This window comes from Hordeum vulgare, chromosome 7H (genome assembly GCF_904849725.1).
Source record: "Hordeum vulgare subsp. vulgare chromosome 7H, MorexV3_pseudomolecules_assembly, whole genome shotgun sequence".
Classification (NCBI taxonomy): Eukaryota; Viridiplantae; Streptophyta; class Magnoliopsida; order Poales; family Poaceae; genus Hordeum; species Hordeum vulgare.
Window position 1 is genome coordinate 18,304,840 of NC_058524.1, and position 72,089 is coordinate 18,376,928.

A 72,089-nucleotide genomic window follows, 5' to 3' on the forward strand; every position below is an offset into this window, starting at 1 on the left:
GGATGATGGATGGATGTGTGGTTGGTTCGTCCGGGTTCCCTTCCAGGTTCCAGCTAGCGTGCGTCGTGCCGTCGGTGAAACGGGAGGTCTCCACGGCCTCGCTGGACTCATCTCTGCCATGCTAATTTTGACATTATTTCCCCTGTGTGAAGGCAAATGAGTAACACAGACAGGCAGTACAAAGTCATTCGATGCTACATATTTCCATTTTAAGCAACGGGAGCGGAAGTGATATGATATATAGATGCACGTACGATTCGAGAATGAAAACCGTGTCTTCCAGTAGGGAGTGCCATACGTACATCGATCGATATGCACGGAGGCATGCCGACTACAGTACGTAGAGCCGATCGTCCACCCACACGTCCCATCCCATCCGCGTCGAAAATTGGTGTCGTTCCGCGTCGCCCCGATCGATAGACGAGCAGAAATATGCACCCGTCCGGCCGGTGCACTTTTCTGGTAAAAGACGAGGGAAGTCTCGATCCCCTCACTCAAATCAATCCATCATTGCCGGTAAAACTCATCATCACCTGCATACGCAACGCCCATCATGTAATGCAGTAGTTCGTTCATGGGGCCGGTCGATCGAACGTGTTGGGGTCGGATTAATTACTTCAGATTACATCCAGCTGCAGGTCGTCCGTCGAATCAATATATCCATCCGTCTGTCTGCCGTCGTTGACCACTACTCCCTTCCAGGATTAATTTTAGCTCATCTTCCGTCTGGTGACTCGGCGACTCCTGCAGCAGCAACAGTAGTGATGCATGCACGGAGACACGGACACGGACGCCGGTGGGTAGTAGGCCATTTTTCATCAAAGGAAAAGAAAGGAAAGAGCTAGGGGTGCAGCAGCTAGCAGGGCCGTCTCGAGGCCAGCGGCGGCAACTGCAGTGGCCATTAACGGCTCGACACACAGGTCAAGAGTGATTACCATCGGCCGTACCGTATCCCCATCAGTCCGTGACAGCCTGATTAATTAGTTTGGTGCATGCATCATCATGCGGATTACCTGAGGCCAGCAGTAGCTAAGAGCGACGCTCTATACAAGCAGCGCGATGTAAAAAGATCTGGTTTGAGCGCGCGGACTCGATTTGAATGCTGTAGCAGTCGCGTAAAAATCATGCGTAATACTTTTTTTTTAACTCGGTATAGAACACTAGAGAGCGGTCAAGAATATCCTTAAGTACCTGAAAAGGATTAAGAAAATGTTTCTCGTTTATGGAGGTGACGAAGAGCTCGTCGTAAAGGGTTACGCCGACGCTAGCTTCGACACAGATCTGGATGACTCTAAGTCACAGACCGGATATGTATCTGTTTTGAATGGTGGGGCAGTGAGCTGGTGCAGCAGCAAGCAAGAAGTCGTGGCAGCATTTACATGTGAAGCGGAGTCTGCTTCAAAAGCGGCTCACGAAGGAATTTAGATGAATGAGCTCATCACCGACCTTGGAGTGGTTCCAAACGCGTCGGGTCCAATGACACTCTTCTGTGATAACACTGGGGCCATTGCCATAGCCAAGGAGCCCAGGTTTCACCGAAAGACGAAGCACATCAAACGCCGCTACAACTCCATCCAGGACCATGTCGAGAGTGGAGTAATAGATATTTGTAAAGTACACACGGATCTGAATATTGCAGACCCGTTGACTAAACCTCTTCCACGAGCAAAACATGATCAACACCATAATGCTATGGGTGTTCGATACATCACAATGTAACTAGATTACTAACTCTAGTGCAAGTGGGAGACTGTTGGAAATATGCCCTAGAGGCAATAATAAAATGGTTATTATCATATTTCCTTGTTCATGATAATCGTCTATTGTTCATGCTATAATTGTATTAACAGGAAACAGTAATACATGTGTGAATAAAGAGATCACAATGTGTCCCTAGCAAGCCTCTAGTTGGCCAACTCATTAGTCAATAGATGATCATGGTTTCCTGATCATGGGCATTAGATGTCATTGATAACGGGATCACATCATTGGGAGAATGATGTGATGGACAAGACCCAATCCTAAGCATAGCACTAGATCGTATTGTTCGTATGCTAAAGCTTTTCTAATGTCAAGTGTCTTTTCCTTCGACCGTGAGATTGTGCAACTCCCGGATACTGTAGGAGTGCTTTGGGTGTATCAAACGTCACAACGTAACTGGGTGACTATAAAGGTGCGCTACGGGTATCTTTGAAAGTGTCTCTTGGGTTGGTACGAATCGAGATCGGGATTTGTCACTCCGTGTGACGGAGAGGTATCTCTGGGCCCACTCGGTAGAACATCATCATGAGCTCAATGTGACTAAGGAGTTAGTCACACGATGACGTGCTACGGAACGAGTAAAGAGACTTACCGGTAACGAGATTGAACAAGGTATAGGTATACCGACGATCGAATCTCGGGCAAGTTCTATACCGACAGACAAAGGGAATCGTATACGGGATTGATTGAATCCTTGACATCGTGGTTCATCCGATGAGATCATCGTGGAGCAAGTGGGAGCCACCATGGGTATCCAGACCTCGCTAATGGTTATTGGCCGGAGAGGTGTCTCGGTCATGTCTGCCTGTCTCCCGAACCCGTAGGGTCTACACACTTAAGGTTCGATGACGCTAGGGTTATAGGGAATTCTTATACGAGGTTACCAAAAGTTGTTTGGAGTCCCGGATGAGATCCTGGACGTCACGAGGAGCTCCGGAATGGTCCGGAGGTAAAGATTGATATATAGGACGGATGATTTTGGACACCGTAAGTGTTTCGGACGTCACCGGTAACGTACCGGGACCACCGGAGGTGGCCCCGGGGGTCCACCGAAGGGGGCAACGACCCCAAAAGGCTAGATGGGCCTAGTGCGGGAGGGAACCAGCCCCTAGGTGGGCTGGTGCGCCTCCCACACCCAGCCCAATGCGCAAGTGGTGGGGAGAGGGGGCAACCCAAGGCGCAGGTGGGCCTTAGGCCCACCAGGTGGTGCGCCAACCCCTCCCACCCTAGCCGCCGCCCCCTTTCCCATCTGGTGGCTGCCGCACCCCCTCCCCCTCCTTCTATAAATAGAGAGGGGTTTTGGCCTTTGGGAGACACGCTTCTCCCTCTCCCTCGGTGCAGCCCTACCCCTCTTCCTCCTCCTCTCTGCCGATGCTTGGCGAAGCCTTGCCGGGAGACCTCGTCTCTCCATCGACACCACGCCGTCGTGCTGCTGGAGTTCTTCCCCAACCTCTCCCTCCTCCTTGATGGATCAAGGTGCGGGAGACGTCACCGGGCTGCACGTGTGTTGAACGCGGAGGTGACGTAGTTCGGCACTAGATCGGAATCGCTGCGAGTACGACTCCATCAACCGCGTTCTAGCAACGCTTCTGCTTAGCGATCTTCAAAGGTATGAAGATGCTCTTACCCCTCTCTCGTTGCTGGTCTCTTCATAGGAAGATCTGAATATGCGTAGGAAAATTTTGAATTTATGCTACGTTACCCAACAGTGGCATCCGAGCCAGGTTTTCTATGCGTAGATTCTATGCACGAGTAGAACACAAAAGTAGTGGGCGATGATTTGTCAATTTGCTTGCCGCTACTAGTCTTATTCTTTTCCGGCGGTATTGTGGGACGAAGCGGCACGGACCGACTTTACACGTACGCTTACATGAGACTGCTTCCACCGACAGACATGCACACCGTGCATAAAGGTGGCTAGCGGGTGTATGTCTCTCCTACTCTAGTCGGATTGGATTTGATGAAAAGGGTTCTTATGAAGGGTAAATAGCTTTGGCATATCATCGTTGTGGCTGTCACGTAGGTAAGAAGGCGTTCTTGCTAGAAACCCAAATCAGCCACGGAAAACTTGCAACAACAATTAGAGGACGTCTAACTTGTTTTTGCAGGTTTTGACATGTGATGTGATATGGCCAAAGTTGTGATGTTGCATGTATGATGTATGAGATGATCATGTTATTGTAATAGGTTTCACGACTTGCATGTCGATGAGTATGACAACCGGCAGGAGCCATAGGAGTTGTCTTAATTTATTGTATGAGATGCAACGCCATGTACTTACTGCTTTTACTTCATTGCTAACGGTTAGCTATAGTAGTAGTGATAGTAGTAGTTGGCGTGACGACTTCACGGAGACACGATGATGGAGATCATGGTGTCACGCCGGTGACGATGATGATCATGTGATGCCTGAAAATGGTGATCGAAAGGGCAAAGATGATAATGGCCATATCATGTCACCATATGATTGCATTGTGATGTTTATCATGTTTTTCATCTTATTGCTTAGAACGACGGTAGCATAATAAGATGATCCCTCTTAAAATTTCGAGAACGTATTTCACTAAGTGTGCACCGTTGTGAAGGTTCGTTGTCTCGAAGCACCATGTGATGATCGGGTGTGATAGATTCTAACGTTCGCATACAACGGGTGTAAGCCAGATTTACACACGCGAAACACCTAGGTTGACTCGACGAGCTTAGCATGTACAGACATGACCTCGAATACAAGAGACCGAAAGGTCGAACATGAGTCGTATGGTTGAATACGATCAGCATGAAGTTGCTCACCATGGTGACTAGTCCGTCTCACATGATGATCGGACACGGGTTAGTCAACATGGATCATGTATCACTTAGATGACTAGAGGGATGTCGATTTAAGTGGGAGTTCATACTTAATATGATTAAATGAACTTAATAGTCATGAACTTAGTCTAAAAGGTTTGCCTTTATAAATATTGTAGATGGCCAACGTCAACCTCAATTTCAACGCATTCCTAGAGAAAACAAGCTGAAAGATGATGGTAGCAACTATGCGGACTGGGTTCGCAACTTGAAGCTCATCCTTGAAGCAGCTAAAAAGGCTTATGCCCTTGATGCGCCGCTAGGTGACCCTCCCGCTCCCGCAGCAGCCCAGGACATTCTGAACGTCTGGCAAACGCGGAGTGATGACTACTCTCTGGTTATGACGGGGATATAGCCCTAGGGTAGGGTCATAGGTGTGACCAATACGTCCTACCCAAGGGCACCTCATTATTAGTTTAAGGACTACAAGGGAAATTCCTACTGGATCGTGACAACATCTAATCCACTCGGTACAGATCCACTCAGACAAGTACATTCCATCCACTCGGATGACAGTCAACCACTCGGTCATGCAAATACCAACAGTCGGCAAGACATCTGTAGTGGGCTGACATTATGGCATCAATGCCCCATCTTGTTGTTGGGGAACGTCGCATGGGAAACAAAAATTTTCCTACGCGCACGAAGACCTATCATGGTGATGTCCATCTACGAGAGGGGATGAGTGATCTACGTACCCTTGTAGATCGTACAGCAGAAGCGATTAGAGATCGCGGTTGATGTAGTGGAACGTCCTCACGTCCCTCGATCCGCCCCGCGAACAATCCCGCGATCAGTCCCACGATCTAGTACCGAACGGACGGCACCTCCACGTTCAGCACACGTACAGCTCGACGATGATCTCGGCCTTCTTGATCCAGCAAGAGAGACGGAGAGGTAGAAGAGTTCTCCGGCAGCGTGACGGCGCTTCGGAGGTTGGTGATGATCTTGTCTCAGCAGGGCTCCGCCCGAGCTCCGCAGAAACACGATCTAGAGGAAAAACTATGGAGGTATGTGGTCGGGCAGCCGTGAGAAAGTCGTCTCAAATCTGCCCTAAAAGCCCCATATATATAGGAGGAGGGAGGGGGACCTTGCCTTGGGGTCCAAGGGAACCCCAAGGGGTCGGCCGAGCCAGGGGGGAGGACTCTCCCCCCCCCCCCAAACCGAGTCCTACTTGGTTTGGTGGGAGGGAGTCCTTCCCCCTTCCCACCTTTCCCTTTTTTTTTTCTTTCCTTTGATATTTTCTTTCTTGGCGCATAGGGGATTGGTGGGCTGTCCCACCAGCCCACTAAGGGCTGGTGTGACCCCCCAAATACCTATGGGCTTCCCCGGAGTGGGTTGCCCCCCTCCGGTGAACTCCCGGAACCCATTCGTCATTCCCGGTACATTCCCGGTAACTCCGAAAACCTTCCGGTAATCAAATGAGGTCATCCTATATATCAATCTTCATTTCCGGACCATTCCGGAAACCCTCGTCCGTGATCTTATCCGGGACACCGAACAACATTCGGTAACCAACCATATAACTCAAATATGAATAAAACAACGTCGAACCTTAAGTGTGCAGACCCTGCGGGTTTGAGAACTATGTAGACATGACCCGAGAGACTCCTCGGTCAATATACAATAGCGGGACCTGGATGCCCATATTGGATCCTACATATTCTACGAAGATCTTATCGTTTGAACCTCAGTGCCAAGGATTCGTATAATCCCGTATGTCATTCCCTTTGTCCTTCGGTATGTTACTTGCCCGAGATTCGATCGTCAGTATCCGCATACCTATTTCAACCTCGTTTACCGGCAAGTCTCTTTACTCGTTCCGTAATACAAGATCCCGCAACTTACACTAAGTTACATTGCTTGCAAGGCTTGTGTGTGATGTTGTATTACCGAGTGGGCCCCGAGATACCTCTCCGTCACACGGAGTGACAAATCCCAGTCTTGATCCATACTAACTCAACTAACACCTTCGGAGATACCTGTAGAGCATCTTTATAGTCATCCAGTTACGTTGCGACGTTTGATACACACAAAGCATTCCTCCGGTGTAAGTGAGTTATATGATCTCATGGTCATAGGAATAAATACTTGACACGCAGAAAACAGTAGCAACAAAATGACACGATCAACATGCTACGTCTATTAGTTTGGGTCTAGTCCATCACGTGATTCTCCTAATGACGTGATCCAGTTATCAAGCAACAACACCTTGTTCATAATCAGAAGACACTGACTATCATCGATCAACTGGCTAGCCAACTAGAGGCATGCTAGGGACGGTGTTTTGTCTATGTATCCACACATGTAAATGAGTCTTCATTCAATACAATTATAGCATGGATAATAAACTATTATCTTGATACAGGAATTATAATAACAACTATACATTTATTATTGCCTCTAGGGCATAATTCCAACAGTCTCCCACTTGCACTAGAGTCAATAATCTAGCCCTCACATCACCATGTGAATTACATTGTAATAAATCTAACACCCATACAGTTCTGGTGTCGATCATGTTTTGGCCGTGGAAGAGGTTTAGTCAGCGGGTCTGCTACATTTAGATCCGTGTGCACCTTGCATATATTTACGTCCTCCTCCTCGACGTAGTCGCGGATGAGGTTGAAGCGTCGTTTGATGTGTCTGGTCTTCTTGTGAAACCTTGGTTCCTTTGCTAAGGCAATGGCACCAGTGTTGTCACAGAACAAGGTTATTGGATCCAGTGCACTTGGCACCACTCCAAGATCCGTCATGAACTGCTTCATCCAGACACCCTCCTTAGCCGCCTCCGAGGCAGCCATGTACTCCGCTTCACATGTAGAATCTGCTACAACGCTTTGCTTGGAACTGCACCAGCTTACTGCACCCCCATTAAGAATAAATACGTATCCGGTTTGCGACTTAGAGTCGTCCGGATCTGTGTCAAAGCTTGCATCGACGTAACCTTTTACCGCGAGCTCTTCGTCACCTCCATACACGAGAAACATCTCCTTAGTCCTTTTCAGGTACTTCAGGATATTCTTGACCGCCGTCCAGTGATCCACTCCTGGATTACTCTGGAACCTACCTGCCATACTTATGGCCAGGCTAACATCCGGTCTAGTGCACATCATCGCATACATGATAGAACCTATGGCTGAAGCATAGGGGACGGAGCGCATATGCTCTCTATCTTCATCAGTTGCTGGGCACTGAGTCTTACTCAATCTCGTACCTTGTAACACTGGCAAGAACCCTTTCTTGGACTGTTCCATTTTGAACCTCTTCAAAACTTTATCAAGGTACGTGCTTTGTGAAAGTCCTATCAGGCGTTTTGATCTATCCCTATAGATCTTAATGCCTAGAATGTAAGCAGCTTCTCCTAGGTCCTTCATAGAGAAACTTTTATTCAAGTAACCTTTTATGCTCTCCAAAAGCTCTATGTTGTTTCCAATCAGTAATATGTCATCCACATATAATATTAGAAACGCCACAGAGCTCCCACTCACTTTCTTGTAAATACAAGATTCTCCAACCACTTGTATAAACCCTAATGCTTTGATCACCTCATCAAAGCGCTTGTTCCAACTCCGAGATGCTTGCACCAGTCCATAAATGGATCGCTGGAGCTTGCACACTTTGTCAGCATTTTTAGGATCGACAAAACCTTCGGGTTGCATCATATACAACTCTTCCTTAAGGAAACCGTTAAGGAACGCCGTTTTGACATCCATCTGCCAAATTTCATAATCGAAAAATGCAGCTATTGCTAACATGATTCTGACGGACTTAAGCATCGCTACGGGAGAGAAAGTCTCATCGTAGTCAATTCCTGGAACTTGTGAAAAACCCTTTGCCACAAGTCGAGCTTTATAAACGGTCACATTACCGTCAGCGTCCGTCTTCTTCTTAAAGATCCATTTGTTCTGAATAGCCTTGCGGCCCTCAGGCAGTATCTCCAAAGTCCACACTTTGTTCTCATACATGGATCCTATCTCGGATTTCATGGCTTCTAGCCATTTGTTGGAATCTGGGCCCACCATTGCTTCTTCATAATTTGCAGGTTCATTGTTGTCTAACAACATGATTGATAAGACGGGATTACCGTACCACTCTGGAGCAGCGCGTGATCTCGTTGACCTGCGTGGTTCAACAGAAACTTGAACTGAAGTTTCATGATCATCATCATTAACTTCCTCCTCAACCGGCGTCGCAATGACAGAGGTTTCCCCTTGCCCTGCGCCACCATCCAGAGGGATGAGAGGTTCGACAACCTCGTCAAGTTCTATCTTCCTCCCACTCAATTCTCTCGAGAGAAACTCCTTCTCGAGAAAAGTTCTGTTCTTAGCAACAAACACTTTGCCCTCGGATTTGAGATAGAAGGTGTACCCAACTGTCTCTTTTGGGTAACCTATGAAGACGCATTTTTCCGCTTTGGGTTCCAGCTTTTCAGGCTGAAGCCTTTTGACATAAGCATCACATCCCCAAACTTTAAGAAACGACAACTTTGGCCTTTTGCCACACCACAGTTCGTATGGTGTCGTCTCAACAGATTTCGATGGTGCCCTATTTAAAGTGAATGCTGCTGTTTCTAATGCATAACCCCAAAACGATAACGGCAAATCAGTAAGAGACATCATAGATCGCACCATTTATAATAAGGTACGATTACGACGTTCGGACACACCATTACGCTGTGGCGTTCCAGGCGGTGTTAACTGCGAAACAATTCCACATTGTTTTAAGTGAGTACCAAACTCGAAACTCAGATACTCACCCCCACGATCAGACCGTAGGAACTTGATCTTCTTGTTACGATGATTTTCCACTTCACTCTGAAATTGCTTGAACTTTTCAAATGTTTCAGACTTGTGCTTCATCAAGTAGACATAACCATATCTACTTAGATCGTCAGTGAAGGTGAGAAAATAACGATATCCGCCGCGTGCCTCCACGCTCATTGGACCACACACATCGGTATGTATGATTTCCAACAAGTCACTTGCACGCTCCATTGTTCCAGAGAATGGAGTTTTAGTCATCTTGCCCATGAGGCATGGTTCGCACGTGTCAAGTGAATCAAAGTCAAGTGACTCCAAAAGTCCATCAGCATGGAGTTTCTTCATGCGCTTTACACCAATATGACCCAAGCGGCAGTGCCACAAAAATATGGTGCTATCATTGTTTACTCTAACTCTTTTGGTCTCAATGTTATGTATATGCGTATCTCTATCAAGATTCAATATGAACAATCCTCTCACATTCAGTGCATGACCATAAAAGATGTTACTCATAGAAATAGAACAACCATTATTCTCAGACTTAAAAGAGTAACCGTCTCGCAATAAACAAGATCCAGATATAATGTTCATGCTCAACGCAGGCACTAAATAACAATGATTTAAGTTCATCACTAATCCCGATGGTAGTTGAAGTGATACGGTGCCGACGGCGATTGCATCAACCTTGGAACCGTTTCTTACGCGCATCGTCACTTCGTCTTTCGCCAGCCTCCGTCTATTCCGCAGTTCCTGTTTCGAGTTGCAAATGTGAGCAACAGAACCGGTATCGAATACCCAGGCACTACTACGAGAGCCGGTTAAGTACACATCAATAACATGTATATCAAATATACCTGATTTTTCTTTGCCCGCCTTCTTATCTGCCAGATACTTGGGGCAATTGCGCTTCCAGTGACCCATACCCTTGCAATAGAAGCACTCTGTTTCAGGCTTAGGTCCAGCCTTGGGTTTCTTCGGCGGATTGGCAACAGGCTTGCCGCTCTTCTTCGAATTGCCCTTCTTGCCTTTGCCGTTTCTCTTGAAACTAGTGGTCTTCCTCACCATCAACACTTGATGCTCTTTACGGAGTTCAGACTCTGCGACTTTCAGCATCGCAAACAACTCGCCGGGAGACTTGTTCATCCCTTGCATGTTGTAGTTCAACACAAAGCCTTTATAGCTTGCCGGCAGTGATTGGAGGATTCTGTCAGTGATAGCTTCTTGCGGGAGTTCAATCCCTAGTTCAGCTAGACGGTTTGAGTACCCAGACATCTTGAGCACATGTTCACTGACAGACGAGCTTTCCTCCATCTTGCAAGCATAGAATTTATCGGAGGTCTCATACCTCTCGATCCGGGCGTTCTTCTGAAAGATAAACTTCAACTCCTGGAACATCTCAAATGCTCCATGACGCTCAAAGCGACGTTGCAGTCCCGGCTCTAAGCCATACAAGACTGCACATTGAACTATTGAGTAGTCCTCCTTACGTGCTAGCCAAGCGTTCTTAACATCCTGATCAGCCGTAGCGGGTGGTTCATCTCCTAGCGCAGCATTAAGGACATAATCCTTCTTTCCAGCTTGTAAGATTAGCTTAAGATTACGAGCCCAGTCTACAAAGTTGCTTCCATCATCTTTCAACTTAGCTTTCTCTAGGAACGTATTAAAATTGAGGATGACACTTGCGTGAGCCATGATCTACAACACAAATATATTTAAAGTGGACTTAGACTATGTTCAAGATAATTAGAGTTCAACTTAATCAAATTATATGCTAAACTCCCACTCAAAAAGTACATCTCTCTAGTCATTTGAGTGGTTCATGATCCACTTACGCTATCCCAAGTCCGATCATCACGTGAGTCGAGAGCAGTTTCAGTGGTAAGCATCCCTATGCTAATCATATCGACTATATGATTCATGATCGACCTTTCGGTCTCATGTGTTCCGAGGCCATGTCTGCACATGCTAGGCTCGTCAAGCTTAACCCGAGTGTTCCGCGTGCGCAACTGTTTTGCACCCGTTGTATGTGAACGTTGAGTCTATCACACCCGATCATCACGTGGTGTCTCGAAACGACGAACTGTAGCAACGGTGCACAGTCGGGGAGAACACAATTTCGTCTTGAAATTTTAGTGAGAGATCACCTCATAATGCTACCGTCGTTCTAAGCAAAATAAGGTGCATAAAAGGATTAACATCACATGCAATTCATAAGTGACATGATATGGCCATTATCACGTGCTTCTTGATCTCCATCACCAAAGCACCGGCACGATCTTCTTGTCACCGGCGCCACACCATGATCTCCATCATCATGATCTCCATAAACGTGTCGCCATCGGGGTTGTCGTGCTACTTATGCTATCACTACTAAAGCTACATCCTAGCAAAATAGTAAACGCATCTGCAAGCACATATGTTAGTATAAAGACAACCCTATGGCTCCTGCCGGTTGCCGTACCATCGACGTGCAAGTCGATATTTCTATTACAACATGATCATCTCATACATCCAATATATCACATCACATCATTGGCCATATCACATCACAATCATACCCTGCAAAAACAAGTTAGACGTCCTCTAATTTTGTTGTTGCATGTTTTACGTGGTGACCAAGGGTATTTAGTAGGATCGCATCTTACTTACGCAAACACCACAACGGAGATATATGAGTTGCTATTTAACCTCATCCAAGGACCTCCTCGGTCAAATCCGATTCAACTAAAGTTGGAGAAACCGTCACTTGCCAGTCATCTTTGAGCAAAGGGGGTTACTCGTAACGATGAAACCAGTCTCTCGTAAGCGTACGAGTAATGTCGGTCCAAGCCGCTTCAATCCAACAATACCGCGGAATCAAGAAAAGACTAAGGAGGGCAGCAAAACGCACATCACCGCCCACAAAACCTTTTGTGTTCTACTCGAGAAGACATCTACGCATGAACCTAGCTCATGATGCCACTGTTGGGGAACGTCGCATGGGAAACAAAAATTTTCCTACGCGCACGAAGACCTATCATGGTGATGTCCATCTACGAGAGGGGATGAGTGATCTACGTACCCTTGTAGATCGTACAGCAGAACCGATTAGAGATCGCGGTTGATGTAGTGGAACGTCCTCACGTCCCTCGATCCGCCCCGCGAACAATCCCGCGATCAGTCCCACGATCTAGTACCGAACGGACGGCACCTCCGCGTTCAGCACACGTACAGCTCGACGATGATCTCGGCCTTCTTGATCCAGCAAGAGAGACGGAGAGGTAGAAGAGTTCTCCGGCAGCGTGACGGCGCTCCAGAGGTTGGTGATGATCTTGTCTCAGCAGGGCTCCGCCCGAGCTCCGCAGAAACACGATCTAGAGGAAAAACTATGGAGGTATGTGGTCGGGCAGCCGTGAGAAAGTCGTCTCAAATCTGCCCTAAAAGCCCCATATATATATAGGAGGAGGGAGGGGGACCTTGCCTTGGGGTCCAAGGGAACCCCAAGGGGTCGGCCGAGCCAGGGGGGAGGACTCTCCCCCCCCCCCAAACCGAGTCCTACTTGGTTTGGTGGGAGGGAGTCCTTCCCCCTTCCCACCTTTCCCTTTTTTTTTTCTTTCCTTTGATATTTTCTTTCTTGGCGCATAGGGGATTGGTGGGCTGTCCCACCAGCCCACTAAGGGCTGGTGTGACCCCCCAAATACCTATGGGCTTCCCCGGAGTGGGTTGCCCCCCTCCGGTGAACTCCCGGAACCCATTCGTCATTCCCGGTACATTCCCGGTAACTCCGAAAACCTTCCGGTAATCAAATGAGGTCATCCTATATATCAATCTTCGTTTCCGGACCATTCCGGAAACCCTCGTGACGTCCGTGATCTTATCCGGGACTCCGAACAACATTCGGTAACCAACCATATAACTCAAATATGAATAAAACAACGTCGAACCTTAAGTGTGCAGACCCTGCGGGTTCGAGAACTATGTAGACATGACCCGAGAGACTCCTCGGTCAATATCCAATAGCGGGACCTGGATGCCCATATTGGATCCTACATATTCTACGAAGATCTTATCGTTTGAACCTCAGTGCCAAGGATTCGTATAATCCCGTATGTCATTCCCTTTGTCCTTCGGTATGTTACTTGCCCGAGATTCGATCGTCAGTATCCGCATACCTATTTCAACCTCGTTTACCGGCAAGTCTCTTTACTCGTTCCGTAATACAAGATCCCGCAACTTACACTAAGTTACATTGCTTGCAAGGCTTGTGTGTGATGTTGTATTACCGAGTGGGCCCCGAGATACCTCTCCGTCACACGGAGTGACAAATCCCAGTCTTGATCCATACTAACTCAACTAACACCTTCGGAGATACCTGTAGAGCATCTTTATAGTCACCCAGTTACGTTGTGACGTTTGATACACACAAAGCATTCCTCCGGTGTCAGTGAGTTATATGATCTCATGGTCATAGGAATAAATACTTGACACGCAGAAAACAGTAGCAACAAAATGACACGATCAACATGCTACGTCTATTAGTTTGGGTCTAGTCCATCACGTGATTCTCCTAATGACGTGATCCAGTTATCAAGCAACAACACCTTGTTCATAATCAGAAGACACTGACTATCATCGATCAACTGGCTAGCCAACTAGAGGCATGCTAGGGACGGTGTTTTGTCTATGTATCCACACATGTAAATGAGTCTTCATTCAATACAATTATAGCATGGATAATAAACTATTATCTTGATACAGGAATTATAATAACAACTATACATTTATTATTGCCTCTAGGGCATAATTCCAACACTTGTAACATAAGAGGTGAGGAGGTGGCACACTCTATATAAGCCACCCCCCTCGACATAGCTAAGGGACATCTTCTTCTTCTCCCCCAGCAGGCTCATTCCTTCCCTGGAGCTCTGGCTCTCTCTCTATACCTTGTAACTCATGTCCATGACAGATAAAACAAAGCCTCTCCGGAGCACGAGACGTAGGGTTGTTATCTCCACTGTGAGAGGCCTGAACTCGCTAAAACCACCGTGTCACCCATGTGCATCTTGATAGATCATGCTCCGTTATCCTACCCTCTTTCTATTGTCGGAATCGTTACCACGACAGGTTAGGTGTGGCACGTTATACAATTTAAAAACGGGGCTCCAAAGGCGTTTTGAGCAACACGGAGCATATGAGATGTTCCAAGAGCTGAAGCTAGTTTTTCAAGCTCATGCCCGTGTCGAGAGATATGAAGTCTCCGACAAGTTCTTTAGCTGTAAGATGGAGGAGAACAGTTCTATCAGTGAGCACATACTCAAAATGTCTGGGTTACACGGTCGTCTGACTTCACTTGGAGTCGAACTTCCGGATGATGCTATAATCGACAGAATCCTCCAGTCTCTCCCACCAAGCTACAAAGGCTTTGTGCTTAACTACAACATGCAAGGGATGGAGAAGACCATTCCCGAGTTGTACTCGATGCTCAAGTCTGTAGAAGTAGAAATCAAGAAAGAGCATCAAGTGTTGATGGTCAATAAGACCACTAGTTTCAAGAAGGGCAAGAGTAAGAAGAACTTCAAGAAAGACGGCAAAGCTGTTGCCGCGCCCGGTAAGCCAGATGCCGGGAAGAAGAAAAAGAATGGACTCAAGCCTGAGACTGAGTGCTTCTATTGCAAGGGAAAGGGTCACTGGAAGCGGAACTGCACCAAATACTTAGCGGACAAGAAGGCCGGCAACGTTAAAGGTATATGTGATATACATGTTATTGATGTGTACCTTACGAGCGCTCGTAGTAGCTCCTCGGTATTTGATACTGGTGCTATTGCTCATATTTGCAACTCAAAGCAGGAAGTGCGGAATAAGCGGAGACTGGCCAAGGACGAGGTGACGATGCGCGTGGGGAATGGTTCAAAGGTCGATGTGATCGCCGTCGGCACGCTACCTCTACATCTACCATCGGGATTAGTCTTAAACCTTAATAATTGTTATTTTGTACCAGCTTTAAGCATGAACATTGTATCAGGGTCTTGCTTAATGCGAGACGGCTACTCATTTAAGTCAGAGAATAATGGTTGTTCTATTTATATGAGTGATATGTTTTATGGTCATGCTCCGCTGGTGAATGGTTTATTCTTGATGAATCTCGATCGTGATGTTACACATATTCATAGTGTCACTATAAAAAGATGTAAAGTTGATAATGATAGTCCCACATACTTGTGGCACTGCCGCCTTGGTCATATCGGCGTTAAGCGCATGAAGAAACTCCATACTGATGGACTATTAGAGTCTCTTGACTTTGAATCATTTGACACATGCGAACCGTGCCTCATGGGCAAGATGACTAAGTCTCCATTCTCAGGAATAATGGAGAAAGCAACCGACTTACTGGAAATAATACATACTGATGTGTGTGGTCCAATGAACGTTGAAGCTCGCGGTGGCTATCGTTATGTTCTCACTCTCACCGATGATTTGAGTAGGTATGGGTATATCTACTTGATGAAGCACAAATCTGAGACATTTGAAAAGTTCAAGGAATTTCAGAGTGAGGTCGAGAATCAACGTGACAGAAAAATTAAGTGTCTACGATCTGATCGTGGAGGAGAATATTTGAGTCACGAGTTTGGCACACACCTAAGAAAGTGTGGAATCGTTTCACAAATGACGCCGCCTGGCACACACCGCAACGCAACGGAGTGTCTGAACGTCGTAATCACACTTTATTAGATATGGTACGATCTATGATGTCTCTTACCGACTTACCGCTATCATTTTGGGGATACGCATTAGAAGCTGCAACATTCACTTTAAATAGGGCACCGTCTAAATCCGTTGAGACGACACCGTATGAACTATGGTTTGGCAAGAAACCTAAGTTGTCGTTTCTTAAAGTTTGGGGCTGCGATGCTTATGTGAAGAAACTTCAACCAGAAAAGCTCGAACCCAAAGCGGAGAAATGCGTATTCATAGGATACCCTAAGGAAACTATTGCGTATACCTTCTATCTTAGATCCGAAGGTAAAACCTTTGTTGCCAAGAATGGATCCTTTCTAGAGAAAGAGTTTCTCTCGAAAGAAGTAAGTGGGAGGAAGGTAGAACTTGATGAGGTAATTACACCCCCTCTCGAACAGGATAGTAGCGCAGCGCGGGAAGTTGTTCCTGTGGCGCCTACACCAACTGAAGAGGAAGTTAATGATGATAATCATGAAGCTTCGGATCAAGTTATTGCTGAACCGCGAAGGTCCACAAGGGCACGCTCCGCACCATAGTGGTACGGCACCCCTGTGATGGAAATCATGTTGTTAGACAACGGTGAACCTTCAAACTATGAAGAAGCGATGGCGGGCCCGGATTCCAACAAATGGCTTGAAGCTATGAAATCCGAGATAGGATCCATGTATGAGAACAAAGTATGGACTTTGGTGGACTTGCCCGATGACCGGCGAGCCATAGAAAATAAATGGATCTTCAAGAAGAAGACTCATGCAAATGGTAATGTAACTGTTTATAAAGCTCGACATGTCCCAAAGGGTTCTCGACAAATTCAAGGAGTTGACTACGAAGAGACTTTCTCTCCCGTAGTAAAGCTGAAATCAGTCCGAATCATGTTAGCGATTGCCGCCTTTTATGATTATGAAATTTGGCAAATGGACGTCAAAATAGCGTTCCTTAACGGGAAACTTAAGGAAGAGTTGTTGTTGGAATTATGCCCTAGAGGCAATAATAAATGTATAGTTATTATTATAATTCCTGTATCAAGATAATAGTTTATTATCCATGCTATAATTGTATTGAATGAAGACTCATTTACATGTGTGGATACATAGACAAAACACCGTCCCTAGCATGCCTCTAGTTGGCTAGTCAGTTGATCGATGATAGTCAGTGTCTTCTGATTATGAACAAGGTGTTGTTGCTTGATAACTGGATCACGTCATTGGGAGAATCACGTGATGGACTAGACCCAAACTAATAGACGTAGCATGTTGATCGTGTCATTTTGTTGCTACTGTTTTCTGCGTGTCAAGTATTTATTCCTATGACCATGAGATCATATAACTCACTGACACCGGAGGAATGCTTTGTGTGTATCAAACGTCGCAACGTAACTGGGTGACTATAAAGATGCTCTACAGGTATCTCCGAAGGTGTTAGTTGAGTTAGTATGGATCAAGACTGGGATTTGTCACTCCGTGTGACGGAGAGGTATCTCGGGGCCCACTCGGTAATACAACATCACACACAAGCCTTGCATGCAATGTAACTTAGTGTAAGTTGCGGGATCTTGTGTTACGGAACGAGTAAAGAGACTTGCCGGTAAACGAGATTGAAATAGGTATGCGGATACTGACGATCGAATCTCGGGCAAGTAACATACCGAAGGACAAAGGGAATGACATACGGGATTATACGAATCCTTGGCACTGAGGTTCAAACGATAAGATCTTCGTAGAATATGTAGGATCCAATATGGGCATCCAGGTCCCGCTATTGGATATTGACCGAGGAGTCTCTCGGGCCATGTCTACATAGTTCTCGAACCCGCAGGGTCTGCACACTTAAGGTTTGACGTTGTTTTATGCGTATTTGAGTTATATGGTTGGTTACCGAATGTTGTTCGGAGTCCCGGATGAGATCACGGACGTCACGAGGGTTTCCGGAATGGTCCGGAAACGAAGATTGATATATAGGATGACCTCATTTGATTACCGGAAGGTTTTCGGAGTTACCGGGAATGTACCGGGAATGACGAATGGGTTCCGGGAGTTCACCGGGGGGGGGGGGGGGGGCAACCCACCCCGGGGAAGCCCATAGGCTTTGGGGAGACACACCAGCCCTTAGTGGGCTGGTGGGACAGCCCCAAGGAGGCCTATGCGCCAAGAAAAGAAAATCAAAGGAAAAGAAAAAAAAAGAGGGAAGAAGTGGGAAGGGAAGGGGACTCCTCCCACCAAACCAAGTCCAACTCGGTTTGGGGGGGGAGTCCTCCCCCCTTGGCTCGGCCGACCCCTTGGGAGTCCCTTGGACCCCAAGGCAAGGTCCCCCTCCCTCCTCCTATATATATGGGGCTTTTAGGGCAGATTTGAGACGACTTTCTCACGGCTGCCCGACCACATACCTTCATAGTTTTTCCTCTAGATCGTGTTTCTGCGGAGCTCGGGCGGAGCCCTGCTGAGACAAGATCATCACCAACCTCCGGAGCGCCGTCACGCTGTCGGAGAACTCTTCTACCTCTCCGTCTCTCTTGCTGGATCAAGAAGGCCGAGATCATCGTCGAGCTGTACGTGTGCTGAACGCGGAGGTGCCGTCTGTTCGGTACTAGATCGTGGGACTGATCGCGGGATTGTTCGCGGGGCGGATCGAGGGACGTGAGGACGTTCCACTACATCAACCGCGTTCTCTAACGCTTCTGATGTACGATCTACAAGGGTACGTAGATCACTCATCCCCTCTCGTAGATGGACATCACCATGATAGGTCTTCGTGCGCGTAGGAAATTTTTTGTTTCCCATGCGACGTTCCCCAACAGTGGTATCAGAGCTAGGTTCATGCGTAGATGTCTTCTCGAGTAGAACACAAAAGGTTTTGTGGGCGGTGATGTGCGTTTTGCTGCCCTCCTTAGTCTTTTCTTGATTCCGTGGTATTGTTGGATTGAAGCGGCTTGGACCGACATTACTCATACGCTTACGAGAGACTGGTTTCATCGTTACGAGTAACCCCCTTTGCTCAAAGATGACTGGCAAGTGACGGTTTCTCCAACTTTAGTTGAATCGGATTTGACCGAGGAGGTCCTTGGATGAGGTTAAATAGCAACTCATAGATCTCCGTTGTGGTGTTTGCTAAGTAAGATGCGATCCTACGAGATACCCTTGGTCACCACGTAAAACATGCAACAACAAAATTAGAGAACGTCTAACTTGTTTTTGCAGGGTATGATTGTGATGTGATATGGCCAATAATGTGATGTGATATATTGGATGTATGAGATGATCATGTTGTAATAGAAATATCGACTTGCACGTCGATGGTACGGCAACCGGCAGGAGCCATAGGGTTGTCTTTATACTAACATATTTGTGCTTGCAGATGCGTTTACTATTTTGCTAGATGTAGCTTTAGTAGTAATAGCATAAGTAGCACGACAACCCCGATGGCAACACGTTGATAGATGATCATGATGTGGCGCCGGTGACAAGAAGATCGTGCCGGTGCTTTGGTGATGGAGATCAAGAAGCACGTGATGATGGCCATATCATGTCACTGATGAATTGCATGTGATGTTGATCCTTTTATGCACCTTATTTTGCTTAGAACGACGGTAGCATTATGAGGTGATCTCTCACTAAAATTTCAAGACGAAATTGTGTTCTCCCCGACTGTGCACCGTTGCTACAGTTCGTCGTTTCGAGACACCACGTGATGATCGGGTGTGATAGACTCAACGTTCACATACAACGGGTGCAAAACAGTTGCGCACGCGGAACACTCGGGTTAAGCTTGACGAGCCTAGCATGTGCGGACATGGCCTCGGAACACATGAGACCGAAAGGTCGATCATGAATCATATAGTTGATATGATTAGCATAGGGATGCTTACCACTGAAACTATACTCAACTCACGTGATGATCGGACTTGGGATAGTGTAAGTGGATCATGAACCACTCAAATGACTAGAGAGATGTACTTTTTGAGTGGGAGTTTAGCATATAATTTGATTAAGTTGAACTCTAATTATCTTGAACGTAGTCTAAGTCCACTTTGAATATATTTGTGTTGTAGATCATGGCTCACGCAAGTGTCATCCTGAATTTTAATACGTTCCTAGAGAAAGCTAAGTTGAAAGATGATGGAAGCAACTTTGTAGACTGGGGTCGTAATCTTAAGCTAATCTTACAAGCTGGAAAGAAGGATTATGTCCTTAATGCTGCGCTAGGAGATGAACCACCCGCTACGGCTGATCAGGATGTTAAGAACGCTTGGTTAGCGCGTAAGGAGGACTACTCAATAGTTCAATGTGCAGTCTTGTATGGCTTGGAACCGGGACTTCAACGTCGCTTTGAGCGTCATGGAGCATTTGAGATGTTCTAGGAGTTGAAGTTTATCTTTCAGAAGGACGCCCGGATCGAGAGGTATGAGACCTCCGATAAATTCTATGCTTGCAAGATGGAGGAAAACTCGTCTGTCAGTGAACATGTGCTCAAAATGTGTGGGTACTCAAACCGTCTAGCTGAACTGGGGATTGAACTCCCGCAAGAAGCTATCACTGACAGAATCCTTCAATCACTGCCGCCAAGCTATAAAGGCTTTGTGTTGAACTACAACATGCAAGGGATGAACAAGTCTCCCGGCGAGTTGTTTGCGATGCTGAAAGTCGCAGAGTCTGAACTCCGTAAAGAGCATCAAGTGTTGATGGTGAGCAAGACCACTGGTTTCAAGAGAAACGGCAAAGGCAAGAAGGGCAATTCGAAGAAGAGCGGCAAGCCTGTTGCCAATCCGCCGAAGAAACCCAAGGCTGGACCTAAGCCTGAAACAGGGTGCTTCTATTGCAAGGGTATGGGTCACTGGAAGCGCAATTGCCCCAAGTATCTGGCAGATAAGAAGGCGGGCAAAGAAAAATCAGGTATATTTGATATACATGTTATTGATGTGTACTTAACCGGTTCTCATAGTAGTGCCTGGGTATTCGATACCGGTTCTGTTGCTCACATTTGCAACTCGAAGCAGGAACTGCGGAATAGACGAAGGCTGGCGAAAGACAAAGTGACGATGGCGTAGGAAACGGTTCCAAGGTTGATGCAATTGCCGTCGGCACCGTGTCACTTCAACTACCATAGGGATTAGTGATGAACTTAAATCATTGTTATTTAGTGCCTGCGTTGAGCATGAACATTATATCTGGATCTTGTTTATTGCGAGACGGTTACTCTTTTAAGTCTGAGAATAATGGTTGTTCTATTTCTATGAGTAACATCTTTTATGGTCATGCACCGAATGTGAGAGGATTGTTCATATTGAATCTCGATAGCGATACGCATATACATAACATTGAGACCAAAAGAGTTAGAGTAAACAATGATAGCGACATATTTTTGTGGCACTGCCGCTTGGGTCATATTGGTGTAAAGCGCATGAAGAAACTCCATGCTGATGGACTTTTGGAGCCACTTGACTTTGATTCACTTGACACGTGCGAACCATGCCTCATGGGCAAGATGACTAAGACTCCGTTCTCCGGAACAATGGAGCGTGCAAGTGACTTGTTGGAAATCATACATACCGATGTGTGTGGTCCAATGAGCGTGGAGGCACGCGGCAGATATCGTTATTTTCTCACCTTCACCGACGATTTAAGTAGATATGGTTATGTCTACTTGATGAAGCACAAGTCTGAAACATTTGAAAAGTTCAAGCAATTTCAGAGCGAAGTGGAAAATCATCGTAACAAGAAGATCAAGTTCCTACGGTCTGATCGTGGGGGTGAATATCTGAGTTTCGAGTTTGGTACTCACTTAAGACAATGTGGAATTGTTTCGCAGTTAACACCGCCTGGAACACCACAGCGTAATGGTGTGTCCGAACGTCGTAATCGTACTTTGTTAGAGATGGTGCGATCTATGATGTCTCTTACTGATTTGCCGTTATCATTTTGGGGTTATGCATTAGAAACAGCTGCATTCACTTTAACTAGGGCACCATCAAAATCCGTTGAGACGACACCATACGAACTGTGGTACGGCAAAAGACCAAAGTTGTCATTTCTTAAGGTTTGGGGATGTGATGCTTATGTCAAAAAGCTTCAGCCTGAAAAGCTGGAACCCAAAGCGGAAAAATGCATCTTCATAGGTTACCCAAAAGAGACAGTTGGGTACACCTTCTATCTCAAATCCGAAGGCAAAGTGTTTGTTGCTAAGAACGGAACTTTTCTCGAGAAGGAGTTTCTCTCGAGAGAATTGAGTGGGAGGAAGATAGAACTTGACGAGGTTGTCGAACCTCTCATCCCTCTGGATGGTGGCGCAGGGCAAGGGGAAACCTCTGTCGTTGCAACGCCGGTTGAGGAGGAAGTTAATGATGATGATCATAAGACTCCAGTTCAAGTTTCTGTTGAACCACGCAGGTCGACGAGATCACACACTGCTCCAGAGTGGTACGGTAATCCCGTCCTATCAATCATGTTGTTAGACAACAATGAACCTGCAAATTATGAAGAAGCAATGGTGGGCCCAGATTCCAACAAATGGCTAGAAGCCATGAAGTCCGAGATAGGATCCATGTATGAGAACAAAGTGTGGACTTTGGAAGTAATACCCGAGGGCCGCAAGGCTATTCAGAACAAATGGATCTTTAAGAGGAAGACGGACGCTGACGGCAATGTGACCGTTTATAAAGCTCGACTTGTGGCAAAGGGTTTTTCACAAGTTCCAGGAGTTGACTACGATGAGACCTTCTCACCCGTAGCGATTCTTAAGTTCGTCAGAATCATGTTAGCAATAGCTGCATTTTTCGATTATGAAATCTGGCAGATGGATGTCAAAACGGCGTTCCTTAACGGTTTCCTTAAGGAAGAGTTGTATATGATGCAACCCGAAGGTTTTGTCGATCCTAAAAATGCTGACAAGGTGTGCAAGCTCCAGCGATCCATTTATGGACTGGTGCAAGCATCTCGGAGTTGGAACAAACGCTTTGATGAGGTGATCAAAGCATTTGGGTTTATACAAGTGGTTGGAGAATCTTGTATTTACAAGAAAGTGAGTGGGAGCTCTGTGGCGTTTCTAATATTATATGTGGATGACATATTACTGATTGGAAACAACGTAGAGCTTTTGGAGAGCATAAAAGGTTACTTGAATAAAAGTTTCTCTATGAAGGACCTAGGAGAAGCTGCTTACATTCTAGGCATTAAGATCTATAGGGATAGATCAAAACGCCTGATAGGACTTTCACAAAGCACATACCTTGATAAAGTTTTGAAGAGGTTCAAAATGGAACAGTCCAAGAAAGGGTTCTTGCCAGTGTTACAAGGTACGAGATTGAGTAAGACTCAGTGCCCAGCAACTGATGAAGATAGAGAGCATATGCGCTCCGTCCCCTATGCTTCAGCCATAGGCTCTATCATGTATGCAATCCTGTGCACTAGACCGGATGTTAGCCTGGCCATAAGTATGGCAGGTAGGTTCCAGAGTAATCCAGGAGTGGATCACTGGACGGCGGTCAAGAATATCCTGAAGTACCTGAAAAGGACTAAGGAGATGTTTCTCGTGTATGGAGGTGACGAAGAGCTCGCCGTAAAAGGTTACGTCGATGCAAGCTTTGACACAGATCCGGACGACTCTAAGTCGCAAACCGGATACGTATTTATTCTTAATGGGGGTGCAGTAAGCTGGTGCAGTTCCAAGCAAAGCGTCGTAGCAGATTCTACATGTGAAGCGGAGTACATGGCTGCCTCGGAGGCGGCTAAGGAGGGTGTCTGGATGAAGCAGTTCATGACGGATCTTGGAGTGGTGCCAAGTGCACTGGATCCAATAACCTTGTTCTGTGACAACACTGGTGCCATTGCCTTAGCAAAGGAACCAAGGTTTCACAAGAAGACCAGACACATCAAACGATGCTTCAACCTCATCCGCGACTACGTCGAGGAGGAGGACGTAAATATATGCAAAGTGCACACGGATCTGAATGTAGCAGACCCGCTGACTAAACCTCTTCCACGGCCAAAACATGATCGACACCAGAACTGTATGGGTGTTAGATTTATTACAATGTAATTCACATGGTGATGTGAGGGCTAGATTATTGACTCTAGTGCAAGTGGGAGACTGTTGGAATTATGCCCTAGAGGAAATAATAAATGTGTAGTTATTATTATAATTCCTGTATCAAGATAATAGTTTATTATCCATGCTATAATTGTATTGAATGAAGACTCATTTACATGTGTGGATACATAGACAAAACACCGTCCTAGCATGCCTCTAGTTGGCTAGCCAGTTGATCGATGATAGTCAGTGTCTTCTGATTATGAACAAGGTGTTGTTGCTTGATAACTGGATCACGTCATTGGGAGAATCACGTGATGGACTAGACCCAAACTAATAGACGTAGCATGTTGATCGTGTCATTTTGTTGCTACTGTTTTCTGCGTGTCAAGTATTTATTCCTATGACCATGAGATCATATAACTCACTGACACCGGAGGAATGCTTTGTGTGTATCAAACGTCGCAACGTAACTGGGTGACTATAAAGATGCTCTACAGGTATCTCCGAAGGTGTTAGTTGAGTTAGTATGGATCAAGACTGGGATTTGTCACTCCGTGTGACGGAGAGGTATCTCGGGGCCCACTCGGTAATACAACATCACACACAAGCCTTGCAAGCAATGTAAATTAGTGTAAGTTGCGGGATCTTGTGTTACGGAACGAGTAAAGAGACTTGCCGGTAAACGAGATTGAAATAGGTATGCGGATACTGACGATCGAATCTCGGGCAAGTAACATACCGAAGGACAAAGGGAATGACATACGGGATTATACGAATCCTTGGCACTGAGGTTCAAACGATAAGATCTTCGTAGAATATGTAGGATCCAATATGGGCATCCAGGTCCCGCTATTGGATATTGACCGAGGAGTCTCTCGGGTCATGTCTACATAGTTCTCGAACCCGCAGGGTCTGCACACTTAAGGTTTGACGTTGTTTTATGCGTATTTGAGTTATATGGTTGGTTACCGAATGTTGTTCGGAGTCCTGGATGAGATCACGGACGTCACGAGGGTTTCCGGAATGGTCCCAAAACGAAGATTGATATATAGGATGACCTCATTTGATTACCGGAAGGTTTTCGGAGTTACCGGGAATGTACCGGGAATGACGAATGGGTTCTGGGAGTTCACCGGGGGGGGGGGGGGCAACCCACCCCGGGGAAGCCCATAGGCTTTGGGGAGACACACCAGCCCTTAGTGGGCTGGTGGGACAGCCCCAAGGAGGCCTATGTGCCAAGAAAAGAAAATCAAAGGAAAAGAAAAAAAAAAGAGGGAAGAAGTGGGAAGGGAAGGGGACTCCTCCCACCAAACCAAGTCCAACTCGGTTTGGGGGGGGAGTCCTCCCCCCCTTGGCTCGGCCGACCCCTTGGGAGTCCCTTGGACCCCAAGGCAAGGTCCCCCTCCCTCCTCCTATATATATGGGGCTTTTAGGACAGATTTGAGACGACTTTCTCACGGCTGCCCGACCACATACCTCCATAGTTTTTCCTCTAGATCGTGTTTCTGCGGAGCTCGGGCGGAGCCCTGCTGAGACAAGATCATCACCAACCTCCGGAGCGCCGTCACGCATCCGGAGAACTCTTCTACCTCTCCGTCTCTCTTGCTGGATCAAGAAGGCCGAGATCATCGTCGAGCTGTACGTGTGCTGAACGCGGAGGTGCCGTCTGTTCGGTACTAGATCGTGGGACTGATCGCGGGATTGTTCGCGGGGCGGATCGAGGGACGTGAGGACGTTCCACTACATCAACCGCGTTCTCTAACGCTTCTGCTGTACGATCTACAAGGGTACGTAGATCACTCATCCCCTCTCGTAGATGGACATCACCATGATAGGTCTTCGTGCGCGTAGGAAATTTTTTGTTTCCCATGCGACGTTCCCCAAGAGTTGTATATGATGCAACCAGAAGGTTTTGTCGACCCTAAGGGTACTAACAAAGTGTGCAAGCTTCAGCGCTCCATCTATGGGCTGGTGCAAGCATCTCGGAGTTGGAACATTCGCTTTAATGAGGTAATTAAAGCGTTTGGGTTCATACAGGTTTACGGAGAAGCCTGTCTGTACAAGAAAGTGAGTGGGAGCTCTGTAGCTTTCCTCATACCATATGTGGATGACATATTATTGATGAGGAACAATACAGAAATGTTGGAGAGCATAAAGGCCTATTTGAACAAGAGTTTTTCAATGAAGGACCTTGGAGAAGCTGCATACATATTAGGCATCAAGATCTATAGAGATAGATCAAGACGTCTCATAGGTCTTTCGCAAAGTACATACCTTGACAAGATATTGAAGAAGTTCAATATGGAAAACTCAAAGAAAGGGTTCTTGCCAGTTTTGCAAGGTATGAGATTGAGTAAGACTCAGTCGCCGACCACGGCACCAGATAGAGAGAAGATGAATTCTGTCCCCTACGCTTCAGCCGTAGGCTCTCTAATGTATGCCATGCTGTGTATCAGACCTGATATAAACCTTGCCATAAGTTTGGTAGGGAGGTACCAAAGTGATCCCGGTATGGAACACTGGACAGCGGTCAAGAATATCCTTAAGTACCTGAAAAGGACTAAGGAAATGTTTCTCGTTTATGGAGGTGACGAAGAGCTCGTCGTAAAGGGTTACACCGACGCTTCGACACAGATCCGGATGACTCTAAGTCACAGACCGGATATGTATATGTTTTGAATGGTGGGGCAGTGAGCTGGTGCAGCAGCAAGCAAGAAGTCGTGGCAGCATCTACATGTGAAGCGGAGTACATAGCTGCTTCAGAAGCGGCTCATGAAGTAATTTAGATGAAGGAGCTCATCACCGACCTTGGAGTGGTTCCAAGCGCGTCGGGTCCAATGACACTCTTCTGTGATAACACTGGGGCCATTGCCATAGCCAAGGAGCCTAGGTTTCACCGAAAGACGAAGCACATCAAACGCCGCTACAACTCCATCCAGGACCATGTCCAGAGTGGAGTAATAGATATTTGTAAAGTAAACACGGATCTGAATATTGCAGACCCGTTGACTAAACCTCTTCCACGAGCAAAACATGATCAACACCATAATGCTATGGGTGTTCGATACATCACAATGTAACTAGATTATTGACTCTAGTGCAAGTGGGAGACTGTTGGAAATATGCCCTAGTGGCAATAATAAAATGGTTATTATCATATTTCCTTGTTCATGATAATCGTCTATTGTTCATGCTATAATTGTATTAACAGGAAACAGTAATACATGTGTGAATAAATAGATCACAATGTGTCTCTAGCAAGCCTCTAGTTGGCTAGCTCGTTAGTCAATACATGATCATGGTTTCCTGATCATGGGCATTAGATGTCATTGATAACGGGATCACATCATTGGGAGAATGATGTGATGTACAAGACCCAATCCTAAGCATAGCACTAGATCGTATTGTTCGTATGCTAAAGCTTTTCTAATGTCAAGTGTCTTTTCCTTCGACCGTGAGATTGTGCAACTTCCGGATACCATAGGAGTGCTTTGGGTGTATCAAACGTCACAGCGTAACTGGGTGACTATAAAGGTGCACTATGAGTATCTCTGAAAGTGTCTGTTGGGTTGGTACGAATCGAGATCGGGATTTGTCACTCCGTGTGACGGAGAGGTATCTCTGGGCCCACTCGGTAGAACATCATCATGAGCTTAATGTGACTAAGGAGTTAGTCACACGATGACGTGCTACGGAACGAGTAAAGAGACTTACCCGTAACGAGATTGAACAAGGTATAGGTATACCGACGATCGAATCTCGGGCAAGTTCTATACCGACAGACAAAGGGAATCGTATACGGGATTGATTGAATCCTTGACATCGTGGTTCATCCGATGAGATCATCGTGGAGCAAGTGGGAGCCACCATGGGTATCCAGACCCCGCTGATGGCTTTTGGCCGGAAAGGTGTCTCGGTCATGTCTGCCTGTCTCCCGAACCCGTAGGGTCTACACACTTAAGGTTCGATGACGCTAGGGTTATAGGGAATTCTTATACGAGGTTACTGAAAGTTGTTCGGAGTCCCGGATGAGATCCTGGACATCACGAGGAGCTCCGGAATGGTTCGGAGGTAAAGATTGATATATAGGACGGATGGTTTTGGACACCGGAAGTGTTTCAGGCGTCACCGGTAACGTACCGGGACCACCGGAGGTGGCCCCGGGGGTCCACCGAAGGGGGGCAACGACCCCAAAAGGCTAGATGGGCCTAGTGCGGGAGGGAACCAGCCCCTAGGTGGGCTGGTGCGCCTCCCACACCCAGCCCAATGCGCGAGTGGTGGGGAGAGGGGGCAACCCTAGGCGCAGGTGGGCCTTAGGCGTACCAGGTGGTGCGCTAACCCCTCCCACCCTAGCCGCCGCCCCCCTTTCCCATCTGGTGGCTGCCGCACCACCTAGGGGGGAACCCTAGGGGTGGCGCACCCCCTCCCCCTCCTCCTATAAAAAGAGAGGGGTTTTGGCCCTTGGGAGACAGACTTCTCCCTCTCCCTCGGCGCGGCCCTGCCCCTCTTCCTCCTCCTCTCTGTCGGTGCTTGGCGAAGCCCTGCCGGGAGACCTCGTCTCTCCATCGACACCACGCCGTCGTGCTGCTGGAGTTTTCCCCAACCTCTGCCTCCTCCTTGCTGGATCAAGGTGCGGGAGACGTCACCGGGCTGCACGTGTGTTGAACGCGGAGGTGCCGTAGTTCGGCACTAGATCGGAATCGCTGCGAGTACGACTCCATCAATCGCGTCCTAGCAACGCTTCCGCTTTGCAATCTTCAAAGGTATGAAGATGCTCTTACCCCTCTCTCGTTGCTGGTCTCTTCATAGGAAGATCTGAATATGCGTAGAATTTTTTTGAATTTATGCTACGTTACCCAACGGTTCTTCGTAGCGAAGAATTGGTAAATGCATGTGTCAAAATGTCTTTGATGGAATAAAAAATAGTGTTTCAATATCAATCAAAAATATGTGTACGCAATGGAAAATGGATGCAGGCCGACCTTGAGGACAAAAATATCCGCGTGTTGCATACACGACCGATCCAAACGCAAAAAGAGGCAGACGAGCTGACCCAAACGGACAAAAGACAGACAAAACACATGTCCTTCTAGGTCGACCGGTTGGAGTTGCTCTTATCGCCGGTGCTCATGAAGATGACGAATGCAGCGCAACAAGAGCTTAATTTGATGTCGGACGCCCCCGTCGTAGGATATGTTTAGGGTCGGATAATTTCTTTTCTTCTAAATGTTCAAATTTTTTTTTTTTGGAAATCTGCCGCGCGTTTGTATGAAACCATTATTTTTGTATAAAATAAAATCCGTCTGTGTTTGCACTAATTTAACCTGGTTTGTTGAAAAAAAGTTAGAAATATATACGCCTACGATTGGATGACAACCTTGTGTATCCATGTCGACGGATTTATTTTCTGTGTTTATGGACGAATGCAAAAGGAAATTGATGGTTCCCGCAGGAGGTGTCCTAAGAGAGAGGTAGGATGCCTTGCCTACGTGCATGGACTTATGCCTCTCCAAGAAGCCAGAAGACATGATACATTCCGAATCGCTGCAGAGAACGGAGAGAGACCGGCTCGGGCACGAGCTAGCGAATGCAACGGGGGGTAGTTTGATCGATCAATGCTCTGCCGGTACGTACAGGTCTCAACTCAAAGGGTGACCAACACACAAAACATAACAGTTGCTTTGCCACTGTAATAATTAGCCGTACGTACGTGTTGTCTCCGGGAAAACCACGTAATTCTCTTTCCAACGACGAGCTCCTTCACGCAATAGTCTCCAACCAAACAGCGTCGTCGTCCATCCTTTCCTTTTTGGCAATGGAAAAGCGTTCATATAAACGCGTATACTCTTATTCCTATAAACACATATACATATATTCCATTTCTATAAACATTTCTAAAAAAAAAAGAACAGACCCAGTACATAGAAACTCTCACACAAGGTGGGCTTAGGGACACCCTCGAGAAACTGAATCGAAATATTATCTTGAGATTTACGAAATCATCAATCGACGCCTCGTCGTCGACGAAAGCGTCTTCTTTTACTGAATGCGCATCGCCGAAAAGCATGAAATAAAATTAAAAATAATACGAGCATCAAGACTTAAACTCAGATGAACTGAGAATATCATTGTCTTCTCTCTAACCATACAACTGTAGGTTGGTTCGTGTTAGCCTAGCTATTTGGAACACATGATATGAAAAGCCCGTGAATGTAAAAGTATAGGAGATCCTTATCCACCTGCACTCCTGTTCAAAGCGTGTGTCCTGGACAAGTTGTACTATCAATATTTTTAGGGACAACTGATCAATTGGTCAAATATGGTTGCAAATTGAATATATGGTACAAAACGTGCTTGTTTTTTTTGGGGGAAACAAAACGTGCATCATATTATTGGATTTCATAGGTTCTTTTCCTTTGAGAAATTATATTTTTTTGCATGATAATACGTGTCACGTTCATTTTATAAAGATCAAACTACATGTCATGTAAAAACCGACATGATAAAACTAAAAGATAGATGGAGCTTGACACCAACATCCGACATCTGTTTTCGGCAACACCATAACAACCACCAAAGAGAAAAAATAACGGATCACCTAGTCTAAGCTCGACGCGGCTCCGTCGCAGATATGCAGCTTTGCAGACCTCTAAGATGGGTCATCAAAGATGAAGCCATTGTCGTTGAACGAATCAGACCGGAGCAACACCTCAGACACGCCATCGAACTCCAGATCTGACACCCCATAACGATTAAGACGTCGAACGAGAAAACCATACCTACTATCCATCAACCACGAACCCAACACACGTTCTGTTTTCCAGATGTCGTCGACGCAGACCATAATCCGCATCCACTCCTGGAATACCTCCTAAGATCCGTGCCAACGCTGGAGCAGACGTCGTCGCAACGGCGGAGCCCAAGAACACAAGTCCATCACAAGGATACTGTCACCGCCACGATATCCTCGCTTGAACAGACTGGTTCCTAAATCCATCACCGCGATGCATATCCGGATAGAAATCTCATTTCCTAGGTAAAAACAACGAGTAAAAAAATTGCACAGGAGGCCATGCATATCTTCAAATTAACAATCAATAAACTACAATTCCATCTGCAACTTTGGTCGATGAATTAGGTACTGCTAGCACAGTTATAGTATAGCTTGAAATATCAAAGTCAACAGCCGTAGTTATTCTCCTGTGATGACTTATGCTATCAATAATCTTCAAAGGCAATGATTCCTATTAATTTCTAGTCCCCATCACTGCTTTTAGCTCCTGCAGGAAAAAAAAGCAGGAGACAGATTTGCACAGCAGGGTTGAACCCTACAACTGAGCTGCAGAATCATCCGCATGCACACATTTCTAGGAGTATATCGGTTTACATGAGAAGTCAAGAAAGCTGTTCCATTAATTGCTTTGGGCTTTCTTGCCTCCAATAGCTAACCTCGATGGATCGTCGGCTGGCAAAGTTGGCGATCTAGCACTGCTCCTGTCCTCCAACCAAAACTGAGCAATGCAACTTTTACTACTAGTACCTTGTGGAACTTGATTTCCTCTTAATTTATCACAACATCACGCATGAACATGGAAGAAAAGAGGGAAGCGGCTGGCACAGGCACATCTCTTACTTTCTGCAGCTTAATTTCCTCTGAATTTATGACGAACGTCATGCCTGAACATGAACGAAAAGAGAGAAAAGGTTGGCACGCACAACATCGATCGAGCGTTCTGCTGATCGATGGCGCCGTTGGTGCTGTTGCCGTGGTGGTTATGCTAGCTGGTCGTCCTGTGGTGCCTGATGATTTTACCCGGTCGGGGAAGAGCGGTGACGCAGAGGGGATCAGTTGGGTTTGGGGTGTGGTTTTCGTGGGGATTTTTAAGGTGGCGTGTCATGTTCCGGATGTTGGCGGGGACTACGTACCGTCGCCTTGGCGTTTCCCTGTCAAGGTTGGTGTTGGTGGCACTTGTCCTCTCCGACGAACGAAACTAATCCCACTACTACCAGGCAACTAGCTATAGCTTGGCAGCACCTAGAGCTGTGGGCATTGTGCTCCATCGACTGGTCAGTAGCTATATATAGCCAGCCCCGTCCGTTCCAATGGTTTCCTTGTACCCCATCACTTCATTCCCCTCGACTTGACTCCTCTCCCCTACTGCTCCCTCCCCTAGATCGTTTCATCAATCGTTGCTACTTGTAGGATATATAACTAGGTGGAGCATTGCACTCCAACTACAGTAGCGTCTTCTTTACCTACTTATATAGTGATCGCTGTGTGTGTGAGATTCATCCATCGATCATGAGCATCTCCGTGAACGGGCAGTCGGTGGTGCCGCCGGGGTTCCGGTTCCACCCGACGGAGGAGGAGCTGCTCACCTACTACCTCGCCAAGAAGGTCGCCTCGCAGCGTATTGACCTTGACGTGATCCCCAACGTCGACCTCAACAAGCTCGAGCCATGGGATATCCAAGGTCAGTGCATGAGTTTCCTTCGTTCATCGTCTACACTATACACCGTCCCGTTGCATAATGCTAGCTTGCATGTTGGTACTACTCATGTATGGATGGTGAACTAATTGGCCATGGAAAACCACATGCAGAGCGTTGCCGGATCGGAACGGGCCCGCAGAACGACTGGTACCTGTTCAGCCACAAGGACAAGAAGTACCCCACGGGCACGCGCACCAACCGTGCCACCACCGTCGGGTTCTGGAAGGCCACCGGCCGGGACAAGGCCATCTACTCCGGCGCCGGCTCCGGCCGCATCGGCATGCGCAAGACGCTCGTCTTCTACAAGGGCCGCGCCCCCCACGGCCACAAGTCCGATTGGATCATGCACGAGTACCGCCTCGACGCCGCCACCAACCCCGCCTTTGCCGCCGGCGACGCCAGTACCTGCTATTACTCCGGCAACTCAGCCTCATCCCCGGTACGCACTGCACCACCACGTACTACTTACAGTCCACACTGTACTAGTACTATACTGTAGTACGTTGGACAGATGCAGGCCGGCCGGCCGGCCGGCCGACAGGGATATAAGTGGTGCGTGCATGCATGCGATATAAGTGTACCATGTACACACACGTACACTAGGTGTACGCTCACGTTGCACATATGCAATACTGTATTACTGTAGACGACAGAGGGTGGTGGTTGGGAATGGGGACACAGATGACATGATGCAATGGGTTAATTAATTCACTGTAATTTGCGAGTGGGAGCTTGAATTTTCTCTCGATGGGTCGACGTCATGGAAAGGGGGGCCTCAAGTAGTGGGTAGCAGGTTTAGTACTATCACAATTTGCACCATGAACCTATGAGAAAGTATAGCAAAGCTAAGTCATATTTAGTGTTTCTCTTCAATCATGAAAAATTGAAAAAAAAATCAGCGAGATATCATATACTCCTTCCTTCCTTCATACTACTTGACTTTGTGGAACTCACATGCGTCCTACATCTAGTTGCAGCGGCTTTGCGATGCAAAATGACTTCACACTTAGGCCCTGTTTGGAACCATAATAGATTATGATAATCTGGATTATGAACATAGATTATATAATCTGGTTTATAAAAATAATCCAGATGGACATGTTTGGAGGCCAGATTATATAAACTGTAAACCAGCTTTTAAATTGTACAATGACATGTTTGCCCTCTGTTTACAAGGAAAAATAGGAAAGTGGCGGTGGCACTGCGTAATTCTCTTGAAGTTTACAAGGGTAACACGTCATTTGTAATCCATAATCTCATTTTAGCTGGGGTAGAGCAGAATATGAGATTATAATAATCTGATCATCTAGTTTATAAAATCTACAATATAAACTGTCCTGTTTGGAAATACAATAGATTATAAAACCAGATTATATAATCTGGGTGGTTCCAAACAGGGCCTTAGCAATATAACATGAATTAATGATCTATTAGTATTATTTTCGATGGACCTTGATAAGTGTTACATGTATGACACGGACACTTGGCAACTCCTGATGTTTTTAATGACAAATTTAGTGATGCGAGTATGACAAGTTTAGTTGTCAAGCATGACAACTTTCTTATTATGGATGTAAATTTCAGTTTTTTTTGTTTGTTTTTTCTTTTCAGACGACAACTTTAGTTGTAAAAAATGCCTGAACTGAAGTGCATTATCATTTTATTTTTTTTAAACGAAGGCAAAAGCTTTGCCTCATCTATTAAATAAGAGAGCCATTTAGCATTCAAATGCATAGCTTTAGTGAAAGGACTACTTCACAGTTGGCACACCTACTGTTATTTTTCCATTTAGTGAAGTACTGCTGCTACTGGAATTGATCGAATATATAGAACGTGGACCTTTGCACGCGGAGACACCGGCATATGGCAAACTACTAACAAACCTTCATTACCGAGCTAGCCTTTTCTAGGGTCAAACACCACGTACATGCATCATGCATGCATGATGACGGATCGAGGATTGCAGATCCATCGACCATCGACATACCTTTTGAGCTGTCTTCCTTTCAAGAATTCAACGCCATGCATAATTAGCCTAATCTAAGTACGACAAATATCTGCATGTAATTAAGCACACTTGCCTATTTTACCGACCGTTCGATCTGCTGCAAAGTTGCAAATACTAACTGACGGTGTTATCCGTATGATATGCACAGATACGCGGCGTGGCCGGCGACCAGTCGTCGGCGCAGGAGGACGGGTGGGTCATCTGCAGGGTGTTCAAGAAGAAGAACATCGTCGTCCAGCACCAAGCTGCCCAGAGCATCGGCGGTGGCAAGCTGCGCGGCGCCGCTGCCATGGCGCGCAGCCAGAGCAACTGCTCGTCGACGGTGACCACCGACAGCGACCACGCCAGGGCGGCCCATATGCAGCAGCTGCTGCACTACTCCGGCAGCGACGACGCGCTCCACCACATCCTACCACACTACATGCATAGCCGATCTTCCACGACGCCGTGCAAGCAGGAGACCAAGCCCACCAACCCATCATCGTCAGCGCTGGACCAGCTGATCAACAGCGCGTGCCACAGCGGCAGCAACACCCTACACGAGAAGTTCATGAAGCTCCCGCCGCTCGAGCACTACGTCCCAGGCGGGCTCCTGCCGCCGCCGACCGAGTACGGCGGCGACTGGGACGCTCTCGACCGGCTCGCGGCCTACGAGCTCAACGGCCTGTCCGACGCCGTGTCGACCAAGACGACGAATGGGGTGCCCTTCCTGCTCGACGAGCATGGCGGTAACATGCTACATGGTTCCTCCGTCACCGGTTCCGGCGACGGCGACCTGTGGAGCCTGGCGCGGTCGGTGTCATCGCTACAAGCTGAGTTGAGGATAACCTGTTTTAACGCTGTCGGATGTTGACACTATAAGGACATTTTCATGTACCGAGTTAATATGATTCATATTGAACGGACGCCCCATCTTTGGATAATATGCTATCACAATTAACTCCGATCTAGGGATTTGATACAAGATTTTGGGCCAGGGCGCCGGCGCACCGGCCCGAGGGCTCTCGCCGGTCGCACAGCAACCGTCAGATCAGGGGTCCTTGACCGTCAGATCTCGACTTCGCGCCGGTCGCACAGCAGCCGCCGCCGCAAACGCGAGCCCCCTCGCCGGCCATCCTCGCACGCGCCGACGTCCCAGCACGCGCCGACCGCCTCGCCTCCTCACCGCTGGTCGCCCTCACCGTCGGTCGCCGCCTCGGCCGCCCGTCGAAGCACCATGGATGCAGCTCCGGCTGCAGCATCAACCGTGTATAGGAAAGTTTCAACTGTGTATAGAAAAGTTTCAACCGTGTATAAAAAAAGTTTCAACCGTTAAAAAAAACAGCTTCAACCAAAAAGTTCAACGAGGAAAAGTTGCAAACGTTGACAGAAAAAGCTTCAACTGTGTATGGAAAAAGTTTCAAACGCCGCTCCGGCTGCAGCATCTCGCGTGGTCACTCCTCAAAAAGTTTCAACCGTGTATGGCGGAATGTTGCAACCGTTGACATAAAATGCTACAACCATTGATGAAAAAAGCTGCAACCGTTGATGAAAATCGCTAAGGATAAAATCATAGCAGGAAGCATGGCGCCTTGCGAAAAAATGGTGGTAAAGGGGATGGAGGGGAGGGAGGGCGCAGAGCAACTCGTCGTCGCCTCAAAACGGGCTTTGCAAAAAGTGGCGGTGGTGAGGACTGTGGTGAGGACGTGTGTTAGGAGGGGGGGGGGGGGGGGGGGGTAGAGGGGAGGGAGGGGGTGCTTGAAGGCAACATCAATGACGGTTGTGGTGTTCATGGTGAGGGAGAGAAAAAGGGGATCGACTGAAGGAGAACGAAGGAAAGAAAACGAATGATGGAGAGTGTTCTCATGAGAAGATAAGGCCTAAAAGGGCGTTGGTTCAGAAAAAAAAAGTTAAATCTGATGCATTCGACCGCTACGAATCTGACGCGTAGCGTGCGTCCGGCGGAACGTTGCGGCGTATAAACGTTTATCAAGATTTTGTGAGCGGAAGGGGAAGTCTGAGAGAGGAGAGGCGCCGCGTGTAGTCTATTTTCTTCATAAGTATAGATCTAGGCTTGCCGCGAAAGGGTTCCCACAAATTCAAGTACTAGATTACCATGAGGCTCTCTGGCCGAAGCAATGCTTAAGCTATGTGGATTATGTTGGTAATTTCTGCATATCCTGATTATGAGATATGATAGATGGACGTCAAAATTACTTTCTAAATGAAAACTTTGAGTGGATGTATACATGCCACATCCGAAAAGTTTTATTGATGGTAAGGATGCCGGTACGGTGTGCTTTTTCGACGAGACTTCTTACAACAATTAAAGAGTCATTTCTAATCCTATATGTAGATGACATATATATTAGGCATTAAGATCTACGAAGATAGATCAAGACACCTAATATCACTTAGCCAGAGCACGTACATTAAACTGCAAAAGTATCCAAGATCACACGGATCTGAATGTGTACCTAATGACGAAGCCACTGGTGTAAGTTATGTAAACAAGATTATTGAGTCTAATGCAACTATGCAAGTGGGAGATTGTTGAAAATATGACTTACGTGTAATAATATTTGAGTATTATTTCTTCCAAGCTTATAATTAATGCTTATATTCTACTCCCTCTGTCACGGTTTAAAAGGCACGGTTAAACTTGCGTGTGTTTTCAAAATAGACAAGGTTTAAGGCGTGAAAGCAATTACTCTCATTAATTGGTACTAGTACTACTCATGCATGCGCCCTCCTAATTTGCTGCTCACGCATTAGTAATAGTATTTTCTCAGTTGATTAGGCGCATTAGCATCTACACCTACTACATCTCACAACCAGTCGGTGACTATCTTGATCCCAGAGATTTTCCAAGCATGCCTTCTAAACCGTGACGGAGGGAGTATGTTATATCCTGGCAATGTAGATGCATCAGTTCCTGTTTTGAAGATAGATAGATGGAAGACGGCGACGGTCGCCTCTGAGAGTGCGCCGGACCGGTGTGCGCCCTAGACCCGACATTGTGACTTGGCTGGAGCCTCTGGCTTTATATTTTAGATTTTGGTGTGAAGTCTGTTTGATATTCGGTTCGGATTTTCGGCACCCATTCATCAAGTGGATAGGTCGTTGTTGTTGAGATGATGGCTTCAGACTTAGTGATGTATTAATTTACGAAGTCTTTATGAATAATTAATAAAGTGGTTACATGCATCGTTCAGATGCAGAGACGGGGCCTTCCTCCTTTTAAAAAATAAAATAAAATTGTAATAATCTTACTCTCTTTTTTGAAAAGGAACAATCTTACTCGTGAGCTCTATCTTCCCTTGTTTCTGGAGCCAGATGCTAATTTGAGAGAGGTTTTTTGTTAAAAATGCTAGACATACAAAGAGTTACACAAGGTTACACGCTGTCTAGGAATCTTTCTTTCTAACTAATCATTCCCTCCTTGATTTTCAAAAAGGATGGGGCCCTCACCCCCCTTAATCTCCAATCAAAATCCATCTGTTTTTAAAACCCATGTAAAGTTATGGATGTGTAGCATTGTTGATTTTCTACACACCACGTCAGGTAGCACATCACTAAACATAGATAATATATTTTTCAATTTTTAGTTATTTTTCCTTTGTCAAATGCGCCTGTCTGTCTTGTCCGGTTGCCTGCACGCCAGAAGCTTCAGGCATCGTGGATTACCAATTTACCATACAGTTGAACCGAAGCTACACCTGACCTAAACCCAGCAGGGGACACTCCAGACAACTCTCGAACTGAAGACTCCTCCAGGCTAGGAAGAATGTTTCCTAGAGCAGGGGCGACCACCTACATGTGTTGTATGCATCAGAAAGAGACCGTCGCCATATTGCTGGCAATCTTCCTGCTCATACATTTTGTTTCTGATGGGTCGCTGCTCTGATTTGTATGGTGGTACCTATATATATATATATATATATATATGTCGTTTGGTGCGGGTGAGTCCAGAATGGTCCTCCGAAATGGAATTGCTTTGTCTGTTCAGGACAAGGCGTCGAGGCAGCCTAGGAAATCATGTATCCTGTAGGTAACCAGGTGGCCTATGCAACACATGTAATAGTTGTATGCACACGCAAACCTTTTTCGAAAAGATGAAAATTTTCTTAAAATTTGCCTGTCTTTAAGAGTGCAGATTTTATCGAAGAAAAAACAAACAGTGCAATTTGATCTGTGCCAGTGCTGAAGAAGGTCCATTATCAACTCAGCTCAAAATCATTCAGCCACTAGTTGCTGCTACCTAGGATTTCTAGCACTATATACTTCTGTCCTTATACGTGGGTGGTGGGGTCTTAGGTGCTGCTAACGTAGACCATTAGACGTCCGGTCCACGACGGCAACGTAGTGGCCGCAGACGGTGCATGCGGGAGGAGTTACGTGGACAGTCGCCGGCTACTGGCCGGCGTGATGATTAGGGAACTGACCTCTTGGAGGAGATCACACAGCAAAGCTGTTGTAGGCCAGGGGATCATAGTGGAGGGAGAATCCTTGGCTCGGCCTTTTATTTGTGTGTGTGGCTTTTCCGTGCATGACTTAAAGCATCTTCAACAAACGCCTCTTAAAACTGTCCTCATTATCCGTTCGGAACGAGGCCCGACGTGTTCGTGGACATAGATAAGGAAGCTGGTCATCCAGCCACACATCAAATAAGTATCAAATTGGGACAGCAGGTATGTGTCAGGCGGATGAAGAAGACAAAACAAATGGGGTTTGGAAGACATGTGATGCAAATGACAATGGGCGAAGTGGAGCCTTGCATGGTGTTTGGACTCCCATAAAGCTTCTCCAATTCCAAGTTTGCTTCCGGTTTAGTGAAATTCGGACATGCAAATTACTTCCTACGTTCTTAAATATAAATCTTTTTAAAGGTTTCACTAGAGAACTACATATGGTTGTATATAGACACAGTTTAGAGTGTGGATTCACTCATTTTCTTTCGTACGTAGTTCCGTAGTGAAATCTCTAAAAAGACTTATATTTAGGAACGAAGGAAGTAGTCAGTGTCCGGTCAGCTTGGACCGGAACTTTAAAGGCGTTTTGAGACACCATGTTGGATATGCCTTTAGGCTAACTCCAGCGCACGACCCCATCCTGTACGGATGCGTTCGTTTGGGGTAAAATGAACATACCAGACAGCTCAGTGCGCGGACGCAAACGGACTTTTGTCCGTTTTCTGTCCGCTTTTGACCCATTCCCGGCCCAAGTTTTGGGCGCCTTTAGGGTGAAACGGACAACGCGCAGACAGACCGGACACCCGTGCTTGTCCTTCTCTGGCCCGCCCGTCGGTGGCACATGCCTCCCTTTTTCTATCCCCCACTCCCACCCCCACCCATCGAGCCCTCCAGTCGCACCCCCCGCCACTCTTGTCCCTCGCCGCCGCCGCTGCTACCATTTGCCGTTGTGCAGCTCAGACGCGCGCTCGCCCCAAACCTTCGCAGGCCCTGCTCCCTCAACGCCCCCCCCGAGCTATCCAACCACGACCACCTGATTTGCGCTCCCGGTGGTTGGATTTGGAGCTGATCCGGCCGGACTTGGGGCTCGCCGGCTACGGAGAGGCCACGTTGTGCCATGGACTGGCCGGACACCGCGCCAGGACCTCCCGGCAAGGCGGCGATGCTGCATGCAGGTACTGACTCCTCCTCTAGCCGTTCGGATCTACGCCGTCGACGGTTTCCAGGCAGATACAAGAACGGCAGGAGGTCGGGGTCGGTGCTGGCCCAAAGGCTCGTCGGCGCACCGTTGCCACTTATTAAGTGCGACGACTACCCAAGGAAGGTCCAGCGTCGCATGTCTACAACGCCGGAACATTTCGGATGGGTGTTTATCAAGTGCCCAAACGATGGGGAGGTATGTGCTACTTTAGCATCGTTTGTGCTTTCGGATTTGACTACTTGTGCTAATTTAATTTTGTTGTTGTCTAGAATGAATGCGATTTTTGGTATTGGGATAAAGTACACCCTGGAGGTATGTGCGCCTTCCAAGATTGCTTCTCACATGATCTTTGAATGTGGATATTCCAATGGAATATGGGCCGCCATGGTTTCCTATTTACTTGGTATATGGATCAGATGGGCATGTGGCACACCATTGGGATGGTTTTGCTCACCACTCGGGCCTGTCTGCAAAAGTCCAGTCACCCGTTAGTTGTGATTCTTGTGTGTTGAAATTTTTGAAAAGAAAGGCATGCTGGTGTCTTCAACTAAAAATCACCCGTGCCCTCAGCGTTGCTGGAAAATACATTTTGGGAAGCAAATGATTTTGCGCAAATTATGCCTTAACCCGTCCTTTTGTGATTTGAGTTCTTTTTTACTTTATAGATATCGGCCAACATGGTTCCTTCTCTTTAATCAACGAAAATACACAACTCGATCCTGCCGCATTTACATTTACATAAAAAACGATGTGCAATACGGATTATTGCAGGCGGCAAAAGTGGTTCTCGTCAATTAATTAAGAGAGTTTCTCTCCGCTCACCAGATTTGAGTTGGCTAATTGACTCGGGACTTGAAAAAACGTGCCACCTGGAAAGTACAAATATATGGACTTGTTGCATGATACCTTTCAAGTGGACTAGATCTTTGTTCTTCTCTAAGTTATGAATGAATGGTTATAGAAAAGCAAATCCCTACGGCTTGGGAGCAGACGCGCACGTCCAGCTGCATGCGTGCAAAGTTAATCAAAAACCAAGTAAAGTAAGCAAGCAAGCATCCATCCGTAACAACACTCTACTGTATGCCTGAGTTAGTGTTCACTCGTGTCAAGTCCAAATCAGCTCCCCACTTACATAACCCGATCAATACATGCATGGCCTACATATAAGGAAGAAAATAAAAGGAAAACCGCATACGCACATACATTCTTGCTATCAATCATCGCCCAAAAAGATGTGGGTATTGTTTTCTATCATCTTTCGTCTCTTTCCGGAGGACCAGCTAGCAAGAAAGAAAGCAGAAGGAATTACGGGACAGCAACGGCGCTTGACAAGAGTACTATATATACGTCGCCGTCGGTGGTCATTGCCGACGGCAGTTCTACCCGATCGAGCAGGAAAAGGGAGGACACGACGAATTGGCCAGCAAAAGGAGTGAGTGTCCAGTGGAGCGACGGAATTCAGTCGCCGTCCGGTGGTGGTAGCTGGCGTCGGAAAGCCATGCCATGGAGATGGACGATATGGACTCCCACTGGCTCCCAATCAGTGGCCGGCGGCAAGCCATGCCATACGATCACTCACTCGCACTGGCCGGCGGCAACTCCCCGTTGATTCGTTCATCATGCTATGCATGGCCCCCAATCCGCACAAGCGATGACACCATGCACGTAGCTCGATTATCTGATTATTTTTCTCCCCACCAAATCATACACTACTACTTACTACGTGCGTACGTATTTCATCCATCACTCGGCCAGCTTTAATAGGTGATCTTGTCGTTGCTACGTCCGTCGACCGATCAGTTAGTTATTAGTGGCAGTGGCATTCCCATGCATGATTACTACGTAGAGAAGTTCATTACCGAGTAGTAGGTAGAGAGGTAAATAAAGTTAGCAAATATATATACCGAGATCACGGGTTATAATTACGCTCTAGAAGAAGTGTGCACAGCCTCCACTACTAACATGGCGGAGAGCGAGAGATGATCATGCCCGACAATTCAGTTTTAACGGTGCCCGCACTACCGGGCAAATCCAAGCTCTCTCACTCTCAGTCCGTAAGTGAACATTTCACAGGAAGCTACCTAGCTAGCTAGATAGCCAGTTCAAGTGCAGGACAGACAAAAGAAACAAACAGGAAAAATGGGTACTAAATTCTTGTTGCCGCTGGCGTGTAGAAGGTCCAAGTGTAGGCGTGCCCATGGAGACTCGGACACGCACCACGGCCGCGACGGCGACGGCGACGGAGGAGACAAAGCCAAATCCCGCGTATGTTGGTGATGTTGCCAAAGTGGCAAAAAGGAGCCAACAAATATTCCTCCCGTGGGAATCTGCAGGACCCAGCTAGTTTTAGGTGGCTGGATAGATAGATACCACCCCGTCTACTGTCGGATGTCCGGCCGGGTGGAGCATTGTAGGTGGTGTCGCATGCGTCGCGTCTGGGTTCCACCTAGCAATAGCATGCGTTGTACGCCCGTCCGGCGCTACCGTCGGTAAACCGGAATGTCTCCTCGGCCTCGCTGGACTGCCATCAGCGACTGCTTGGCTTTACTTTGTTTTCTACACGCTGGTTTGACTTCGACATCATTTCCTTTCCTTTTTGTTCTTCCCTTCTTTTCTTACTTTTTCTGGATATATACTAGTAGACGCTGGTTCTATCGTTTCAATGAAAGAGAAAGCAGTTTAGCTACTTGCAAGCCGTGTCAAAACAATATTTGGGTCATTCGGAAGGTAGCAAACATCGAAGGGAGGGAAAGCGCAGCCGCCGGCTTGCCTAGAGAAGTCCTCTAGGTCTATCTTAGGGTGACAAGCGACCCCAATGTCTATCTTAGTGTTATATTTGTGTCGAATATTATGTACGCAAGGGGTTACGTGGACTTGGAGTTGTAATTGGTGTAGATAGGTATGAGTCGTGTAGGAGTCGGACACGTTGTATCCCAGGCCTCTTATATATCGAGGGGCACCACACGTTGTAACCTATGACGATCGGATAGCAATAGGTACGGGGGGAGCCGGCGACTTGTGCCGGCGCCTGGGCGGCCGGTGTTGCGGTATCTTGGGAAGGAGCGCCCGTAGTCATGCCCCGGGGATGTAGCCATATCGGTGAACCTCGTTAACAAATACCGTGTCTCGGTGTGTCGTCTATGATCTTGCATTAGCGTTTTATTCTAACAAGTGGTATCATGAGCAAGGTTACGAGAAGGCTATGCGGAAGATCATCTGGAGATACGAGGATCATGCTCGACGGGTGTCAGGGAACGTCCGATTGGCGCAAGGTGGAGCACGGCGGCGATCGTGGATGCGGTCGGTGGTGTCGGACACTTCGGGCAGGAGGCCTGGACCGTTCGATGGGCTGCGATCGGTAAGGATCGGCTAGACGTGGCGATCGGACCGGCGTAGTGGCTGTCAAAGACGTTGCGGAAGCGACGGATTCAGCTCGCGATCAGACCGGCGATCAGACGTGGGGGGACGGCCGGATAGAGTATATGTGTGGGGGGGAGGGGTGCAGGTTTGTAGTGAAATTCTCGAGGTTCGCAAGGGTTACAGGGACGGCCGCTGATGATGGCAACACCACGGTGGAGAGAGGTTGAGGAAAGGGAGGTGCGACAAGGTTAGTGCGGGAGCACCGCCGACCGCAGGCGGCGACAATAGGTGGCCCGACCTGCAGTTTTGTGCAGCGGAGATCAAAATCGTTGGGAAGACAATGAATATTTTTTTAGGAGGTAGAAGTAAGAGATTAAGTTGTTCCTTTTGCATGCTATGGACGGGAACAAACCGATTGACCCAAAAATTGACACAAAAACATTTTTGGGTCGACTGGCTCCTAGTCATTCCCAAGAGAAATACAATAGTATTAGGTTCACACCAAGAATACTACAACACACAAGAGCCCACCAGAACATATAGTGGAAAAATGATGGCAGAAAAATGAAACAACGCCACGATCGAATGCATGCATTAACGATTATTGGCGCCAACTCTCCCTCGACAACACAAGGAGAATAATACTAGTTCTGCAAAAACATCACCTTAGTGAGGGGAACAACGCGCAAACTCCACTATGACTGGATTGAACAACGAAAGGTTAGTCCGAAAGATCAAGTCCAAAGAAAATCCGAGCAATAACTTGAATAAGGCAACTGCTTGAAAAAGCCAACACTACTAGTACAACCAACTAAGGTTAGATTTAGGGTTTTCCCCTTTAACTCAAAACCATATACCCCGATAGCACCGCCAAATTGAAGTCATTCCACCATTGTGAGGACTTTGCAAGAAATACCTTCTGGCCTAGACATGGATGAGATGTTCAGTGCATAGTCATATATGTTGTTGTTGCAAAAGCAACATGAACGTTGCCACGTGAATGACAACCATGCTCAATAAAGCAGGGTGTCGAGCCAGGATATGATGACGGTAATGCCATGGTGATTTCATACACTCGTTGGAACAATACGTGTGGCAAATCTTGTACAGTGTATCCTACAGCGATACGTTGTCCTCTCTCGTTGGTTACCAATCAACATCGATCCCGTGCTAGAAACGTGACCTTGATGAATATGTGTCGTGTCGATATGCTCTTGGTGTAATTAAGTTCGACAAATGAGGGGATCGGAGAAATAAGTAACAGTGCAAAGCCATCCGATGCTTCATGTTTCCGTTTCAAGCAATAAAATGCATGGGATAGATGCATCCATAGTTTGAATCAGGAAGGTGAAAGGGAAACCGTGTGTCCGTGGTCCGTGCGAACACACAAACAACTCCTCTGCCACAATAACAATCATCGTACGTGTTGTTTTAGGGGAACCACGTAGCGGTAATTCTTTTTGGGCAATGATGGGATACCCATAGCCGTTCCCAGCCCGGCCATAGGTACGTGGGTGCACATGATCGATCGGTTCGAGCGAGTCGGCAAAGGCAACGACGAGAGACCGAGACCACCGGGGAAGGGAGTCGCCGTGAATTGACGCGCCACGTTAATTACGTACCTCCAAGCAACTCTCCTTTTTGGCAATTGGACTAGCAAAAGGACCCGTGCATTGCAACGGGAGAAAAACAATAATAATCTCCAATGATGTTGATCATATTATGTCTTTAAAATTTTAGGACATTTCTTGAAATGCATGAACATTTTTTGAATTAGCAAACATTTTTTTCAATTGCACTCAAAAAATAACACACAAACTTTTTTTCAAAATCATGGACTTTTATTGTTTTCACCAACATTGTTCTCAAAATTATGAACATTTTTCTGAATATGCGAATATTTTTACAAAAATCCTGAGCATTTTTTGAATTCACAAACATTTTATATTTTCTTCAAACTTTTATTTCAAAATTCCCAGTTTTGTAAATTGAAAAGTTTTTCAAAGTTCTAAATTATTTAAACAAAAAAAGGAACAGAAAAATGAAAATAAAAAATAAGACTAAAAATAGAGGCACGCACTGTTTTTAAGATTTTGACACGCACTTTTGTTTAAAATCATTGACTTTTTTATTTTATGGACATTTTCTCAAAGTTTAAACATTTTTTTATATGCAAACATTTTTGAAAACTCCTGTGTAGTTTTTGAATTCTCAAAGAAATACGTTTTTTTGAATATTTTATTAAGAAATTCTCAGTTTCTTAAAATTGAGAAAGTTGTTTGAAGTTCTGAATTATTTAAAGTAGAAAAACAAAATGGAACTGAAAAGAAAAATAAAAAAATAAACTAAAAAAACAGGCGCCCACGCATGGGTCGCCCAAACAAATGTGCTGCATCTTTTTCCAACGCCCAGAGCATAATATAGGAGGTGCCTACATGGGCCGGCCCAGTCCGGTGATTTTCCTGTTTGAAAAGTTTTTTATAACTTATAGGTGGCATTGGTGGGTAATTTTAGTCAACTTTAAGGGCAATTTGGATGACGTACGGAAGAAGCACTATTTGCTTTATTAGTAGGTAAGATTGGAAAGCGCACGGAAAAGACGTACGAACTTGCCGCTGAAGCCATGCACCGGCACGCAATTGGGCGCTCGGCTGGCGCTATGCCGGCAAGTCATGCAGTGCGCATCCGTGCATGCCGACGCTCGCACAAGTACTAAGCTTGAGACAGTTATTTTGGAATGGATGGAGTACTACCGTGTGTACGGGCATCTCATTTCCTATTAAACAGATCAGTAGAAACAGCTTATAAAACAAAAATGCGCACGAGGGCATGAATATATTCAAATTAGGAATCAATAAACTACCATTCCCTCTGCAAATTTGGTCAATGAATTAAGTACTATATACAACAAGTCAAGAGCTGTTGTTCTCCCATGACGACTTACTCGACGAATTTCCAAAGGGAAATATTTGTATTAATTCTAGTCTCAATCTCTGCTTTTGGCTCCTGCAGGAAAGAAAAGCAGGAGACAGATTCGCACAGGATCGAACACTACAACTGAGCTGTAGCATCAATAATATCCGTGCACACATTTCTTTATCGATTTTGCAAAGTCAAAATAGCTGTTCCATTGCTTTGCGCTTTCTTCCTTCCAATAGATAACCTCAATCGACAGTCGGCTGGCCAAAATAGTACTACTCCAATCCTCCAACCAAGCCTGAGCGATGCAACTTTTTCTACGTTGGGAGGCTTAATTTCCTCTTATTCTATCTCAACATCACGCATGAACATGAAAGAAAAGGGAGAAACGGCTGTCGCGCGCACACATCTTTTACTTTCTGCAACTTAATGATCTCTTAACTTATGACAAGGTCACGCATGAACATGAAAAAAAAAAAAAAAAGAGATCGTCGAGGCCGTCCCTGTCGCTGATCGATGATGCTGTTAGTGCTCTTGGAGTAGTTGCAGCGGTGGTTACGGTGGCCATGCCATGCTGTGGTGCCTTATGATTTTACCCAGCGTTGGCTGTGAGGCAGAGGGGCTCAGTTCAGTTTTGGGTGTGCTTTTCGTGGAGATTTTTAAGGTGGCGTGTCATGCATGGGTCATGGCTCCCGATGTGTTGGCCCCTCTTCCTCCTATCTCTCTCTCTCTTCCCTCTCAAGGTTGGTGGCACTTCCCTTAGCTAGCTGGCTGGAGCTAGAGCTGTGGCCGGGCCAGTGTGCTCGTTCCACCGATCAGTAGCTATATATAACCATCCATGTCCGTTGCAGTTGTTTCCTTGTACCCCATCACCGGCAACAACTTTATTCCCGTCGACCCGACTCCATCGTCTCCCCTCCACTACTGCACCACCCGATCGATCATGAGCATCTCCGTGAACGGGCAGTCGGTGGTGCCGCCGGGGTTCCGGTTCCACCCGACGGAGGAGGAGCTGCTCACCTACTACCTCGCAAAGAAGGTGGCCTCGCAGCGCATCGACCTCGACGTCATCCCCGACGTCGACCTCAACAAGCTCGAGCCATGGGACATCCAAGGTGAGTGAATGAGTTTCCTTCGTTCATCCGTCGATCCTACTCTCTCTCTCTCTCTCTCCACAATGCGAACTGATTGGTGAACTGATTGGCCATCGGAAAAACGCTTGCAGAGTGCTGCCGGATCGGAACAGGCCCGCAGAACGACTGGTACCTGTTCAGCCACAAGGACAAGAAGTACCCCACGGGCACGCGCACCAACCGCGCCACCACCGTCGGGTTCTGGAAGGCCACCGGCCGGGACAAGGCCATCTACCCCGCCGCCGGCTACGGCCACATCGGCATGCGCAAGACGCTCGTCTTCTACCAAGGCCGCGCCCCCCACGGCCACAAGTCCGATTGGATCATGCACGAGTACCGCCTTGAAGACGCCACAACCCCGGGCAACAACCCCGCCAACCGAGCCATCGGCAACGCCCCCTACTACCCCGGCTCCTCATCCTCGGTACGTACTTTGCTACTACGGCTTTTTTCGATGCTTCATGGCGTATACTCCCTCCGTCCTAAAAGAAATGTCTAAAGCTTAATACAATTTTATACTAGAGCTGATACAAAGTTGAAACAGTTATTTTGGAACGGAAAAATTAGATGCTAAGAATGTACGTAAAAAAATAATAATGTAACAAAGCACTTAAAAAAAGAGGAAGCATTATGATGACCCGAACATGTATAAAATGTCTACAACAAGTTTAGTCATTAAACAATTAAATAAAAAAATTAACAATAAAAACAAAAACCCGTACGTTATGAAGATTAGTTGCTAAACTTTTTAATACACTTAGCACATCCCCTATCCACCGTGACTTGAAAGAGGCCTACATAGCTCCCTAGTGACCATACGTACCAGGTGTATATTCACGTGGCACATTTGCGACACTGTAGACGACCATGGCTAGTGAAGATGATGTCCGGGTAGTGGTTGGGAATCGTAGTAGTACGTTTTATTCGAAAATTCAACGCCATGCATAAAATCTACTCCTTCTGTACTTAAATAATTATAAAGTCAAACTATAATTTTTTAAATACAGAGAGAGTAATTACAGACCGATCGATCTGATCCTGATGCAAACTAACTAACGGTGTTATCCATATCATATGCACAGATACGCAGCGTGGTCGGGGACCAGTCGTCGGCGCAGGAAGACGGGTGGGTCATCTGCAGGGTGTTCAAGAAGAAGAACATCGTCGTGCAGCAACAAGCTGACCAGAACGGCGGTGGCCGCCGCACAGCGTCCAACAACCTGGTCGCCGCCGGTGCCATAGAGCTCAGCCGGAGCAACTGCTCGTCCACGGTGACCACCGCCAGCGACCACGCCAAGGCGACCCATATGCAGCAGCATTATTACTCCGCCAGTGACGACGCGCTCGATCATATCCTGAACCAGTACATGCATGGCCGCTCGTCCACGACCACAACGTCGTGCAAGCAGGAGACCAATGCCACCAACCCATCATCGTCGGCGCTGGACCACCTGATCAACAGCGAATGCCACAACGGCAGCAGCACCCTCTACGAGAAGCTCCCGCCGCTCGAGCACGTGGTTCCCGGCGAACTCCTGCCGCCGACGGAGTACAGCGGCGACTGGGACGCCCTCGACCGGCTCGCGGCGTACGAGCTGAACGGCCTCTCCGACGCGGCGTCGGCCAAGACGACAAATGGCATGCCCTTCATCGTCGACGAGCTCGGTGGCGCCACGGCCTACTCCGGTGGTGGCAGGCTACACGTTTCCTCCATCACCGGCACCGGCGATGGCGACCTGTGGAGCCTAGGGCGGTCGGTGTCATCGCTACACGCCGACTTGACGATAAACTCTTTTAACGCTGTCGGATACTGACACTATCCTAGCCCAAACTTGCTTTTTGTGCAAATAGATTTTCATATATGGAGTTAATACAATTGCACGAAAATTCAATTTTTGCACAACAAGGTGTACACACAGTCAATACGCGGCGACTTCCGGTGGCATGAGGTACCCCCAATACATGCCATTGTCAGTTAGCTCGAGCCAGGTAGACTCCATAATGAAAATGTTCCTATCCTCCGGTCTCTCCAGAATAACCTACTCCCTCCGTTCTTAAATATAAGTCTTTTAAGCGATTTTACTAGATGTCAACATACAAAGCAAAATGATTGGATGTACATTCTAAACTATGTCTATATACATCCGTATGTAGGCTACTAGTGAAATATGTACAAAGACTTATATTTAGGAACGGAGGGAGTACATAGTAATTGAAAAATATTTTTGTTGTTGAAAATTACATCATTCCTTGAAATCCACAGGGCCCAACGTAGGGTTCTCGCCCCTCTGAGAATATCATGTGAGAGATCGCTCAATATAAGGATCCGACAGACAAATTTCCATTGTGGTGTAACTTCCATCAGAAAATGCCAGACTCATTGGACAGCTGGATCGGCTCCAAACGTGTGAACAATTCATTCCATGTTGCAAGGCGAGGCCCCACTAAATTATTTAGTATTTGATTATTAGTTGGTTATACATGATATACGCAATGCTTGTTGTACAATTTAAGGGCTCAAGCAACATGATCCAGAGACCAGCTACATAGATAAACACTTATTGTCAAGCAAATCCGCCACTGCTAGTCGCTAGGTGACATGTGGTTTCAACGAGCAGCAGAATAAGCCACGTCACTAAAAGCGTCAGTCCAATCTATAGATCTTATTGTTGATCTGACCATGACTCATGGTAACAAAATGTAGTACAATATAATCAATCATTTGTGACCAAAAACTAAATATATCTAGGTATGACCTAATACCGTTTTGGCTTCTATAGATATATGTTTAATGGGTGTCTAAAAGGTAATTCCTCATTTTTGGTTTGAAACTGTATTCCTCGACCGACAATATATTTGGTCACATTCAATTTGTAGTACACTTGTCAAATTGTCGTTATGTGTTATGTAATGGTATAACTTTGGTAACATATAATTTGTAGTATATTGGTCAAATTATCGACCTTGGGATATGTATAAGCTTTTTAAACCAGAAAGCAGGTAGTAGAAGCATCACCTTAGATTTAGAATAGAAGAATATATATAAACTCATAAAGTAGATTTAAGGTACTGCCAAACTGGAAGACAACGGAAGGATTTTCTTTTTGAAAAAAAGATGGATTGAGGATCTTTGAATACTTTTTGAATGCATTGCTGTTGATTTGACACTAGTGGGGACGGGGCCTTTAGCCCCGGTCCGTAAGGGGCTTTAGTCCCGGTTCACCAACCGGGACTAAAGGGGCGGGACTAAAGGCCTAACCTTTAGTCTCGGCCCTGTTATAAGCCGGGACTAAAGGTGCTCCACGTGGGCGCCTCGTAGCGCCCCAGGGGCAGGACCTTTAGTCCCGGTTCGTTACATGGACCGGGACTAAAGAGTTTCAGATTTTTCTTATTTTTGGGTTTTTTTTTGAATGAAATTATTTTTGGGTCTGAGGGTTTTAGGGTTTAGGTGTTCAGGAGATTAACGTGATGCCTCGTTTGGTGTTCGGGAATTAGTTTTCATATAATTTAAATAGAAATAATTATGCATATATATATATAAGATTAACTTATCTTACAAGCGAGCATATATATACAATTATATGGAGATCTGAATTATCGGGACTAGAGCCCGTCTATTCGATTACATGGACGAACATCAGTAATGGCCCCTAGCTACACTAAATCGTCCTTTGTCATCTATAGCTTCCGTCCTCAGAAAGGTCGCAAGCTCCTCTGCAACAGCAATCGCGCGTTGCTCTGGTAAGAAGAGGAGATGAATATGAATATCAATCATGATAACAAAGAATGACGGGTAAAAATAGAGGTGTGAATGTTCATTGCTTACGTCGAATCTGTGATCCTTGTGCTCAGAGGTAAACGTGCGAATGGTCTCGCAAACATAGTATCCGCATAGATGCGTTCCCCGTGGCTGCTGGTCGCACTTTACGAGAATAAAATATATATAATAAAAATAATAATCTAGCATCATAAATGTATTGAAAATAGAAGTATATCATACTAGTACTTACCTGAGCCGCTCTAAAGGTCAGCTTCTCAGGAAAGTTATCGGGAGTCACGCACTTGAACCGCTTCCAAACCCTGCCCGACAAGGATAATGATTTGCTAAGTTTTTCATTAATTGATATATCAGAAAATCATTGAAAGAGACCGATAGAGCGCAAGAATGATTGAAATTACCCTTGGAGCATGTCCTGCAGGCTTTGGAACTGTACCAAGGGTCTCGATAATGGGTCGAAGGCATCAACTCTTCCCTTATCAATTTGAATGTCCAACAGAATCCAATGGAAGCTGCACATGTATATATATATATATATATATATATATATATATATATATATATATATATATATATGTGTGTGTGTGTGTGTGTGTGTGTGTGTGTGTGTGTGTGTGTGAGTAACTTATCAATTACACCTATAAGTGAATGGACACAACAGAGTAAAGATCCTCACCTGAAGTTGTATGGAAACAGTATGTGGTCACAGAAATTTTGATCTGTTAGAAACCTTAGAAGGTTTTCCTCCGTCTCCTTGGGTTTATCAGTTAGCGTCGCTATATGTATTTTATCTGGGTCAATAAACCCAATATTTAGGATGTTCTTACTTTTACAATCCAGAATCTTCATTCTGCATAATAGAGTACAAGTTATATATAGACAATGAATTGAAATAACTAAACAAGTTATATGTAGACAACGAATTGAAAAACTTACAGATAATAGCAACTCATAAGCGATTTGTCGAGGGCATCGCCACTGTACATCTGGAAGATTTCATCAAAGTCGATATGGATTTCTTCGGGGCGGCCGTAGTACTCCCGTGGGACACTCACCACGATCATCGTTCTCCCATTCTTTGATTCACTTAAGTACCATGTATGCAAGTAACGCATATTTGTTGGGAGATCATCTTTGCTGACCAAAGGCTCTCCCATGACAAACTGTGGCTTAGGGGCTACCACAACCTTGGGTAACCTGTCATCTTGGGAAGCCAGAACATCTTCAACCGAGACACCCCATTCAGCCGCCCACTTCTTTGCTAATTCAAAATCTTGCCCCTGCACCGGAGGGGGAACATTCTCGGTTAACACCTTGAGGGGTGGGATCGACTGTTTGGCCTGTTGTCCAAGCTAAGGATCGTCTGATCTTTTCTTGCATGTAGTTGAACTTGATTTGCTCCCACTTGCACTTGCACATGATCTGCTCTTTTTCACTTCCTTCTGCAATGTGCGTGTATAGTCATCAGGCTTATGGTGTAAGTCATACTGTGATGGAAGGGTCGTGAAGTATTTTGCAAATGCTATTTGCTTCTCGGTGTATTCCGGGCAGGGCTCGGGTTCCTTCTTTTTCATCTGCGCATCATGATGTTCCTTTGCTATCCTGACGTTTTCCTCGGGGGTACGATCATAAGGTCTGATAGGAAAATTAGCATGAGGTACCTTTGGGAGGGGCGACCGTTTGCGCTTTGGGGGGCTCCGTCGCTTAGAAATCGTCGGCGAAGTATTCTTGGTGGCACGCTTCCGCTTAGTATCCTGTGCGGGCGGCGGCGGAGACGGACGACCCAAGTCCGGCGGCGGTGATCGAGATGGACTCGTGTTGTGCTGGCTGACGTCATGTGGATGGCTTGGAGGTAATGGAGGTGTAGGTGACCTGCGACGACTCGGAGGCGGTGTTGTCCTTGGGGCCGAGCCTGGAAGCTTGATGTAGTTCTTGTCCCATAGGATGACTCCATCCAGTACTTCTCCGAGTGTCCTCTCATCTTCGGCTCCAGTTATGTCGAGCTCCATATCATGAAACCCCGCCATGATTTCATCTACCCCGAATTTAGCAAAGCCAGCTGGAATCTCACGGCCATGCCAGCGTGCATCAGGGCCAGAAGGTAAAGCTTGTCCGACGGCCACCTGCATGGATATGTTCTTGAATTTCTGATGGAGTTCACATGATGTTGACTCCTTGATTCCATCCACGGGGTAGCCGGGACCGCCCTCTATCATTCTTCGTGCATCGTCGGGCGGGGCCTCAGATTCAGCCACACTGCTTTTCCGCTTAGATGGGGCGCCGGTAATATCAAGTGCAGGATCTTCCTGGCGCGCTACTCCTCTAAGCTCATCAATCTGCTTCTGTTGCTCATTAATCCTGGCAAGCAACTGGTTGAACTTGTCATTCTCCTCATCCTGCTGCCGCTTCTTTGCTCTCTCTCGGCTTCTGTAAGTGTCTTGGTCTCTGGCAAACCCAAGCCACCACGGGTAAGAAGGACCGAAGCCTCGCGTTCGTCCTCCATGTTCGTCATTGCCGAGGACCAGTGTGAGCAAATCTTTCTCTCTATCTGCAGTGAACTTTATTTTTCCCTCCTTAATTTCTTTCACTATCCTTTTCCAATTCTCCCTGGGTATCCTAAGACCGTCATTGCAGATGAGGTCCCCTATTTTTTCGTCGTACGAACCACCATGCGCAAGGAACCAATTTCTTGCTCTCAATTCCCACTCATCACGGAGTGGTTCAGGTACGATGCCTTTATCTAGCAGATCTTGCTCTTTCTTATCCCACTTTGGGATGGCAGTCTCATAGCCCCCTGGCCCCAGCTTGTGGTGATATTTCTTCTTGTCGGCATTTATCTTGTTCTTTTCTGATAATGCCTGGGCATCTTCTGACTCCTTGTACTCTTGAAATGCCTTCCAGTGATTCGCCTGCTTGGCTAGATACCCCTCGAATACTGGCACTTTCTTTGTCTTCATATAGTTTTTCCATAGCTTCTTCTTCAGCTACGGAACAGTTCGGCCATCTTCTTTTAAGTCCACTGCTTGAGTTTGGCCTTCAGTTTGTCTGCGGCGTCTTCATTCTCACATTCTGGCGACATAGTGACATGAGATCATTCCAAAGATTATCTTTGTACCTTTCGGCGACATAGTCACTATCGGCTGCCCCTTTGCGCTTGTTCCACTCCCGAACGCTGATCGGGACGTGATCCCTAACGAGAACTCCGCATTGCTTCTTGAATGTGTTAGCAGCATTCTTAGGAAGCTTGGGTTCGCCCGTAAGCAATATCACCTCAAAGGTGTAATGCGTCCGTGCATCCAACTTTCTAGTCGGGCCTCGTTTCGTAGCTTTGCTCGATGTGGAGGCCTAAGAGGGAGAAACATTTGTCAAATGAATGTATATGTATACAATATAGAGCTATCTCCAATATTTTTCACATATTACAAGTGATTGTCGAACTTCATATGTATACCTCGCCAGACTTTATTATTTCTTCACCGGCTTCTCCACCGGCTTCTCCATTAGTGGAGCTATCACCTTCTCCGTCATTGGACCTATCTCTTGCCCCATCGGCTTCATCTTCGTGTCGCTCGACCTCCTTTCCATATCCGGAGGGGTTTAGATATGACGACGGAGATTCAGCTGGTTCAACGTCGGGGCCGTCTTTGATTATATCTTCGAGAAGTTCTTCCTCTTCGAGGTTCCTGATATGTGGATCCATAGTTCTGCAAAAAACGGATTCTCTTAACCTTTGTACCAAAAAAGAATTATTCTATGAGGAACTCCGTTCCAAAACAACTTAAGTCCCGGGTCATGGCTCCATCCGGGACTCCTAGATTTCTGCATAGTATTCAAAGTAGGAGTACTTTTCCAATTTGAGCATTCAATAAGCAAAACCAAATCGTAAAATAAAGTAGTATTCAAATTAGCATGCATTCAATTATAAGAAAATACATCATCTCTTTTGTCCGTACATCGTCGAATATTATCACTTATACTCCTCGAATACTATCATACATATAGCATCACTGATACATCTAGAACCGTAGCGCCCGACGGGTATCACCGCGGGCGGTGGACACCCAAAAGAAGGAACCATCACAGGATCATAGCTCCAGTGAGATCCCCAAAGAACCTGCCAGGTATGCTCGAACCTGCCCTCCAACGCAACCATGTAGCGACGGACGTGCTCATCCTCCTCGCTGACACGGTGACGTACCACCTCCGCGGTGTCCGAAAGCCTCGGCACCCTCACTGGCCCACGCGACCGCCACCAAACAAGGATCGGGTCAACGACGGGCTGGCTCCTCACCAACCTACGCCCCCCAGAAGGTAGCACCTCCCAATACCAGCCGGGCGGAGCCCAGTCCCGGACAGGGCCCCTCTGATCAAGCAGGTGTCCTCCGCCGAGTCGACGACGAGGATGCGGGATAGGCATCGTAAAATGAACTAAAAAAATAAACTAGTTCTATTAATTTTCTTGCTAAAAATAAACTATTAACGCTTAAGCATATACAGTAGCAAAATTAAACTATTAACACTTAAGCATATACAATAGCAAAATTAAGCAATAATCTAAGAAACACTATTAACACTTAAGCATATACACTATACAATATTTCTTCTTCTGGTAACTCTAAACTAATTTTTCCTCTTCTTCTATTTCTCCTCTTCTTCTACTTCTTTTTCTAATTCTACTTCTCCTCTTCTTCTACTACTTCTCCTCTTCTCTTCTTCTACTTCTCCTCTCCTCCTCTTCTAATTTTTTCTGTTCTTCTACTTCTCCTCTTCTTCTATTTTTCCTCTTCTTCTCCTCTCCTCCTCTTCTTATTCTCCTTTTTCTTGTTTTTTTCTCCTCCTCTTCTTATTTTCCTTTTTCCTAATTCTAAATATTACTAACCCTAATAATCTAGCACAAACCTAATAACAATAGGAATTAACTGACAAAAAAATATTTTTCTTCTTTTCTTCCCTTTTTCTTCCTTTCTTCTCCTTTTTCTTCCTTTCTTCTCCTTTTTCTTCCTTTCTTCTCCTTTTTCTTCTTTTCTTCTACTGGCCTGAGTGTTGGGGAGGAGGGGGCGGGGGGCTTATCGGCCGGAGGTGTCGACGGCGCGCGGCAAGGAGGAGGGCGGCGCGCGACGAGGAGGGCGAGGCGCGGCGAGGAGGACGGCAGGCGGCGGCGAGCAGGACGGCGGGCAGCCTGACGGCCTCGTCGAGTTCGTCGCTGTGCCGCGCCGGGCAGGAGAACGAGGAAGAAGGAGAGAAGGAAATGCGATTTGGGTTGGAAATTTTCTAACTCCCTCTTATTGTTGGAAATATGCCCTAGAGGCAATAATAAATTAGTCATTATTATATTTCTTAGTTCATGATAATTGTTTATTATCCATGCTATAATTGTATTGATTGGAAACACAATACTTGTGTGGATACATAGACAAAAACCACTGTCCCTAGTAAGCCTCTAGTTGACTAGCTCGTTGATCAAAGATGGTCAAGGTTTCCTGGCCATAGGCAAGTGTTGTCACTTGATAACGGGATCACATCATTAGGAGAATCATGTGATGGACTAGACCCAAACTAATAGACGTAGCATGTTGATCGTGTCATTTTGTTGCTACTGTTTTCTGCGTGTTAAGTATTTGTTCCTATGACCATGAGATCATATAACTCACTAACACCGGAGGAATACTTTGTGTGTATCAAACGTCGCAACGTAACTGGGTGACTATAAAGATGCTCTACAGGTATCTCCGAAGGTGTTCGTTGAGTTAGTATGGATCAAGACTGGGATTTGTCACTCCGTGTGACGGAGAGGTATCTCGGGGCCCACTCGGTAATACAACATCACACACAAGCCTTGCAAGCAATGTGACTTAGTGTAAGTTGCGGGATCTTGTATTACGGAACAAGTAAAGAGACTTGCCGGTAAACGAGATTGAAATAGGTATGCGGATACTGACGATCGAATCTCGGGCAAGTAACATACCGAAGGACAAAGGGAATGACATACGGGATTATACGAATCCTTGGCACTGAGGTTCAAACGATAAGATCTTCGTAGAATATGTAGGATCCAATATGGGCATCCAGGTCCCGCTATTGGATATTGACCGAGGAGTCTCTCGGGTCATGTCTACATAGTTCTCGAACCCGCAGAGTCTGCACACTTAAGGTTCGACGTTGTTTTATGCGTATTTGAGTTATATGGTTGGTTACCGAATGTTGTTCGGAGTCCCGGATGAGATCATGGACGTCAAGAGGGTTTCCGGAATGGTCCGGAAACGAAGATTGATATATAGGATGACCTCATTTGATTACCGGAAGGTTTTCGGAGTTACCGGGAATGTATCGGGAATGACGAATGGGTTCCGGGAGTTCACCGGGGGGGGGGGGGGGGCAACTCACCCCGGGGAAGTCCATAGGCCTTGAGGGTGGCACACCAGCCCTTAGTGGGCTGGTGGGGCAGCCCAAAAGGGCCCTATGCGCCTAGGAAAGAAAATCAAAGAGAAAGAAAAAAAAAGGAGGAGGTGGGAAGGGAAGGAAGGACTCCCACCCACCAAACCAAGTCCAACTCGGTTTGGGGGGGGGGCCTTCCCCCTTGGACTCGGCCGACCCCCTTGGGGCTCCTTGAGCCCCAAGGCAAGGTCCCCTCCCTCCCACCTATATATACGGAGGTTTTAGGGCTGATTTGAGACGACTTTTCCACGGCAGCCCGACCACATACCTCCACGGTTTTTCCTCTAGATCGCGTTTCTGCGGAGCTCGGGCGGAGCCCTGCTGAGACAAGGTCATCACCAACCTCCGGAGCGCCGTCACGCTGCCGGAGAACTCTTCTACCTCTTCGTCTCTCTTGCTGGATCAAGAATGCCGAGATCATCGTCGAGCTGTACGTGTGCTGAACGCGGAGGTGCCGTCCGTTCGGTACTAGATCGTGGGACTGATCGCGGGATTGTTCGCGGGGCGGATCGAGGGACGTGAGGACGTTCCACTGCATCAACCGCGTTCACTAACGCTTCTGCTGTACGATCTACAAGGGTACGTAGATCACTCATCCCCTCTCGTAGATGGACATCACCATGATAGGTCTTCGTGCGCGTAGGAAATTTTTTGTTTCCCATGCGACGTTCTCCAACAGTGGCATCATGAGCTAGGTTCATGCGTAGATGTCTTCTCGAGTAGAACACAAAAGTTTTTGTGGACGGTGATGTGCGTTTTGCTGCCCTCCTTAGTCTTTTCTTGATTCCGCGGTATTGTTGGATTGAAGCGGCTTGGACCGACATTACTCGTACGCTTACGAGAGACTGGTTTCATCGCTACGAGTAACCCCGTTGCTCAAAGATGACTGACAACTGTCGGTTTCTCCAACTTTAGTTGAATCGGATTTGACCGAGGAGGTCCTTGGATGAGGTTAAATAGCAACTCATATATCTCCGTTATGGTGTTTGCGTAAGTAAGATGCGATCCTACTAGATACCCATGGTCACCACGTAAAACATGCAACAACAAAATTAGAGGACGTCTAACTTGTTTTTCCAGGGTATGCTTGTGATGTGATATGGCCAACGATGTGATGTGATATATTGGATGTATGAGATGATCATGTTGTAATAGATAATATCGACTTGCACGTCGATGGTACGGCAACCGGCAGGAGCCATAGGGTTGTCTTTATAACTAACGTTTGTGCTTGCAGATGCGTTTACTATTTTTTGCTAGGACGTAGCTTTAGTAGTAATAGCATGAGTAGCACGACAACCCCGATGGCGACACGTTGATGGATATCATGATGATGGAGATCATGGTGTGACGCCGGTGACAAGAAGATCGTGCCGGTGCTTTGGTGATGGAGATAAAGAAGCACGTGATGATGGCCATATCATGTCACTTATGAATTGCATGTGATGTTAATCCTTTTATGCACCTTATTTTGCTTAGAACGATGGTAGCATTATGAGGTGATCTCTCACTAAAATTTCAAGACGAAATTGTGTTCTCCCCGACTGTGCACCGTTGCTACAGTTCGTCGTTTCGAGACACCACGTGATGATCGGGTGTGATAGACTCAACGTTCACATACAACGGGTGCAAAACAGTTGCGCACGCGGAACACTCAGGTTAAGCTTGACGAGCCTAGCATGTGCAGACATGGCCTCGGAACACATGAGACCGAAAGGTCGAGCATGAATCGTATAGTTGATATGATTAGCATAGAGATGCTTACCACTAAAACTATTCTCGACTCACGTGATGATCGGACTTGAGATAGTGGATTTGGATCATGTACCACTCAAATCATTAGAGAGATGTACTTTTTGAGTGGGAGTTCTTAAGTAATATGATTAATTGAACTAATTGTCATGAACATAGTTTAATGGTCTTTGCGAATTACGATGTAGCTTGCGCTATAGCTGTACTGTTATTTATATGTTCCTAGAAAAAATTTAGTTGAAAGTTGATAGTAGCAAACTATGCAGACTAAGTCTGTAAAACCGAGGATTGTCCTCGTTGCTGCGCAGAAGGCTTATGTCCTTAATGCACCACTCGGTGTGCTGCACCTCGAGCGTTGTCTGTGGATGCTGTGAACATCCGACATACACGTTTATGATGACTACACGATAGTTCAGTGCAAAATATTTAATGGCTTAGAAGCAAGGCGCCGAAAACGTTTTAAAACGTCACGGAACATAAGTGATGTTCTGAAGAGATGAAATTGTGATTTCATGCTTGTGCCCTTGTTAAGAGGTACGAGACCTCCGACAAGATTCTTTATCCACAAAGTAAAAGAGAAAAGCTCAATCGTTGAGCATGTGCTCAGATTGTGTGAGTACGACAATCGCTTGAATCGAGTGGGAGTTAATCTTCCAGATGAGATAGTGATGGTTCTCCAAATTCACTGCCACCAAGCTATGAGAGCTTCGTGATGAACTATAACATATCAAGGATAGATACAATGATCCTTGAGCGATTCGCGATGTTTGACACTGCGAAAGTAGAAATCAAGAAGGAGCATCAATAGTTGATGGTTTGTAAAACCACTAAGTTTCAAGAAAGGCAAGGGCTAGAAGGGATATTTCGTGAAACGGCAAAACAGTTGCTGCACTAACGAAGAGACCCAAGATTAAACCCAAACCCGAGACTAAGTGCTTCTGTAATGAGGGGAACAGTCACTGAGGCGGAGCAACTCTAGATACTTGGTAGATAAGAAGGCTGGCAAAAGTCGAAAGAAGTGTATTTGATATACATGATGTTGATGTGTACTTTACTAGTACTCCTAGTAGCATGAGGGTATTGGATACTGGTTCGGTTGCTAAGTGATTAGTAACACGAAATGAAAGCTACAGCATAAACGGAGACTAGCTAAAGGCGAGGTGACGATACGTGTTGGAAGTGTTTCCAAGGTTGATATGATCAAACGTCGCATGCTCCCTCTACCATCGGGATTGGTGTTAAACCTAAATAATTGTTATTTGGTGCTTTCGTTAAGCATGAACATGATTGGATCGTGTTTATTGCAATACGATTATTCATTTAAAGAGAATAATGGTTACTCTATTTTCTAGAATATTCACCTTCAATGGTTTATTGAATCTCGATCGTAGTGTTACACATGTTCATGATATTGGTGCCAAAAGATACGAGTTAATGATGATAGTACCACTTACTTGTGGCACTGCCGCTTGAGTCATGTTAGTATAAATTGCATGAAGAGGCTCCATGCTGATGGACCTTTGTACTCACCTGATTTCGAATCACTAGTGACATGCAAATCATACCACATGAGCAAGGCCTTGTTTTCATTGAGATGAAATAAGATAGTAACTTGTTGGAAGTGATACATTTTGATGTATGCAGTCCAATGGGTGCAGAGGCACGCAGTGGATATCATTATGTTCTTACTTCACTCACGATTTGAGTAGATACAGGAGTATTTCCTGAATGAATCACAAGTCTGAAATGTTGAAAAGTTCAATTCCGTTTCAGAGTGAAGTTCGTCGTAACAAGAGGATAAACTGTCTACGATATGATCATGGAAATGAATATCTGAGTTACAAGTTTTGGTACACAGTTAAGACAATGTGGAAATTGTTTCGCAGTTCATGCCACCTGGAACATCATAGTGTGATGATGTGTCTAAACGTCATAACCACGCACTATTTGGTATGGTGCATACTATGATGTCTCTTATCGAATTACCACTATCGTTTATGGGTTATGCATTAGAGACAACCGCACTCACTTTAAATAGGGCACCGCGTATTTCCGTTGAGATGACACAGTATAGACTGAGGTTTAGAGAAATCTAAACTATCGTTTCTTGAAAGTTTGGGGCTTCGACACTTATGTGAAAAAGTTTCAGTCTGATAAGCTCGAACCCAAAGCGGATAAATGCATCTTCATAGAATATCTAAAACAGTTGGGTACATCTCCTATCTCAGATCCGAAAGCAAAGTGTTTGTTTCTAGAAACGGATCCTTTCTCGAGGAAAGGTTTCTCTCGAAAGAATTGAGTGGGAGGGTAGTAGAACTTGATGAGGTTATTGAACCATCACTTCAACCAGTGTGTAGCAGGGCACAGGAAGTTGTTCCTGTGGCGCCTACACCAATTGAAGTGGAAGCTGATGATGGTGATCATTGAGCTTCGAATCAAGTTACTACAAACCTCGTAGGTCGACAAGGTCGCGTACTGCTACAGAGTAGTACGGTAACCCTGTCTTAGAGGTCATGTTGTTGAGCAACAGTGAACCTACGAGTTATGGAGAAAGCGATGGTGGGCCCAGATTCCGACAAATGGCTGGAAGCCATAAAATCCGAGAGAGGATCCATGTGTGAAAACAAAGTGTAGGCTTTGGTAGAACTACTTGATGGTTATAGGACTATTGAGTAAAATGGATCTTTAAAAGAAGACAGACAATGATGGTGATAAGTCACTATTAAGAAAAGCTCGACTTGTCGCAAAGATGTTTTCGACAAGATCGAACAGTTGACTATGATGAGACTTTCTCACTCGTAGCGATGTTAAAGGTCTGTTAGAATTATGTTAGTTGTTGATGCATTATTTATGAAATATTGCACGTAGGATGTCAAAACATTGTTTTCTCGACGGTTTCCTTGAGCAAACATTGTATGTGATACAACCAGAAGGTTTTGTCGATCCTAAAGATACTAGCAAGTATGCAAGCTCCAGTGATCCTTCAATGGACTGGTGCAAGCATCTCGGAGTTGGAATATACACTTTGATGAGATGATCAAAGATTTTGGGTTTGTACAAGGTTTATGAGAAACTTGTATTTCCAAAGAAGTGAGTGGGAGCACTATAGAATTTCTGATAAGTATATGTGGTTGACATATTGTGGATCAGAAGTAATGTAGAATTTCTGTAAAGCATACAAGGTTGTTTGAAAGGAGTTTTCAAAGGAATACCTGGATTGAGCTACTTGAACGTTGAGCATCAAAGATCTATGGAGATAGATCGAAAGCGCTTAATGGAAGTTTCAACAAGATGCATGCCTTGACAAGTTTTTGAAGGAGTTCAAAAGGGTCAGCAAAGAAGGAGTTCTTGGTTGCATTGTGAGGTGTGAATTTGAGTAAGACTCAAAACCCGACCCCGGCAGAATAAAGAGAATAGACGAAGGTCGTCTTCTATGCCTTAGCCGTAGAATCTAAAGTATGCCATGCTGTGTACCGCACCTGATGTGTGCCTTCCTTCAAAGTATGTTGAGAGGTACAGAGAGTGATCCATGATTGAATCACTAGCAGCGGTCAAAATTTATCCTTAGTAACTAATGGACTAAGGAATTTTTCTCGATTATGGAGGTGGTTAAAGAGTTCGTCGTAAAGGGTTACGTCGATGCAAGCTTTGACACTAATCCGAATAACTATGAGTAGTGAAACGGATTCGTATAGTAGAGTAGATATTTGGAGCATTTTCGAATAGCACATAGTAGCAACATCTATAAGATGACATAAAGATTTGTAAAGAACACACGGATCTGAAAATTTCAGAACCGTTGACTAAAACCTCTCTCACGAGCAAGACGTGATCACACCCCATAACTATATGGGTGTTGGATTCGTTGGAATCACATAGTGATGTGAACTAGATTATTGAATCTAGTGCAAGTGGGAGACTGTTGGAAATATGCCCTAGAGGCAATAATAAATTAGTTATTATTATATTTCTTAGTTCATGATAATCGTTTATTATCTATGCTATAATTGTATTGATTGGAAACACAATACTTGTGTGGATACATAGACAAAAACCATTGTCCCTAGTAAGCCTCTAGTTGACTAGCTCGTTGATCAAAGATGGTCAAGGTTTCCTGGCCATAGGCAAGTGTTGTCACTTGATAACGGGATCACATCATTAGGAGAATCATGTGATGGACTAGACCCAAACTAATAGACGTAGCATGTTGATCGTGTCATTTTGTTGCTACTGTTTCTTGCGTGTTAAGTATTTGTTCCTATGACCATGAGATCATATAACTCACTAACACCGGAGGAATACTTTGTGTGTATCAAACGTCGCAACGTAACTGGGTGACTATAAAGATGCTCTACACGTATCTTCGAAGGTGTTCGTTGAGTTAGTATGGATCAAGACTGGGATTTGTCACTCCGTGTGACGGAGAGGTATCTCGGGGCCCACTCGGTAATACAACATCACACACAAGCCTTGCAAGCAATGTGACTTAGTGTAAGTTGCGGGATCTTGTATTACAGAACGAGTAAAGAGACTTGCCGGTAATAGAGATTGAAATAGGTATGCGGATACTGACGATCGAATCTCGGGCAAGTAACATACTGAAGGACAAAGGGAATGACATACGGGATTATACGAATCCTTGGCACTGAGGTTCAAACGATAAGATCTTCGTAGAATATGTAGGATCCAATATGGGCATCCAGGTCCCGCTATTGGATATTGACCGAGGAGTCTCTCGGGTCATGTCTACATAGTTCTCGAACCCGCAGGGTCTTCACACTTAAGGTTCGACGTTGTTTTATGCGTATTTGAGTTATATGGTTGGTTACCGAATGTTGTTCGGAGTCCCGGATGAGATCACGGACGTCACGAGGGTTTCCGGAATGGTCGGAAACGAAGATTGATATATAGGATGACCTCATTTGATTACCGGAAGGTTTTCGGAGTTACCGGGAATGTACCGGGAATGACGAATGGGTTCCGGGAGTTCACCCCGGGGGGGGGGGGGGGGAACCCACCCCGGGGAAGCCATAGGCCTTGAGGGTGGCACACCAACCCTTAGTGGGCTGGTGGGGCAGCCCAAAAGGGCCCTATGCGCCTAGGAAAGAAAATCAAAGAGAAAGAAAAAAAAAGGAGGAGGTGGGAAGGGAAGGAAGGACTCCCACCCACCAAACCAAGTCCAACTCGGTTTGGGGGGGGGGGAGCCTTCCCCCTTGGACTCGGCCGACCCCCTTGGGGCTCCTTGAGCCCCAAGTCAAGGTCCCCTCCCTCCCACCTATATATACGGAGGTTTTAGGGCTGATTTGAGACGACTTTTCCACGGCAGCCCGACCACATACCTCCACGGTTTTTCCTCTAGATCGCGTTTCTGCGGAGCTCGGGCGGAGCCCTGCTGAGACAAGGTCATCACCAACCTCCGGAGCGCCGTCACGCTGCCGGAGAACTATTCTACCTCTCCGTCTCTCTTGCTGGATCAAGAAGGCCGAGATCATCGTCGAGCTGTACGTGTGCTGAACGCGGAGGTGCCGTCCGTTCGGTACTAGATCGTGGGACTGATCGCGGGATTGTTCACGGGGCGGATCGAGGGACGTGAGGACGTTCCACTACATCAACAGCGTTCACTAACGCTTTTGCTGTACGATCTACAAGGGTACGTAGATCACTCATCCCCTCTCGTAGATGGACATCACCATGATAGGTCTTCGTGCGCGTAGGAAAATTTCTGTTTCCCGTGCGACGTGCTCCAACACTTATATAGGTGGATCTTTAGTCCCGGTTCGGGGCTCGATCCGGGACTACAGACCCCCTTTAGTCCTGGGTGGAGCCACGACCCGGGACTAAATGCCCTTTTTCGGCAGACGAGAAGGCGGGAAGCAGGGGCCTTTAGTCCCGGCGCGGCGCTCCAACCGGGACTAAAGGGGGTCTTTAGTCCAGGGGCGTGGCTCCACCCGGGACTACAGCCCCTCCTCGGCTGCACGATAAATTTAGTCCCACCTCGACCAGCGAGGGGGACTATCACTTGTTTATAAGCCTCGTCGTAGCTTCTCCATCGAGCTCCTCTCTAAAGCAGGCTTACGGGCCTAAACTCACTGAAAATTGAAACTATATTCGGAATTATGAAGAAAATTCAACCTGAATTCAAAGTGAGTTCACTTTGAATTTAGATTGAATTTTCTCTATAAATTCTCATATAGTTTCAATTATTTTCTATTTTCATAATTAATTATTTTGACTATCCAAACTATTATCTATTTTGTTATTTTCAATTAAAAACTATGTTTATTAAAAATTCTTTATGCATATTTGAGAATTTGACAAAACTATGATAATGAAAAGCGTTTGAAATTGAATAAATAATGCAAAACTATTTTCTATTTTCATAATTAATAATTTTGACTTTCCAAACTTTTATCTATTTTGTTATTTTCAAATAAAAACTATGTTTATTAAAAATTCTTTATGCATATTTGAGAATTTGACAAAACTATGATAATGAAAAGCGTTTGAAATTGAATAAATAATGCAAAAATATTTTCTATTTTCATAATTAATAATTTTGACTATCTAAACTATTATCTATTTTGTTATTTTCAATTAAAAACTATGTTTATTAAAAATTCTTTATGCATATTTGAGAATTTGACAAAACTATGATAATGAAAAGTGTTTCAAATTGAATAAATAATGCAAAACTATTTTCTATTTTCAAAAGTAATTATTTTGACTATCTAAACTATTATCTATTTTGTTATTTTCAATTAAAAACTATGTTTATTAAAAATTCTTTTTGTATATTTGAGAATTTGACAAAACTATGATAATGAAAAGTGTTTGAAATTGAATAAATAATGCCAAACTATTTTCTATTTTTAAAAGTAATTATTTTGACTGTCCAAACTATTATCTATTTTGTTATTTTCAATTAAAAACTATGTTTATTAAAATTCTTTTTGCATATTTGAGAATTTGACAAAAATATGATAATGAAAAGTGTTTGAAATTGAATAAATAATGCAAAACTATTTTCTATTTTCAAAAGTAATTATTTTGACTATCCAAACTATTAACTTACTTTTTTTTGAGGTGGTTGACCCTGAAATTGAAAAGCACTACAAATGAACTCTGAAAATGTTGAAATTTGGCATGCTATCATCATTTCACCCACATAGCATGTGTTAAAAAGTTGAGAGGGCTACGACAAAAACTGGATGCACTTCGTGTACAAACGGACAATCTCTCTCGAAGTATCAGCGTTTCGAACGGGAACTCATCTCTTACAAGGGGATTTCATTTTTTGAACTTATTTGAACTCCATACTTTTTGTGTGTTCAAAATGCACCATTCAAAGGCACATTACAAAATTTCAACAATTTCTCACTTCATTTGGTATTCTTCGTGCATTAACTTATTTGTTTTGAGGTAGTTGACCCTGAAATTGAAAAGCACTACAAATGAACTCTGAAAATGTTGAAATTTGGCATGCTATCATCATTTCACCCACATAGCATGTGTTAAAAAGTTTAGAGGGCTACGACAAAAATTGGATGCATTTCGTGTACAAAACGAACAATCTCTCTCGAAGTATCAGCGTTTCGAATGAGAACTCATCTCTTACAAAGGGATTTCATTTTTTTGAACTTATTTGAACTCCATACTTTTTGTGTGTTCAAAATGCACCATTCAAAGGCACATCACAAAATTTCAACAATTTCTGACTACATTTGGTATTCTTCGTGCATTAACTTATTTTTTTTGAGGTAGTTCACCCTGAAATTGAAAAGCACTACAAATGAACTCTGAAAATGTTGAAATTTGGCATGCTATCATCATTTCACCCACATAGCATGTGTTAAAAAGTTGAGAGAGCTACGACAAAAACTGGATGCACTTCGTGTACAAAACGGACAATCTCTCTCGAAGTATCAGCGTTTCGAACGAGAACTCATCTCTTACAAAGGGATTTCATTTTTTCGAACTTATTTGAACTCCATACTTTTTGTGTGTTCAAAATGCACCATTCAAAGGCACATCAGAAAATTTCAACAATTTCTGACTTCATTTGGTATTCTTCGTGCATTTACTTATATTTTTTTAGTAGTTGACCCTGAAATTAAAAAGCACTACAAATGAACTGTGAAAATGTTGAAAGTTGGCATGCTATCATCATTTCACCAACATAGCATGCGTTAAAAAGTTGAGAGGGCTACGACAAAAACTAGATGCACTTCGTGTACAAAACGGACAATCTCTCTCAAAGTATGTGCGTTTCGAACGAGAACTCATCTCTTACAAAGGGATTTCATTTTTTTGAACTTATTTGAACTCCATAATTTTTGTGTGTTCAAAATGCACCATTCAAAGGCACATCACAAAATTTCAACAATTTCATATATGGTGGACACTAGCTCACTTATGGTATATGGTGGACATTCTTCTTCTCTCATATATGGTGGACACTAGCTCACCTGATTTTTCAACCGTCGATGATGGTCGCTACTCCTAGTTCCCCTAGTGCATAACCAATATCTAGCACAAGGAGAAGAAGGAGAAACGACCCCCCACAGCAACAGTCGACATTCTTCTTCTCTCATGTATGGTGGACACTCCCTCACCTGATTTTTCAACCGTCGATGATTGTCGCTACTCCTTCTTCCCCTAGTGCATAACAAATATCTAGCACAAAGAGAAGAAGGAGAAGCAACCCCCACAACAACAGTCGGCATTCTTCTTCTCTCATGTATGGTGGACACTCCCTCACCTGATTTTTTGACCGTCGTTGATGGTCGCTATTCCTTCTTTCCCTAATGCATAACAAATATCTAGCACAAGGAGAAGAAGGAAAAGCGACCCCCACAACAAAAGTGGTTCCGCGGCACGCCACGTGGTTCCGCTGCACGCCACGTGGGACTAATGGTCTTTCATTTTTAAATGACTGTTTTAATCAAAAACGGATCTGTTATAAAAGGGATTTCATTTTTTGAACTTATTTGAACTGAAGACTTTTTGTATATATATGTGGTCGAAATGCATGATACCATGAAGTTAGAAAGGGCTAAACCATTCAAAAGTAGCAAATAAAGTTAGAAAGGGCTAAACCATCCAAATTTGGAAACTATAATGGCACAAACAGAAACTAGACATATATAAATTGGTCCAAGCAGTACATGATACTAGTCCAAACAGTACATAATAATAGCAATCATAGATATATATATTCGAGGTGACGCTGGTCATAGTTGACGACTCGAATCAGAATGTCCACCTTATTCGAGGTGACGCTGGCCATAGTTGACAACTCGAATCTTGCGGTACAACTCGTATGAAACGTATGCATCTTTTGCTGCATACTCAGTGTTGATACGATCAAGTGGGGCCTTCTCCCAAAGTTTGTGCTGAGACTTTGGGAAATTGGTCTTCATATCACCATATTCCTCGTCGATCAAGGCAACTGCCATATGAGCCATCGAAGTCCTGACATGTCGAAGGCTGAATACCGTTTGGAGATCAATGAGGCAACCAGTTGGTATCTCAATACCGAAGCTGTACCTCATCTTCAGCTTGTCGTTCGTTATGTCAACGGTAGCAAAAGTGATGCCGCTGCGAAGGAAGTCCATGAGTTCTGGACAATGCTTGTCACTACTGCAACAGAAACAAATTAAAATGGAACAAATGTTACATACTGCTGCAATAAGGAAACATGTTTCACTACAACTAAAGAGAAAATTATCTTTAGGATTCAAATAGAACATATGCAATGGAACCTAGAGAGATCACTATAGCTATCCAATGGAACCTAGAGAGATCACTAGCTATATGCAATTTTCATGACTATGACATATCATATTGCTATCCAATGGAACCTAGAGAGATCACTAGCTATATGCAATTTTCATAACCTTGGATCAAAGAACACCGCATAAAATTGTATCACTACAACTATGATTTCAATGGAACATATTGAACCAATCAGATTTTTCAGATTGTGGAACACTATTCCAATCAGATTGTGTTCCCTTCAACTAATCAAAATTGTTTCACTACAACTATTTGAAGCGAACCAACTATGATTCCAATGGAACATATTAAACACTAGTTGATTCTAATACGATTTTTCAGATTATGGAACACTATTCCAATCAGATTGTGTTCCCCTTCAACTAATCAAAATTGTTTCACTACAACTATTTGAAGGGAACTAACTAGGATTGAAACAAATAAACTTACAATGTCATTACTTTGGATCAAAGAAAGCCTCAAAACTTACCTCGCCCATTGGAAGATCAAGACATGGTGTGCGAAGCATAGTTGGATGACGGCAACACCGCGTTGATCGGCCGTGTACTCCAGATCAAGCCCCAAGAACTTCTCATGATCCATTGCGGCGTCAAGCCATCGTTCCTTCAATTGTTCAAGAAAATACGGCATCTCCCTGCTGTTGTTCGTGTACACGACATCGAGCTTGGTCTTGCCATGTGCAAGCACCTCTCCAAAGCGAGTTGGCATGGTGGAAGAAGAGAAGGGAAGAAGAGAGGAGAAGAACAGAGTGAGAGGGAGAGAGAAGAAGAAACAGAGAAATGGCGACTCTGCTTCGGTTCGTGCTTTTCGTCGCCCGAAACGACGCGGGATGCAAACCGTTTGGGCCTTTAGTCCCGGGTCGTGCGACCAACCGGGACTAAAGAGGTATACCAACGGTTGCCACCACTACGGCAGACCACGTGTTAGGCCTTTAGTCCCGGGTTGAGTCACCAACCGAGACTAAAGGGGGATACGAACGGTTGCCACCACCACTGCCCACCGCGTAGCCCTTTAGTCCCGGTTTGGGACACGAACCGGGACTAAAGGCTCCTTACGGGCCGGGACTAAAGCCTCGAGGCAGGCATTGAGAATTGGGGCGAGGCCGGGACTAAAGGGTCCCGGCCAAAGGCCTGTTTTTCACTAGTGTGACCTCAAATTTAAACATCTCAAATTTTGCAAGAGAAAGAGTTATGGTCAGAAAAGGTGCCGATTTGACCTCATACAATTATTATGGAAATGCAAATTTCTTGTGCCAAAACTTAGCTCACAAGTAATAAGTGATATATGTGTGGTGAAACTTGGCGGGCAAATAGTATAATTAATATGAAGCTGGAATTTATATGGATTTCCACCGTGACTTGCAAGAACATCCTCACTGCCATGCTAGTTGAGGTAAACCTTGCGTACTGAATCTTGATTAGAATAGAAGTATGTTGTGCCTATGTTAACAGGTGGTTTGTTAACGGTGGAAGCACTGAGTTTTGATAATTAACAAATTGGAGCAACTTTTCATTAAGTGTGTGGAACTATGCATGGTAAAGCCTGGTCTTAGAGCATCTTTAGTAGAACCCTCAAATCTTTAAAACAAAACCAGTTTTAAGGGTTGAGAATTGCACATTTTTGACACTTTTAAGGGTTGAAAAACAGGGGCAAAGACTAGAACCCTTAAACCCAACCCTTATAATGAAATATTCCGTTATAAGGGTTGGGTTTGAGGGTTCTAGTCTTTGCCCCAACCCCAAACCTTAAAACTGTCATTCATATATCACACATTTCATCATATGACATATCACAAATTCAATCACATTTGACATAAAACAATAATCATTCTAGTTATTATTACAACACCGAATAAAACAATAACTTGTCAATGTCCGAATCGTCGGATGACGACCAATCCGACAACGAGTCCATCTACATACGAAGTGGCTACAATTAGTGCCAATGAAGCAAAAATTTAAAACTAAAAAAGTAAAAAAAAATCTCATCGGTGAGCGGAGGGGCGGCGGCCGAGGCGCGGTGGGGCGGCGGGGCGGCGTCCGGGGTGCGGAGGGGCGGCAGGACGGCGGACGGAGCGTGGGGACGGCGGGGCGTCGGCCGGAGCGGAGGGGCGGCGTCCGAGGCGCGGAGGGGCGGCAGGACGGCGGCCGGAGCGTGGGGACGGCGGGGCGTCGGCCGGGGCGAAGGGGCAGCGGCGAAGCGAGATGCGGACGGCGGCGGACGCGGCGGGGCGGTGGCCGGGGCGCGGAGTCGCGGAGGGGCGGAGGGGCGGCTGCCGGAGCGCGAGGCGGCGGCCGGAGCGGCGGGGCGGCGGCGGGGCGAGATGCGGCGGGGCGGCGGGTCGGCGAGGCCACGGCGGGGGCGCGGGGTGCGGAGGGGCGGCGGGTCGACGGCCGGGGGTCGGAGGGGCGGCGGCCGAAGCGCGGAGGGGCGGCCGGAGCGCGGAGGGGCGGCGGGGCGGCGGCCGGAGCGCGGGCCGGCGGCGGGGCGAGATGCGGCCGAGCTATTTCCTCTCACGCGGGGGAACCAACTGCCTCCCGCGCGAGGTGGGAAAATGAGTGCGGGTTGGGGGCAGTTCCCCCCCCCCCAACCCTCACTTCTACATGCTGGGAAGGGGTTTGAGTGTTCGACCTCTAATTTTTTTTACGGGTTTAAGGG

General features: G+C 45.8%; 2 protein-coding genes across 2 annotated transcripts; both read left to right on the forward strand.

Moving 5' to 3' along the window:
• Positions 1 to 32,233: 32,233 nt before the first annotated feature.
• On the forward strand, positions 32,234 to 35,534 carry LOC123410487 (NAC domain-containing protein 66-like). The gene is made up of 3 exons (XM_045103434.1): positions 32,234 to 32,581; positions 32,710 to 33,038; positions 34,756 to 35,534. The coding sequence occupies exons 1-3, from the start codon at positions 32,410 to 32,412 to the stop codon at positions 35,458 to 35,460; spliced, it is 1,206 nt and encodes a 401-aa protein (XP_044959369.1). The 5' UTR covers positions 32,234 to 32,409; the 3' UTR covers positions 35,461 to 35,534.
• An 11,779-nt stretch (positions 35,535 to 47,313) lies between these two features.
• On the forward strand, positions 47,314 to 49,630 carry LOC123411601 (NAC domain-containing protein 66-like). Its single transcript, XM_045104567.1, has 3 exons — positions 47,314 to 47,653; positions 47,764 to 48,095; positions 48,754 to 49,630. The coding sequence occupies exons 1-3, from the start codon at positions 47,377 to 47,379 to the stop codon at positions 49,483 to 49,485; spliced, it is 1,341 nt and encodes a 446-aa protein (XP_044960502.1). The 5' UTR covers positions 47,314 to 47,376; the 3' UTR covers positions 49,486 to 49,630.
• Positions 49,631 to 72,089: the final 22,459 nt, after the last annotated feature.

Bases quoted from the DNA above. Each gene is read 5' to 3' on its own strand.
- LOC123410487 (XM_045103434.1), top strand. From the start codon at position 32,410: ATGAGCATCTCCGTGAACGGGCAGTCGGTGGTGCCGCCGGGGTTCCGG. The intron at 32,582-32,709 runs GTCAGTGCATGA...AACCACATGCAG, and splicing joins CGAGCCATGGGATATCCAAG to AGCGTTGCCGGATCGGAACG. The intron at 33,039-34,755 runs GTACGCACTGCA...TGATATGCACAG, and splicing joins GCAACTCAGCCTCATCCCCG to ATACGCGGCGTGGCCGGCGA.
- LOC123411601 (XM_045104567.1), top strand. From the start codon at position 47,377: ATGTCCGTTGCAGTTGTTTCCTTGTACCCCATCACCGGCAACAACTTT. The intron at 47,654-47,763 runs GTGAGTGAATGA...AAACGCTTGCAG, and splicing joins CGAGCCATGGGACATCCAAG to AGTGCTGCCGGATCGGAACA. The intron at 48,096-48,753 runs GTACGTACTTTG...TCATATGCACAG, and splicing joins ACCCCGGCTCCTCATCCTCG to ATACGCAGCGTGGTCGGGGA.